Here is a 72,089-nt window from a genome sequence, read left to right as displayed (position 1 = left end):
TAAGGTGACTAAGGCTGCATTATTTCTGCACCACTGTGGATAGTCTTACCACCAAAGCCACATGACACGATTATGATTGAAATCCCAATGACTCCCACACACACACACACAAAAAACATGGCATGCTTGTCACACGAATGCAGGGATGTATAGAAGGTTATTTCCCTCTCGTTGAACATAACGGGAGGGTTGTGTAGCTGGTTAGCCTGTTCGCTCATCAAACTTGAGGTCTCGGGTTCGATAACTACACTTGAGCATAATTTGTGCCAGGAGGATTCTTTGACTGGTCAAAATGTTTTCTAGGGTTTGCACGCTTCACACTCTCTCTCCAGTATATATATACACGCTGGAGCCTCAACGCTTGTAGTTGCTCTCTTCACACTCTCTCGCCCTCTCCTGCTGGAGCCTCAGCGCTTGTAGTTTCTCTCTTCACACTCTTTCGCCCTCTCCAGATCTAAACAAGACTTCGTTGGCCTCTCTCTCCCCTCACTGCTGCTCAAAGAGCCGGCAGGATCCGTCCGCCGGGAAGGGAAGGAGGCTTAACATTGTCGCCGTCGGCGAGGCTACCGCCGCGGCTGTTCACTTTCCACCCAGCGGCGGCGCGGGAGGGCCTCCGACCCCTTCTTCTTCGTCGTCGTCCCGTCGCCCACCGAACCACGCCCCAAGAACCTTAAGGTATAATTTACTTACTCCACATGCATTGCTCTAGCTGCATGTATACCATGAATCTAGGACGTGGTTCAAAGAGGAAAGTAGTGGGAAAAGTTGTATATAGCATGAATCTAGGACGTGGTTCAAAGAGGAAATGAAGGGGGAAAGTTGTATAGCATGAATCTAGGATGTGGTTCAAAGAGGAAAGGAATGGGGGAAAGTAGTGGGGAAAGTTGTATCGCATAAATCTAGGACGCGGTTCAAAGAGGAAAGGAAGGGGCAAAAGTACTAGTTCAAAAAGGAAAGGAAGGGACAAGGCTGTAGAGTTTGAGCAGGACTAGATTTGCTGCGCTCACACAGGGAAAGGTGTCTAAAGATAACAAAACTAGGACCAACACAAATATGCTCCTTGGTTGTTTGTTCTTTGTTGCAACAGACTGTGCATGACCACAGTACATCGGTAGATGCACATGGTGCTGGTGCGTCCACTGTCCCGTGCAACTCATTAGCTATTGTTAATCTAAGGCCCTGTTTGGTTAAAAACTCCCTAGTCCCTACCTGCTTGGTTCCAGGGACTAAACATGGACTAGAGGTTATTAAATGACATGCTAAAAGACCATGTTACCCCTAGTAATGAACTAATAGAGACAAGGTGCGATGCGTGGCAGGGGCAACTGTTGGAAAAAGTCCCAAAAAGACTCCCTCGGGGTCTTCTTTCTTTAGTCCCAAATGTCCACTTTTAGTCCCTAAAAGTCCCTCCTGTTTGGTTTAGATGGGACTGACACGGAGTTTTTTTAGTCCCTACACCAAAATGTCCCTGTAAACAAACACCCTCTAATAATGCCGCTGGAAAATTCATGCAATGCCATAGTTAAAAGCAAATTACATGTTTAACGAATTTTATTGTTAATATAATCTCTATGTTAATATTAATCAATGCCACCGTTTGAGAAATGCTACTGTCTTGCTTTCTTTCCCATTTAGATAAGGTAGATGCTTCTTTTTGTTGGCTTCTGTGTCATCCACCGTTATTGACCACTAATTGTTTCCTTTGCACCTCTGTGTAAACAGGGTTATCTACTTCACCTCGTTGACATTGTGACCTTTTGTTGCACTGCACAAAACACTTTTGTTTTAAGAGTGTTTTGTGCAGTTCAACCAAAATGTCACACCGACAATGTTGCTTGATTGCTTGATCTTAGTGGAACTGCACAAGAGGAGATCTTACTTCCTATCCGTTAAGGCGAATTTGGTTCAGATCTTCTTCTTGTGAGTTGTTTGAATTCCGCATCATGAGAGGTCAGTACTAGCCTTCTTTCACATGATTCTACAGTGTGCTTTCATATGTTGTGCTACTTGTACGATAATGTTGCTTGATTTTAGTGAACTGCACAAATGGAGACAAGACTTCCAATCTGTATGTGCACCGTAATATCCCATTGAGGTAAGATAAGGATATTTCACAACTGTTGGCCTGTATTTTGCCACTTTCATCAGAAAATTAAGTTTAGTACTATACTTGTGCTCCCTAATTGACATGCCAAGTCTTACATTGAAGGCGAAGCTTGTCTGTTATTGAACCAAGTGATGAAGGGGAAGAACAAGCGGAAGAAAAACAAAAATCAACTCTCGGTGCTGTAATGAAGCACTGGAACTGTGATGACACAAGTAATGATATAATTTTGCATCTTAATTTATTGCTATGGCTGGAGCGAGCAATTGTTTTGCCACTGATTTGATGCCACTCTTAATGTAATATGTAATTATTTCTACTTGTGCAAACAGGGATCTTCTTTGAAGATACCATACATTTTAGTGGAACTACACAAGAAGATGTTGGAAACATTAAACTAATCGAGGAGTATATAGTAAGCATGGACACCACCGTAGATAGCAACAGATGGTTCCGGAGAAGTGCTTCATCTGTATGCTCTACACAATAAGCCTCCTGACAAAGGTTGGTACTCGCCCACTGATTTCATCCATATGATTGAGCTTTGTCATCTCTATTGGTGTTGTGCTACTGTTTAGATACTGTCATGAAAAAGTGGTATTGTCCTTGAGAAGTGCTTCATCTGTGTTGTTTTAAATATTTCCTTTCCTTTTTTTTTGAGCAAACAGGGATGCTAGCATTTAGTAGTCCTCTTGTCTTTGCACAACAGGATCATCTTCCTCTGAAGAAGAATATGGAGTACGTGAAGTGACTAGTTCCGATTATGCCAGGATGAAGAAGCCATGTCTATCTTCTCATCAGAAGGAGAAGTTGAAGGATGGTTACATTACTCCCCACAAGACCAAACTAACTTCAGCTCACAAGGACTGACAAATCTCCATTTTTTTGCTGTGATGCGCGAGTACAATGTTGTTCTAGGATTCTTTCTGGTGAGTTCCATTTTTCTAAAAGTGTGCTCTACATGGACCATGTATGTGCCTGTTGAAACTGTCAATTCATAGTACAGTTTGCTTTATACTAATCACTTTTTTGTATTTGTGCAAACAGGGGTGCTCAACTTGATTTCAATGGGAACTGCACAAAATGTTCATGAATACATCGAATCATTCATTTCCACCACAAGAAAGGAGGTGCCGATAAGTTCAAGGCGTTGCAACATATGACGGCGAAATCATACAAGCTACGCGCGAATTTGGTTGATTTTGGTGGAACTGCACAAAAAGAATAGTTGGTTTATTTAGCACGAGGTGCCATGTCAATGTCTGAACTGATGGCAAACCCTACCCATTCCACAATCGTAGGCATTTGATATTTTGGAATGGGACAACCTTGTCAAATTTTGCTCATTGATTTTAGCAAGACATGCGTTTGATATTTTCGAATGGGACGCCCTTTGCTGTCAGCAGCGTCGATCAATTTTTTCTTTATTCTTTAGTTGTGAAGTAAATATTGCCTCTGACATGTGAGTCGCTGAGATGCATAATCATCGATTGTTTTGAATGTTCTCTATGAATTTCCAGGCCTGTGTGTTTGATTGCAATGTACAGAAACGCTAAAAAGCTGCTCAAACTCTTTGTACTCCTTCTGTTCCTTTTTACTTCGCACATTGTGAAAGTGCATACTTTTTTGTATAAGATTGGTCAAAGTAGAGATACTTTGACTGCAGACAAAACTGCACCAGCAGTTAAGTAGAAGCAGCGTTCTTCTCCAGCACAGCTCTCCGACTCCACGTCGCCGCCAAGAAGCTAACCGGCCATCAATGGTCAACCCGCCTAGCTTGGCTTCAACCGGAGGGTAGCAGCGGTGGCCTTACTTGGACCCGAGCGGCGGCGACCTACCATGTTCTACTCTTCCTCGTTTTCTATGTGGCACGGCCTCGTTGGCAGCGGGGCGGGGCCTCGGCGGAGCCGGCGAAGTTCTCTGTCTTGTTGCCAGCGGGCAGCGCCTCAGCGGAGCAGTGGAAATCCTCCCCCACGTTGCCGGCAGGGTGGGGCCTCGGCTAAGCCGGCGATGTCCTCTGCCTCGTTGTTGGCGGGGCGGGGCCTCGGCGGAGCCGGCGGTGTCCTCTGCCTCGTTGTTGGCGCCGCGGGGCCTCGGCGGAGCAGGGCCTCGTCGACGCCAGCGGAGCGGGGACTCGTCGGAGCCGGCATTGTCCTCTACCTCGTCCTCGGTCTCGCCAAACAGCGCCTCGCCCGCTTCATCGCCCTCTTTGCTAGCCTCTTTGTAGGCGGCCGCAGCCTCCGCCACCCGCATGCGGTACCGCCAGCGCTCGAGGTGGCCCTTGCGGGCGGAGCGGTACGAGTCGAGCAGCGCCTCCTGCTCCGCCCGCTCCGCGGTGATTTGCTCCTCCGCCTGCAGGTGCTCCTGGAGGAGATGGTGGTTGTAGGCGGCGTCGGCCTGCGCCTCCCGGAACTGCTCCTCACGCATCTGCCTCACCCGGTCCATATATTGGGCATGGGCCTCGCCGATGGTCATGGTGCAATGCACCAGCGAGGATGGCGCGGAGGAGGGGGTTGGCGCCGGATCGTCGACTACCATGTTCTCCATTGGGACGTTGTCGTCCTCCGGCTGCCTGCCGGCCAGCCGGTCGGCAGCAATGGCTGCCATCTCCTTGTGGTCCGTCGTCCGCCCGTCCCCAAGAGCGCTGGAGCACGAGGAAGCCATGGTGGGCAGTAGTGGTGTGGACAGGAGAAAGGGAACGGATGCGGATGACTGCGGCTATGGCCGGTGCAGCAGTTTATATAGCAATGGCGGGCGGGCGGAGGGACGAACGTGTGGCGCCGGAGTAGCCGCCTCGGCAACCGCGTATCACTAATGTGGGCGGCAGATGGACAGACGGACGGCACTTGTGTCGTTTGAAGGAGGAGCAATCGCCTGCACCGGGAAGCGGAGCGGGCGGCGCTGACTATTTCGGGCGGAAAGCGCGCGCGGGCGAGGAGATGACTTTACTTGGAGAGGATGACAATGGGGACCCACCAGGTCCATAGCCTCACGTACGCAAGTGCCTCCTTATTATATATATATATATAACTATAATTTATTTTGCTTCCTCCTGGTTTCCTGACATCACGGTCCCACACCATTGTCAACCTATGTAGTAGTCAATAAACGAGAGAATTGCACAAGAAGCGGCCGACAGCTGGGACCAAGCAGCTCGAGCAGTATTTGTGTTTTTGAGGTGTGAGCACTGCAGAGTTTTTTGATGTTTAGCCCAGATATTAATTTTTCCCCTCTGAACAACAACGAAAACATCGCTGCAGGTATTAACTGGGCGGGCTGTGGCCCGTCTAGCCCAGGCCAGATATCCAGCCCCGATATTAATTTTTTTCAAGCTGAAAATGGCTAGCCCAGCTATACTTTTTTTTAGGAATACCCAGGCAAGGTCAAGTTGTTATTCTCCGCCCCGCTAGGCTGCAAATCTTTCCTAGGAGGGATGCATTAGGCTTAACAAGAAAATGGGCTTTAAGAAATAATAAATGGGATGTAATTATAAAAACTGGGCAGTAACTATATAAAAATGCACCAAACACGTGATTACTTTATAAAATATTATTTTTGGATATTGAAAATTTTAATTTCATTAATTGTTGCGAGCGCAATGTTTCGTTGGATTTTTACGTAATATAAATTTATATTGAAATTGTATTTAATCTGACTAGAAATTTCGGGATAAAAATATTTCGGATCCCATCAAAATGTGGGAAATTTTATTGAATTCTGTTTTGAACGGTTGGTTGAAATGGGCTGTACTTTTAACAAAGTGTAAATGGGTTGTAGTAAATTCCATTAGAATTCAAAAATGGGCTACACATTCTTACAAATCTCAAATGGGCTATAAGTTCTCTGCCACACACTTCTGGCCTTACTAAGTTGACGCGTCCCCTAAAAACAGAGTTGACGCGTATGCAAGGCTTTGTCAACTTATAGTCAACACACGGTTCTAGCAGCAGTGGCCGTTGGATGTCCATCCAACGGATGCCATGCTTCTTCTTCAATCTCGGATATTCTAGCTTCACCCGCCCAAAAAATGATTCCTCCCCCTGACATCTGGGGCGCGCCGTTTCGGAAGCTGACCTGTGGGCCTACTAAGTTGACGTACCAAGGGCTTTGTGAACTTAGTCAATATAAACAATTCTAGTTGCAGTGACCGTACGATGTCCATCCAACGGCCGTCGTGCTTCTTCAACCTCTGGTCTTCTTGCTCCAGCCGCCCAGAGGAGCGCCGGTCGTGCCGCCTGCTCCTGCCTCCCGTGGTCGGCTGTGCTGCCGCGGAGGCCTCACCGCCCCCTACTACTCCCACCGCTGGCCAGGCCATCCCTCCACTCACCCACACCCCCTGTTATTCTGCGGCGACGGCATCGCAGCCGAACCAGTGAACCCTCGTACTCCTCTCCGCGTGTGCATCCACTGCCGCGTCTTCCCCGGCTCCGCGTCGTCCCCTTCCTAGGCCTCGCCGTCGTACACCGCCCTGGTGCTCTCGGCGCGGCGTGGTCAACGTGGTCAAGGAACGACTTCCATCGGACGTGGACTGTACATGGAGAGGCTGACAGCTGGGTCCACGGCAGCCGCAAGGAAGTGCCTCCTTATTACGTGCAAAATAATTATTCCTCCACCTCACAGCGGGGACCCACCGGACGGGCCACCGTATTTCGCGAAAAAAATGATTTTCCCCCTGACTGCTGGGACCCACGAGCTACATCTTCGCACGCAAGGAAGTGCGTCCGGAAAAAAAAACGATTCGCCCCCCTGACTGCTGGGACCCACCAGCTACATCTTCGCACGCAAGGAAGTGCGTCCGAAAAAACGATTGGCCCCCCGACTGCTGGGACCCACCAGCTACACCTTCGCACGCAAGAAAGTGTGTCTGGGCAAAAAAACGATTCGCCCCCCTGACTGCTGGGACCCAGCAGCTACACCTTCGCACGCAGGGAAGTGCGTCCGGGTAAAAAAAAACGATTCGCCCCCCTGACTGCTGGGACCCACCAGCTACATCTTCGCAGGCAAGGAAGTGCCTGACAGTCGGGACCCACCTGGTCGAAGCGTACGTAGTGTTGTCATTCTGGTCAAGAACATGTACGTACATACTGGTCGATGTAGAGGCGCGCACGTGTCGTAGTAGAGGCGCGCACGTGTCGTAGTAGAGGCGCGCACGTAGCATGTACACGTACGTACAGCGGCCAGGGTGCAAGAAAGAAAATATGGCCACGTATGTGTACATACGGGCAGGGTCTCGAACGCCTACTCGCGCATACGTACGGCCAGGGCTGGTGTACATGGCTGGGTCGGAAAGGAGAAACAGCGTCGTCATCGTGTTCATGGGGAGGCAACGGAATGCGTCGTGTTCATGGGGAGGCAACCGAATGCGGCGTGTTCATGGGGAGGCAATGGAATGCGTCGTGTTCATCGGGAGGCAACGGAATGCGTCGTGTTCATCGGGAGGCAACAGAACGCATGGGAGCCAACCGGCTGGGTCGGAACGGAATGTGTGGTCATGTTCATCGGGAGGGCTTGGACGGAACATGCGATGGAAATGAGGCCTAGCGTACCACAGAACGGAGGAAACGGACCTCCTACGTTCGGAACAGGGTCCTGTTGATCGAGAGGGGCGTGGCGTACCGCAAAATGGAGGAAACGGACCTCCTACGGTCGAAACGGTGGTCCTGTTGATCGGGAGGGGTGTGGCGTATCGCAAAACGGACGAAACGGACCTCCTACGGTCGAAACGGGGGTCCTGTTGATCGGGAGGGGTGTGGCGTACCGCAAAACGGACGAAACGGACCTCCTACGGTCGAAACGGGGGTCCTGTTGATCGGGAGGGGTGTGGCGTACCGCAAAACAGACGAAACGGACCTCCTACGGTCGAAACGGGGGTCATGTTCATCGGGAGGGGTGTGGCGCACCGCAAAACGGGACTCCACGGGATACTGTTCATCTCCACCGTCGACCTCCTCCAGCCTCCAGGGGTCCTGTTCATCCAGCCTCCACCGCGCGCTACTCCACCGGCTACTGTTCAACCACCCCTCCACGGGCACCCCTCCACCGTCTACTGTTCATCCAGCCCTCCACACCACGGGGTCCTGTTCCACCACCCCTCCACGGGCACCCCTCCACCGTCTACTGTTCATCCAGCCCTCCACCACACCACGGGGTCATGTTCATCCAGAGGCAACGCTACCGCTCACTGTACATCCAACCCCCCCCCCCGCAACGCTCACTGTTCATCCAATCGATCGGCTTCAGTTAGCAGCAGTAGCGAAGGAATCGCTCGATCGGGTTCAGTTAACAGCCATCGATCGATCGCTCGAGTTCAGTAACGCGTAGCCTGCAGTGCAATCGCTCGGGTTTAGTTAGAGCCCAACGCCTCGCTCGGGTTCAGTTAGAGCCAACGCCTCGCACACACGCGCGTACGTGTACGAGAGAAACGCGCATCGCTCGGCCCCCGACCTCCCACCGTAACCGGGAACTCCCCAAAAAATTTCTCCCCCTCGCTTCTAGCACGGTTTTTTCCGTCATGGATGGCCCAAAGAATGTCATGCAGCTGCGTCTCCGGCCCACCAAGGACGAAAAGCCCATTTTCTGTCATGATTTTTTGTCATAGAAGTAGGAGCCCACCACATCTATGATGATACCGGGTTTTGTCACAATTATCGTCATAGAAGTGTCATATATATGACAGAAGAAAAATTCGTTCAGCCCAAAATGTCACGGATGTGTCTTTTTTTTGTAGTGAAGGCAAGTTCACACTTTGATCATACTCTTCCTATACCCAGTTTTACTTGCATTAGATACACCCCTCAAATATTTGCATGAGTAGGATTTGGGAATTGGGATTTTGCTATGTAGTTCATGAGGTAGGAACCTATGATCCTTGAAACACCCCGGGAATATTCGTTATGTCATATATTGCTTAGCCATGCTAGTAGACGGGGATTGGTATGTGAGATTCATGCAAGAAGAGAGAGATAAAATAATTAAGGGAAACTTAAGGTGGCTACTTTAATACACATCTGGGTGGAATGGTTGGGGCACCCTGGGATACCAGTGGCTTGCCCGGACACCTGGGGAATCCAGTGTTGTCCTAGGAGATCCCGGGGTATCCGTGTGATCATCCTATGGAATGCCACCCAGGATCAAAGGGATCATAAGATTATTCATGCTAGAAACTTCCGTGTGCAGCCACAAGCCATTATGGGCTCTGGCATAGTTGAGTAAGTTGTGGGAAACCTTTCCATGATGGGCTAGCAGATGTAGGGGAATTGTAGGTGTACCGGCCTATCTATCGGTTAAGGGACCTCTTCAGAAAGGCTATGTCTCGATCTTCCGATCATGGATGCGGTCGAGTCTTGTGGGGAAAAGTGCGCAAACCTCTACAGAGTATATAAACAAATCATGATTTGCTGTGTCCCCGGTTATGGACATTTTGAGTATCTGGTATTTGAATTATTGGTTGATCTCATCACTCTATTTAATGAAATTGTTGGGTTATTAATGATTTGGTGATTTTCGGGATTGAGTTGGGGTTACCTTCTCAATATGGGTAATTTAACTTAGTAGTAAATAAAAATTTATTCCTTTGTTGTAGGGAAAAATTTGCTTTATGCAAAGTTAAACTTAGAGAATCCACCAGCCAAATATGCATATAGAGATAGACAATTCTCATTATTATTCTATGGTGTGAATTGTCAGTATATTCAATGTACTGACCTATATGGCTACAATGTCTCATGTTGCAGGAATCTTACGACGAGTAAGTGATACGTTAGGGTTGCGATGTCTACACTCAACTTTGCCGTTGGTGTTGTTGGGACTCCACAACTTTGTTGTTACTTCCGCTATATTGAGGTATAGTATTTACGTTACTTTATACACGTGATTTACCTCTGTTATAAATCCTCGAGGACTGTGTGTGTCAGCATACCGATCCAGGGATGACACTTAAGCACAGAGACTTCGATCCATTCGGGTCGAGTCACTACAACGATCAGCCTACGTGGTTTGTGTCATAATAGCACTGCTCCACCCATCGAGCTAAACAAACTTAGTTGTACAAATTTGAATCTAATATTATGCTGATATTAGTAAAACTGAGACATGTTTAATTGATCAGCTAAATGTTCCTACTTTAGTTTCGAAATGCATGTGAGCCACATATGGAGAGACCAAAAGGAATAGGATTTCTTTGTGCGCTCTGGTTCATCATGGGTGGGCAACAGACATTGTATAGAAAGACTCGTAATATCTTCAATCTGCTTGCTCTTCTGCTCTTCTTTAACATGATCCTCTTCTCTTCTTTAATAAGTATGTTCCTTGTTGGTAAGAGTAGCAGAGACATTTGCGGTCGACTGGTCAGGTCGAGTTGTTCTCCCTTAGTATATTTTGAATCCGTCGGTCAGGTCGACTTGTTCTTCTTTACTATATGTTGAAGCTGTCACCTGCGAAGTATCATCACTTCTGGAGCTCTCATATTTTGAGTAGTAGGCCACATTATAGTAATGCACACACCAAATTATAGCATGCATGGCATCTCTCAGAAGAATTGCAGAGATAGCACAAAGGGGTTTACAGGGAGGCAGTATTGGATTAGAATCACTTCTACATTACAAAGATAATCTCACTTGTTTTTATTTTTTCATGCATGTCAGGTATTGAACATGATCGAAATGAATATGAGAATGGGCGCACAAGAGGAATATTGCGGAACAATCCACTGGCTAACAAACTTGGCATGGTGGAGGATGGCCTATCTTATTCACCCATCAAGGTGCTTGCTCTAACTTGGCAAGGTTGTATTGGTCGCACATATTTTGCATATGACCTCTTGCATTACTTCTACTTTGTTACACCATCATCTACTTAGTTTAAGCATCATATATGAGTATATGCCATACCTATCCATTTTTTGTACCTATTCCATGTGTCATCATACTATGTTTTTCCAATCAAATGTTGTTCTTTCGTAATAGATGTCCAAAAGGAAGAGGGTTAGTGCAGATCCTCAAGGAGTACAAACTAGGTATTTGGAAAAGATAGTGATACCTGTTAAATCAGATAGATCAGTAGCCATAGAAAATACAGGACCAACTGTACCACACTTTACCCCTACTCCACTAGCCAAACCCCTATCAGAACTGCAGAGAGCCCAGTGTCAGGTACTGTCTATGATATCAGTTCAAAATTTGAACTCCTAAATTTCTGCATGTACCTTACCTTCTCTTTTGTATAAAAACTAATTTCAGATGAATCTCCTTGCTCGAAGGATCATAGGATCTCACAACAATACTGGGCACTGCATTGCTCTTGTCAGTACCTCTCGCCCTTTGTCAGCATACTTACACACATTGCTATTTGATTATGTAGCATCACAATAAATGTTCGCTTCTTTATCCTCCCTTTGCTCGAAATTATAAGATCTATATATTACTCTTAGATAAATGTAGAATTAACACAATGGTTATGAAGTTTTAGATTGCTCATGTAAGTACAAGTTGTCATGTACTCCCTCTGTATCGAATTAAATGTTGATCAATTGGATGTATTTAGAACTTAATAGTGCTAGATACATCCATTTGAGCGACAAGTAATAACGGACGGTGGTGGTATTACTGTACTTGCATTGCGAGATAGTTGATTGTCTAGCATTACTCTGCATCTTATCCGCCATGCCCTCCACTTCCTCCAAATTATCAGATCTACATTTACTCTTACCAAAATGTTTAATAAAGCCAATGCCACTGCACACATTGATGTCTGCATTCCTCTTGTCAGTACATTTTGCCTTGTAAGGTTGTACTTAATTAATTGATATTTGATTATGTATCATCACTCTGCACCTGAGCTTCATTATCCTCTATTTCTTCCAATATTATTTGATTTATATTTACTCTTTGCAAAATGTAGAATAATGGCTTATAAGAAGTTTCTTTGGGGAATTTATTGAATTATCCTTCCATCGACATGGAGAAGGGCTTTGTCCAGCCCGTGTTAACATGTAATGTAAGTTCATCCTTCTCAACCCTTCAAACTTTGTTCCAGTATATATTTGGAAAGGCAACATTTCCTCCACTGCTGTTTACTTTGGTGTTTACATCTGATTGGATGTTTGCAACAACTACCAGTTTTAAATTGTAGTTGTAAAAACATGTTCCTTATGCAGAAAATATCCATTTAGTTGCTTATATAATTGTGAAACCTGTTACGTGTCTCGTTGTTTCTCTTTCAGAGTCGTATCTCTTATGCCAGGCAGAACTTTAGGGAAGATAGTGAGCCAAACCAGCTTGAAGAGAGCGAGATGACCCCAAGGTCCTGTCTTGATGAAGATAGTGAGTTGAAGCTACTCACCAGCAGCTATGAGACAACCTCTGTGCAGTCGCTGCCTCAATCAGTTCGACTTCTTCAGTCTCAACTTAAAGCGGAAAGGCTTGCTTCAGCTCAGCTGCGACTTGATGTCAATGATGCAATGAAGATCTCAGAGGAAGTTTTGTATATTCTTTTGTTGTGGCACCCCGGCTTAGAGAAAACCGGAACGCCCCGTATTCCAGCCCAGAGATCGAGGAGAAGTCTTCTGGAATACGGCACTGCTTAGCATAGAACAAACCAGCTTTCTATTATATCATGAATATGAATACAAGGTCTCCAATATTATAATGAATAACATCGGCACGGCGCCACTACGCCATCCTCAGTTGCTCTATGCAAGCAGCAGAACAACTCGAAGCAGTGGAATAACTCTAGCAGCGGAACAACGACGACGGTGGTGAACTCCACTGCGCAGGGACTCTGGTTGGAACGCTTATCCTAGCTCGCGAACACAGGAACAACACCAAACAAGCAAGCAATCCAGGCACGACCTGCAAGCTGGCATGACACACCAGGTCAGTACATTGAATGTACTTGCAAGCTCACAATTAACCAGAAGCATTCAAGACGAATAACAGCATGGCAATTACAAGTTAAGCAGGAATTAACATGAGATCCTTATAACAACATGGCATGAGCAACATGACTTCCAAAGTAATACTCCAAAATAATACCAGCTACCATCATGAAAATAATCATAATAGCCACTAAGAATCCAAAGGCAACATGAACATGATACAGGTAAAACAACATGAGCATAGCATATACATATAAATCCAACGATACTAGCATGCAACATGATGACACTACATGCACCATTAATTCTGCTCGGGTTATCTCGCAACCATCACACGCATCACTTACCAACCTCGGACATCACACGATTATCTTAGGATCAAATCAAGCTTGGTATAAACAATACCGTAGTAATCATTAAATGACCACAAGGAGCTTGATCTTTACCCATGATTCTCGCACAACATCGCGAATATACAATAACTCAGTATCCTCGATACCACCGTGATCCTTCCGGCGATCACAACCACGACCAACACTTGGTCTCAAACCGTGATCCTTATGGCGATCACAACCATGACCAATATTTGGCCCGTGATCCTTACGGCGATCACAACCAACTTATCTCATCATCAAACCAGGGTTGTTATTAATCAAGTTATTATTAATACTGTTGACTCACGGTGGGACCGACATGAACTGGGCCCTTATCCGCGGGCGCGGCTATCGATAGATTTAATATACACTCTGCAGAGGTTAGCACACTATACCCACACCACGGAACCCATGGCCTCGCACTCCCATTCGGGTGGACCAACGGCGTTCCGGCAAAACCGATCTACTACCGTGACATTCTCCCGGCCACTCCGACCAAATCCCCAACGGGCTAGTCCTGGGTGGCCCCGTGTCTACCAAAGACACCCCGACCACCGTCGTGGTCAAAACACTCCCACTCGGGGACCGGATCCATAAAACTAAAAACAACGAGCACACAAGGTTATGTCTGCCTACCTGATCAGGGTAAGCACGCCCATAACCTTCCCTCATGGGAGGCACCGGTGAGATGCACGACAATAGACCCAGTTAGGACCTCCCCATAAGGTAAGCGTGGTTGCACTGGTCAGTTTCGATATGGTGGCACCATGACTCAACCAACAGTTGTTCAAGTTCAATTTAATCCGGTTAAACTTGAATGCAATATGTTGAGCCATGATAAAATAACATGATGCATATACAAAGCATGAGAATGATATCAACATAAGCACGGGATGCAACATAACTATCCACCATATCAACTATGAATAATTTCCAGCTAAACATGGCATAATGACGAGCATAAATATTACAAGTGCAACACTACTCATAACATAACATGACCACTAGCATCAATAATAAATACCATGCAAGAACATATCAACAGTGCTATCATGCAAGCATTTAACCAACTGGATGCAATAGAACATGTATAAGAACAGTACTCGGGACAGATAGTTGTCATGCACCGAAGACCATCACCAACATCAACATGTACTACTAGCAAGCATAAGCATATGAAGGAACACTAGAAACTAGCAGGGCATGACAACTAGGTGCATGACAACATAGCAAGAAAGTAAGCACTAACCCAAAAGCATTACCGAAACAACGATAACCATCTTTTAAACAAGCAAACATTTATTCAATATTCAAGTTGAAAACCATGGCTACTACATGACTATCATGCAAGTGGGTATTGTGGCTTGCCTGGGGATGAAGAAGGCACCGGGGAGAAGTGCGGTGAAGCCGCGGAAAGACTTGCCGGAAACAGTTCTCTCTCGGAGGGGCTGTTTACGTGCAAGGGCAAAAAGGTCATTTTCATAGTGTCAAACCATAGTGAAAATGAAACCAACAGAACAGGCTCGACGAAACGAAGAAGTGGGCTTTGGATTCACCTCATTTGGAGTTGTGGTTAAAAAGATATGAGGGGTTGAAGTTCAGGGACTTTTCTGCAAAAATATCATCACAAACAAGTCCCTGAGTGGATAAGACAGAGGCGCAAAGTTAGAAATACGCTTTCTGATTAAGAAAACGCATTCTGGGCTGAAACAGAGAGGAAATACGCTTTCAGTAAAAGAAAGCGTACTTTGAGCTGAAGCAGAGGGAAAATGCGCTTTCCCGAAGGTGAAAACGTACTCAACCGAGTACGCCTCCACTTAATCCAGTCAGCCGAGGTGGGACCGAGGCGTGTGACGCTGACATGCGGGTCCCACGGGCGGTGGGGCCCGTCACTTATCCAGCTAGGCAGGCGGGGTCAACGCCTACCCGCCGACAGGTGGGGCCGCTAGGAGATGGGGCCCGCCAGGCTCCTGTCTTCTTCCTCCTCCTCGCTGCGCCCCGATGGAAACAGAGGAGGGAGGCAGGGAGGATACCGGCGACGGGGCGGGCAGCGCTGGCCGTCCCAGGCTCAGGCGAGAGCACCGGCCGGTTCGGGGTGGAGTGCCGCGCCCACCCAGACGAGAAAAGGGCGCCGGGGAGGACCAGGGCGACGGGGCTCACGGCGACAGGGAGGCGACAGAGAGCGGCGGCCGTTCTCGGGGCACGGCCCTAGGGGTGCTCCGGCAAGGTGGAGAGAGGGTAGGGAGGTTCGCCGGACTTCGGGGAAACCGAGGGTGGTGGCTAGGGGAAGAGTAGGGCTTTGGTGGCCGCGAATTTAGGATGAGGAGGCCCGCGGCCATGGCGGTAATGGTGGAGCAGGAGAGCTCCAAAGGCTCGGGCCGATGGATGGGGAGGTTGCTGGGAGTGAGGGGGGCTGGTGGTGAGGTCGAACGGCCTCGAGGTGGGCTTATATAGCCGCGGGGCGAGGTGCCGCGCTGTCGTCGCCGCGGACACGCGGCCGGCGTTGCGGACGCGTGTGCACGCACATGAGCTTGGGGAAGGCGACGGAGAGGGAACGGACGAAGGGCAGGGCTCACGGAGACGAGGCCGAGCTCGTGGACAAGAGGAGAAGAGGTCGAACGCCATAAATGCCCGGTCGGCTACAGGCTTCCCGTGGGCGCGCGGCGACGTGAGCTGACGGAGGGGCTGGCGGAGGGGAAGAGGGCTCCATGAGGACGGCGACGACGCAGGCCAGCTGTTGGACAGGCTCACGAGCGTGAAGGCGACGAGAGGGAGAGGGGCCCGAGCAAGAAGACGCCCTGGACGCGGCCAACGCCAGCAGAGCGCGCGCATTGCATGCCAAAGCTCGTGATCACCGCGTGCACTGGTGCACACAGTGGCACACGGTCGGCCAAACAATGTCTGGGGGATTGTCCTTCCTGGGGAGGTTGCAACTGCGGTGGTAGTTTGGTTAAAAGTGACATGGTTAAATGACAGTTAACACCTGAAGTTTACTGCAGTAAACTTGATCGTGTACTGCCGCTCAACAGGGAGGTGATTGGGTCAAATGGAGTTGTCTGGGAGGTTGAGGTAAAGAAGGACTTACATCCTGGTAACTATGGAGGGGTTTGGATCAAGATTTAACAGAGTTGCTTTGCAACTACCAAATATGGTCCAGAATCAAGATTTGGATGATGCACTCTGATGAAGCATCAACTTGAGCTCAAATTGGGCAAGGCAGAGTCATTTGGTCCTATGAAGATGCTCAAAAAGTCTCATACCAATTGGCCAAGCCAAACTGGTACTTGCTTCACAAACATCTCCTCTGGACAGAAACTTGCAAAAATTCTAGAGAAATAATGGCTTGAGGAAACATGCCCAAAATGGGTGGAGGTAAGTTATATGGACAATAGAAGGCCTAGAAAATTGGCAGCCATAATGGAGCAAGATAAAATATACTTGCTTCACAAACTGAAATTTTGGACAGAATCAAAGAATTGAAGATGAGCTCACAAGGAGGCATGACATGAGCTCTACTTTGGTGGAGGGCTATGATATGATGATATGAGGGATCATGCAAAATGGCAACTCATTTGGATATGCCTAGCTTGCACCTCCTTCACAAAGCTTCTTTCTGGATAGAAACTTTGGAAAATCATAATTAAATAATTACTAGGCACCTGAGGTTTCATTTTGGCATGTGGCAATTATATGGACAGGAAAAGGTGTCCAAGGAGTTTGAGGTCAATTGGAAAAAGGAAAATAGCACTTGCTTCACAATGTGCCATTTAGGGCAGAATAGGAAATGAATTATTTGAGCATGATGATAAACATGACAAATGAAATATTTTGTCATATTTGAGAAAGATATGACCCAAACAATTTATGAGAATTATTTGGGAATTTTAGGAGTGATGGAAATAAAGGTTGCTTCACAACCTAGGGCAATTTGAGTTATTCCTTTAATAGAAAAGGAATATTCCCAATGAAAAGAATATTGGGATTTGGGCTAGGATGAAAATGACAGGGTCTAGGGAAGGGTTTGGGAATGACAAGCCACTCTGGAAACAAAGAAGAGTTTATCTTCTTCAGTTTCCAGACCACAAAGCCACGAAAAAGTAAAAGTCAGGCAAAAACCTCGGAAGAACAAAAGAAAAAGAAAGGGACAAAATTCAGGCTGTCACATTTGTCGACGCATTTATATGCACCGGTGGCGACCTTTGATGCCCAGTATATGTAATCCACGGTCACGTTGCGCTTTATTATCACCGGTGGCGAACTTTGATTCCCAGTGGATGTAATATGCCGTAATTTCTTTATTGTATAGTCTAGGTTTATTCTTGGTCGGTATATTGTAATTTAGGCCGGAAGGTTCAATGGATCTCAATGTTGTCGGTCTTCAGGCCGGCCCGTTACTCATATGGGACAAAACATGGGCCTATAATCATCTTGGGGCATTAGCAGGTCTAAACATATAGTAGTTTTCCGCCTTTAATAGGCCGAGTAAAGTTCTGACCAGCTGGGCCAGAGAATACCATGGGCTTTTAATAGGCTAAAAACTAGATTGGGCTAGTGTTGAGCCGGAAAATTCACAGGCCAATACAGGCCGAAACTGCCTAAGGCCCATGTTTGGCCCAAATAGGGTGAGTCATTAATAGGCCAAAATATATCTCGGGCCCTGTTTGGCCCAATAAAATTATGGGCTTTAAGCAGGCCGGTATCAACGCGGGCCGTAGGCCCAACAGTGTCACGGGCCATTATCAGATGGGCTGTAAGCAGGCCGGATTCAACGTGGACTGTAATTAGGCTCAACTGTTACACAGGCCATTAGCAGGCCAGTTGGCTTGAAATTTATCCACGAAGACTATGGGCCGTTAAGAGGCCTAAAGTTACTTCAGACAAGAAATAGCCCAGATTCTACATGGGCCGTTAAATGGCCTAAAGTTAAACCAGGCCGACAATGTCCCAGATGCACCACGGGCCGCTAACAGGCCGAAACTATTATCGGGCCAAATTGGTAAACGGGCATTTAACAGTCTCAAATACAAACCTGGCTTAGAATGGGCCCAAAAGAACAGTGGTCTATTAACGGGCCTGATCATATATGGGCCGTAATTTGGCCCAAAACACGACACGTTGTGAACGGGCCTGATCTGATATGTGCCTCAATTTGACCCAAAACATGGCAGGCTGTTAACGGGCCAACCCACTAGTGTCTGAAAAAATATGGTGGACTTTAGCGGGGCCGACCTTTTTACCTTAAATGGGCCACTGTTGGGCTGTGCCATGTGTCGACATGTCATAGGCGTCTTCCGTCCATTGTAGGGATGACATCTGTCCCAACGATGAGTTGACACGTGCATTATCCGGCGAATGAGAATTTTACATGTGGAAAATCCCCATTGGTCGGGGCTGTTAACGGGTTATCGGATCCAAACCGGAACCCGATAGCTTAACGGCGACCCGTTACGATGGATGCCACGTGTCGGTCACCCTTGACGAAAGCACTTCTATGACGTGTGATTTATCGTCATGGAAGTGGACACTTCCGTGATGATAATTTTGGTAATGTCATGGAACACTTCTGTGACAGCACAGGTATGACTATCTTGATTCTGTCATAAAATCGTCATGGATGTACATCCATGACAGAAAACGTGACCTACTGTGACAAACACGTATCATCATGGAAGTGTATTTTTTTGTAGTGATATCGGGTCACTGGAAGGGGTTCCGGGCACCCTTGGCAAAAGATATGGGCCTTATGGGCCAAGAGGGGAAACGCACCAGCCACCAGGGGCTGGTGCGCCCCCCATATGGGTCGAACCAGAGGAGAAGGAAAGAGGGGAAGGGGGAAGGAAAGGGGGGGGATTCGGCCTCCCCCTTCCTTCCCTCCTCCCTCCTCTTTCCTTCCCCCTCCGGCAAATAAGGCAGGGGCGCCGGCCATGGGGAGACCCCAAGTAGGATTCGGCCTACTTGGGCGCCTCCTGGCTGCCTCCCCTCTCCCTCCCACCTATATATATGTGGGGGGCGCCCTACCACAGACAAAACAATTGCCTAGCCGTGTGCAGTGCCCCCTCCACCGTTTACAACCCCGGTCATATTTTCGTAGTGCTTAGGCAAAGCCCTGCGGAGATCACTTCACCATCACAGTCACCACGCCGTCGTGCTGACGGAACTCATCTACTACCTCGACGACTTGCTGGATCAAGAAGGCGAGGGACGTCACCGAGTTGAATGTGTGCAGAACTCGGAGATGTCGTACGTTCGGTACTTGATCGGTCGGAGCTAGAAGAAGTTCGACTACATCAACCGCGTTGTTAAACGCTTCCGCTTATGGTCTACGAGGGTATGTAGACACACTCTCCCCCTTGTTGCTATGCATCTCCATGGATAGATCATTGCGTGTGCATAGAATTTTTTTGTTTTCCATGCAACAATTCCCAACACCTTTAGGTGTTTGCAACGATTGGTTCTATCAAGTACTAAGGTCTAAACACCTCAACCACCGCAATAGCAAATTTGACCATGATGTATGCGCATGTGCTCACTGACATCCAAAGGTACTCATCCCACAAATGGACGGTCGTGCTATATGCAGCACTCACAATGTAGCCGTGCATGTCTGGTAACCATAGAATCCAATTCTTCCTACGATATCCTTCTTCAAGCTGAAGTAGTCATTGTAGGCTTGGACGCCATTCCAGAGGCGATCAAGCACATTTTCCCGCATCTGAAAGCAGCGATGAAAATTGACCGTGAATAGGGCATCAAGGGCAAAGTAGTCATCCATCATCATCAAATGCCCTTGTGCCCTGTTCCGATTCAGCACTCGATGACCCTTGATCGATTCCTTGAAATCGAGAACATGTTCATTCGCATGCTTCGCGTCTATAAGGACCACCTGCATCATCATCGTTCCATCCGCATAATCCTCCTTGTCGGACGAGTCATTGGACATCTGAACGTAGTTCTCATTAAGTACTATGTATTTGAATCCATTGCTCCAAAAAGGGAGAAAATTGTCAAAAATAGCATGAAGATTTCACCAAACACTTGTTTGGTGTGGTAACCCCCACAGACGACATCCACATGGACAGTTGGTACTTGTGCGGCGAGCGGAAGAGAGGTGGAATGGGGGTGTAGGCAAAGCGGCGTAGCGGTCAGTGGAGCGGCAGAGGTCCGGCAAGGGCTTGGCGGGTGGCCAGGGTGGTATAGCTGCGGCGGCGGATACGGAGAATGTAGATGTATAACAAAGGAGATCAAGGGGTAAGGGACAGAGATGCGGGCCCCGGGGTGTGATTTTGGGTGGGCCGGGGGTGTCAGAGTCCTACGTGGTAGAGGTTCAGACTCTCACAAATTCGAAAGCCTCGTATCCTCCACATAAACTCCTTCGCCGTCATAGGAGGAGGTTGGTCCATGTCAGGCGGGGTGGGGGGTGGAGGTGTCTCAACCACTCCTTCTCTCCCCTCAAATTAAATCTTCCCTCTCATCCAATACTCTACAACTCCGCCCCTTGCCATCGATCGTGGGTTGTCCTCAGATCGACTTCTTTCGCTTGCCTAGCTTGGTGGTCTTCCGTGACTGTGCATGACGGTTGCAAGGTGCAACTCCAAGTGATGGATGGGGGTCCGATGCCTTTGGGCCAGGCATGAGTCGTTGGTGTTTGGAGCTACCCTTGGGTCTTGGCTCGAGACTTGTGTCGGCGTCGCAGGCGACCGAAGGAATTATCTCAGGCATGCCTCGTCTAGATCTGCGCAGCTAGTACCGGCGCAATTACAAGATGTGCTCCACTGTCGGTGCTAGTCCATGCAATAGCAGCAATGACTGTGCGTCGAATAACGCCTCTACTGCCTGGATTATACTTGTGGCGGCACCCTTCATGTGTCTAACACCATCCGATAATTGTATTTCTCCTTTAGACCTGGCCATGGCAGCACAAAGTCAGCCAGTCGAGTTGCATTTTTTGGTGGCCACTGAAGAGTCTTCGTGGGGGTTCCTCTCCACAGATCATGTGGCTGCCGTGGGCGGCTCGTGCTGGCGAGGTTGCAGGATGCAGCCGAAAGGCCCCTTTGTTAGTTTTGGTAACTCTCACTCTGATAAGCTTGCCTTGATGGTGAGATGCAATCTATGGACGACGAGTTAACATAGAGGTATGACTGTTGAAAGATCGTGGATGTCGCCTAGAGGGGGGGTGAATAGGCGCTTTAAAATAATTACGGTTGAGGCTTGAACAAATGCGGAATAAACCTAGCGGTTAATTTGTCAAGCACAAAACCTACCAACAACTAGGCTCACCTATGTGCACCAACAACTTATGCTAAGCAAGAAAAACTACTTAGGTGATAGCAAGATATATGACAAGAAACAATATGGCTATCACAAAGTAAAGTGCATAAGTAAAGGGCTCGGGTAAGAGATAACCAAGGCACGCGGAGACGACGATGTATCCCGAAGTTCACACCCTTGCGGATGCTAATCTCCGTTTGGAGCGGTGTGGAGGCACAATGCTCCCCAAGAGGCCACTAGGGCCACCATAATCTCCTCACGCCCTCGCACAATGCAAGATGCCGTGATTCCACTAAGGGACCCTTGAGGGCGGTCACCGAACCCGTACAAATGGCAACCCTTGGGGGCGGTCACCGAACTCGTACACTTTGGCAACCCTTGGGGCGGTCACTGGAACCCGTCAAATTGCTCGAGGCGATCTTCACAACCTAATTGGAGACCCCGACGCTTGCCCGGAGCTTTACACCACAATGATTGAGCTCCGAACACCACCAACCGTCTAGGGCGCCCAAGCACCCAAGAGGAACAAGCTCAAGGGTACCAAGCACCCAAGAGTAATAAGCTTCTCAACTTGTAACTTCCACGTATCACCGTGGAGAACTCAAACCGATGCACCAAATGCAATGGCAAGGGCACACGGAGTGCCCAAGTCCTTCTCTCTCAAATCCCACCGAAGCAACTAATGCTAGGGAAGAAAATGAGAGGAAGAACAAGAAGGAGAACACCAAGAACTCCAAGATCTAGATCCAAGGGGTTCCCCTCACATAGAGGAGAAAGTGATTAGTGGAAATGTGGATTTAGATCTCCTCTCTCTTTTCCCTCAAAAACTAGCAAGAATCCATGGAGGGATTGAGAGTTAGCAAGCTCGAAGAAGGTCAACAATGGGGGAAGAACACGAGCTCAAAGGATAAGGTTCAACGGGGAAGAAGACCTCCTTTTATAGGTGGGGAAAAATCCAACCGTTATGCTCACAGCCCGCACAGAGCGGTACTACCGCTCCAAGGAGCGGTACTACCGCTAGGGTGGTAGTACCCCTTTGAAAAACAACAGCGAGGAGGCAAAAGGCTAGTAGAACCGCCGGAGCGGTACTACCGCTCGTCCCCACGGTACTACCGCTCGACCTCCCGGTACTACCGCAAGTGGTAGCGGTACTACTGCTTGCGAGCGGTACAAAAAAAAATACTTCCGTGCCTACTTCCGCTGAGCAAAACACGAGATTTTGGTCCGGAGCGGTACTACCGCTCAGGAGCCGCGGTAGTACCGCTCCCAAGAGCGGTACTAAAAAATTACATCTGCAGCAGCCCCTTTAAAGGACACCAAAACTGACACAACTTCTGCAAACGGACTCCGAATTCGACGAAACCAAGTTTGTTGGAAAGCTAGCGACAAGGGCTAACACAATCTTGATAGAAATACCAATAAGAAGCAAATGAGAAAAGGCCCAAAAGAAAATGGTGAGAACCCTTCCTCGGATAAGATCGATAAAACTTCCAACATCGAAAACATCATAGAAGACCCATGCAAACTCCATTTTCGATGAACTCAAGCTTGTCATCAAGATGACCATAAGCTCTAAGACCCACAAAGAGAACCAAACAAGAACCAAGAAACATGATGCAAGGATGCAATGGTTTGAGCTCTCGACAAACGATACGATCAAGCTACTCACTTGAGAGCCCCCCTTGATAGTACGGCTATCGATCCTATAACCCGGTCTCCAAACTACCACCATGAGACCGCTAAAATAGAAAACCTATCAAGGGCAAACCTTTGCCTTGCACATGGTCCACTTGAGCTAGATGATGACGATCTTGACTCCCTCAAGTTGGACCACCTTTCTTGATTGCGTTGGCTCAATGAAGACTAGATGATTACTCCCCCATAGTCCACTATGGGTGAGCCACTCTTCGGCACATCTTCACAAGTCCATTGTCACCACAATGGACAGCAAGCTTCAAGCACTTGATCTCTTCGTGATGCTCCACTTGAACTTGCACACGGCAATCTTGATGACGATCACCACTTGATGTCATCCTCTCCATGGGTTGAGTGATATCTTCCTCTTGACGCAAGCCCATGAACACGTACCTAACCCCACATAGAACTCTCACATAGACCATGGGTTAGTACACAAAGCACAATGGACAATGCTTACCATACCATGGGATCACTTGATCCCTCTCGGTACATCTTCTACGCTTTGTGAGTTGATCAACTTGATTCACTCTTGACTTAGTCTTGATCAGCCTAGAATCTTTCCAACTCTCTTCATTTGGATGATGTCTTGAAGGTAAACATGAATGATCACACAATCTTCTTCTTCAAGACATGCTTGCAATAAGCTCAACTCTCACATGACCAATCTTTGGATAATTCCTTAATAGCACCTTGGTCAACACAAACTCTCCTTGAAACCAACACATGTACTCCAAGAAAAGCCTATGGACAAAACCTTCAAATATAACTCAAGGCAACCATTAGTCCATAGAGATTGTCGTCAATTACCAAAACCAAACATGGGGCACCACATGTTCTTTCAATCTCCCCCATTTTGGTAATTGATGACAATCACTTTCAAGAGAGTTTATATAAGGAATTATGCATCACCATGCAATGCAACAGCCAATGATGCATGAGTAAGAGATGCAAATGCTTAGGAACAAAACCAAAGCAAGAGGAGAGAATTCTCTAAACTTCTCCACAAAACTCTCTGAAACTTCTCCCCCATTGGCATCGATTTCCAAAATGGGAGAAAAGCTTAGAAGGCCAATATAAATTGTGTTCCTCCATAATTTGTGTATTTCTCAACAAGAGAGTGGAATGCAATACACAAGTTTGACGGTAAATACTAGGAGGAAAACAAACTATATTTAGGCCCAAAGTTTACAAAAGAAAGATATGCCACAAAGACATAAGAAAGAGAAACAAGCAATCAAAAGATACCAATTGAAGCAAGCAATCAACGGATATCAATTGAGCCAACTAGACCAATGATCCTACGTGCCACATGAATGAAATAAATTATGATATGAGCAAAGGAGTGTTCTAGAGAAACTAGAGAAGCTCCCCATTATTTGTGCATAATTTAGTTTTGTAACTGGATACAACGAGCACAAGATAGGATCGTCACTCCCCCAAGATCAATAGAACCTCATGACAAGTGCAAGAGAGCAACAGAGTGTTCTAAAGACACTAGTGAAGCTCTCCATGATTTGTGCACTTCTTACAATATTTGCATTAGGATACCGAGTGCACAAAATAGGATCATCACTCCCCGAAAATCAATAGAAACTCACAACAAGTGCAAGTGAGCATATAGGAAACAAAGCCTAGCACTTGCAACAAACAAATGGTTGAGCAACATATAAAAGATGCAACTTAAGAGTAGGCTCAACCAAAATGATGTGTGTGAGTCATGGCAAAGCACTTGAGAAGACTAATGTACGAATGAGCATTAAGCATCAACATAGTCTTGGATAGTGGAGATACAAGGTGCATGACATGTCCTCCCCACACACACCAAGCAAAAAGGTTCACAAGCACACTAAAAATGCAAAATGAATAACCAACACTTGTGACAACCCATGGTGAAGATAGAAGATGAAAGCCTCATCAAGACGAGGGATACCAATTAAGATGGCAAAAGCCTCGTAGAGATAAGCATGAGGAAAATAATCTTCACCACACATGAGTGCATCAAGATGCAACGAGATAAGACATGCACTCAAGGCAAAAGCTTTCACGAAGCCACCAAAGAAATAACAAGAAAGACAAGGTGGACGTGAAAGAAAGGATATCATCTAGAGATGTAATTTCTCTCAAGTGTATAAGGTTCTAGGTAGACGAGATCATGATGATATATATCTACAAAGAAGGATGTACACCCGAAATAGTTACAACACGAAGGAATAAGATATCCAAAAGGAAGTCATAGATATACCAATAAGATATTTGCTTGGAAGCATAGCACATGGCTAGATATGGTCTTATTGTACATAAATGAATTCCTACCACACAACCATCAAAGACATCACAACTAGCAACAAGAGATCATTGTTGGGATGCTTTGAGAAAGGAAACAAGTATCACAAGAGAGAATGAATAACATGCCATGATACAACCTACACAAGGTTGATGCAAGAAATGTGTGCATGAAGTATATGAAGATACTTGTTACCGAGTTAACATTGGAAGGATGTAGTAGATACCAATTGAAGGTACAAAGTAGTTCATTGATCATCCTAGCTTGACTCCAAAAAGCACATGGTGACAACACCTTCCTTGTGAGTGAGCCGAGCATCCAATGCATCTCCAATTGTTCCTAGAACAACAACACAAACAAAATGGTACCCAAACTCATTGGGACCAAAGAGTTAGAAACACCAACAATACATAGGACAAACTCCACATAAATATGTGCATATAGATATGGAAATGAAATTCATGCACATCTCATCCAATTTGAGACTTGGTGGAGTTTCCCCTATATATTTGGTCAAAGAGAGAAAGCATGCCACGGAAACTACATGAAGTTAATATGCATGCTCAAGACTTTCAAGAACCAATACCAAAATACAAGGAAATACCAAGTGAAAAGAATACCAAATGGAGAAATCATCACTTGGAGATATCATTAAAAGATACATCAAGGAATGAGATATCCATTGGAACCCACAAAATGATATCAAACTCCCAAAAGAGAGGATGGTTCCAAACAAACCAAGCTCTCTACAAAGTTTCATGATGGCACAAGTACCAAAAAGAAACGGCTTGCCGTCCACCAACACACACTTAAAATGGATCACAAGTTTAGTGTTTTATAGAAAATAGGATAGCTCCCCCACGAGTTGTGCATTATAGAGAATTTGCATTTGAATACAAAATGCACAAGGTAGGATCACCACGTTCACTATATCAAGGAAAACACTAGACAAGATCAAGAAAACAACAAGATCCTCAAGTGGCACGGAAGGCAATGGGAGTTGACACAAACTTGTCAAGAGATAAGGCAAATAAAAGGCAAACGCCAACGTGAAGATGATCAAAAATTTCTACCACACATAACTGAGTACCAATTGTCAAAAGACAAGGAGTATTTGGAAATAATTCCCGGTGGTAGATAGCAAGGATATCCGACATCATCTTCACACCAAACACAAGCAAATTGCAACTTGTAGAGCTAACATGCCACCTAGGAACAAGATAATTGACAATATCAATTCTAGGTGACAATATCTCAAATGTAAACATTTTCTAGGCTAGTAATATACACATAGCATATTACTCCCCCATAATGTGATTCCAATTAAAGATAAACAAGAGGCAAAAATAACGATCCAACAAGAGATAATTAATGGACAATTTAGAATTGAATTTCTCATGAGAAGACATACCACATAGCGACTAGATAATCTTGAAATATCAATACTAGATGGTATTACTCATGTACACACATTTATAGGATTGTGAGGTGCACAAAGCACATCACTCCCCCATAATGGGATATTCCATTAATCTCTCACAAGAGCCAACTAAGATACAAACAAGATGCACAAAGGCTCAACGTACGACACACATGTACATGAAGTGCAAACCAACATACATAAACTTGATTACTCAAGATAAGCAATTTGGAGGCACAACAAATACAAACACATGCAAGGAACAAAACCAATACATGCAAGGGGGCAAGTAACTTTCAATGTAAGCAATTTAAGTACAAGTTACCACAAGGAGGCACATTGGATATAAGATATAAGCTTGATGATTCGATTGACTTGGCTTGTGACAATAAGAGTGATGAAGTCCCCTTAATTATTCATAATGTAGCCAAGTCTCCAGTGTCCTCCAACAACACCTATTGATCAAGTATGAGCTAGTTGGTCCCCAACCAAGTTGGGTCCTAAGAGGTTAGTCACAATAGGCTTGGCTACCCAAATGGTTCTTTTCTTGACACCACTTTGAGTACCAACAAATTTGGCAAACACATTGCCAACCTTATCCTTCCCAGGAGAATAGATATCATCAATTAGAATAGGGTTGGATAAGGTACCATTCGTGCATGAAGAAGCGACGTGACCTTTTTCACGACATAGGTAGCAACGTCTACTCTTCACTTTCTTCTCACTTGATTTCTCAACTTGAGAAGCGTTAGATTGAGTCTTCTTGGGAAGAGGCCTTTCTTCAACTTGAGGTTGAGCATGAGAATGCACTTGTAGCCGCTTCCCTTGTTGCTTGTCACTAATGGCCTTCTTCTTCAATGGGCAAGATCTAACATGGTGCCCTTCAATTTTGCACTTGAAGCAAATAATCTTGGCCAAATCCTTGACGTGTTCTTGGCCCTTCTTCTTGTTCATCTTGGACTTCTTCTTCCTGTTGGAGTTGAATCCAAGTCCACCTTTATCATTGGGGGATTTTTGCACACTCAAGATATTGTTGAGTGTGGATTTCCCTTCATGACACTTTTCCAAGTCTTTCTTCAAAGAAGTGACTTGGGCCTTAAGCTCTTTGATTTCCTCTACATGGTTAGTCTCAACACAAGTACTAGAGGAAGTATAAGCTTCATCATTGGAGCAACAAGGCAAGGAAAGCAATTCATCACAAGATGTACCAATGTTATGCATAGACGAATTACGAGGACTAGCACAAGGCAATATAGCATTTTGACTAAAAGTAGTGCTAATGTCCACATGAGGCTCACTAGATGTTACCTTAGCAATCATAGCCTCATGAGCTATTTTTAGCACATTATGGGATACAAGAAGATCATCATGAGAGCTAGAAAGCTTTTCATGACTTTCTTCCAATTTCCCATAATTGCTAGATAGCAACTCAAGTTGAGCCCTTAGCTCAACATTCTCCTTTAAAATGGATGCTTCACAAGAAATAGAGTTAGTAGCACAAGCATCATCATTAACGACAAGAGTAGAAGGCAACTTGGCAAGCTCTTTTCAATAAGAAGCTTCAAGTTGAGCATGAGACTCGGTGAGTTTGATGAGCTCACCCTTGACGACCCTTGAGCCATTTTCGAGGTGCTCAAAATCCTCAAGGAGTCTAGCATGAGCAACTTCAAGCTTAGCATTTTTAGTTTCAAAAACATTGGCCACCTCAAGAGATCTATCATGAGATTCCTTCACTCTAGATAACTCTAGAGCAAAAGTCTCCTTAAGAGATTCCTTGGTGGTTTGTTCAAGTTCAAGAGCTTGAGAGAGGTCCGCAATCTCATTAGCGTAATCACGCTCATGACCTTCCATTTTACCAATGGTGACCTCATGCTCCTCAAGACGAGATTCCAACTCATCAATATATTTCTTGCCCTCAATAGCAATAGACATGATTTCCATGAAGTTGGAACGAGCAATTTTATTCTTAAGAAGAGCTTTAAAAATTATTTCCCCCTTAACTTTTAAGGAGGCAACATCATCATTCTCTTCATCATAATCGACATCATCATCACTCTTGCCATCATCAATATTATCACAAGATATATTGGGATTCAAAGTGGGAGATACCTTTGAAGCCTTGGCCATAAGGCAAAAAGCAATCGATGATGATGTAGGATCCCTTGAAGCACCGTTCAAGACCACATCTTGTTCCATGGAGTGTTGGGTTTCCTCTACATTGTTAGCACAACAACTCGAGGAAATAGATACATTTTTATCATGGCAACAAGACATAGCAAGCATATCATCATGAGATTTGAGCAAGCAATTTCTACAAGATATGCAAGAACTTTTAACACAAGCATGTGAAACATTTAGAGTGCTCGAAGTGTTAAAGTCCAAAGGTGAAGCATTGCAATAATAAAGTGATGAAGGATCATCAAAAATAAGCTCACTATAATCATTGCAATGAACACCACTACTCACCATATCATTACCTTGTGGCAAACCACATGTAGGTGAAGTAGAAGAAGTTGAGAATACTATACGACCGGAGGTGGAAGGAGGACAATCATCTCCACAAATCTCGGACACGCCATATTTGTCTTGAAGCTTTGTCCACAACTCATGAGCATCCCGAAACGACATGAGTTGAAATATAACTACATTGCTCAAAGCATCAAAAAAACACATTAGAAGCTTGAGCATTGAGATAAGAGTTTTTCTCATCCTCTAAAGATAATCTTTGTGGATCCTTTGGAGGAGCAAAACCCATATCTACAATTCGCTCTAAATTTGGGTCCATGACCCTAAAGAGATTAAGCATGCGAATTACCCAAACATCAAAATTTGTGCCATCGAAACTAAGAGTGTCAGAGAATCCTAAACCCCTAGTCGACATCCTTACTCTCTAGGCGGTTAAGCCCTATAAAGAGAGACGAGGCTCTGATACCAATTGAAAGATCGTGGATGTCGCCTAGAGGGGGGTGAATAGGCGCTTTAAAATAATTACGGTTGAGGCTTGAACAAATGCGGAATAAACCTAGCGGTTAATTTGTCAAGCACAAAACCTACAACAACTAGGCTCACCTATGTGCACCAACAACTTATGCTAAGCAAGAAAAACTACTTAGGTGATAGCAAGATATATGACAAGAAACAATATGGCTATCACAAAGTAAAGTGCATAAGTAAAGGGCTCGGGTAAGAGATAACCGAGGCACGCGGAGACGACGATGTATCCCGAAGTTCACACCCTTGCGGATGCTAATCTCCGTTTGGAGCGGTGTGGAGGCACAATGCTCCCCAAGAAGCCACTAGGGCCACCGTAATCTCCTCACGCCCTCGCACAATGCAAGATGCCGTGATTCCACTAAGGGACCCTTGAGGGCGGTCACCGAACCCGTACAAATGGCAACCCTTGGGGGCGGTCACCGAACCCGTACACTTTGGCAACCCTTGGGGGCGGTCACCGGAACCCGTCAAATTGCTCGGGGTGATCTCCACAACCTAATTGGAGACCCCGACGCTTGCCCGGAGCTTTACACCACAATGATTGAGCTCCGAACACCACCAACCGTCTAGGGCGCCCAAGCACCCAAGAGAAACAAGCTCAAGGGTACCAAGCACCCAAGAGTAATAAGCTTCTCAACTTGTAACTTCCACGTATCACCGTGGAGAACTCAAACCGATGCACCAAATGAAATGGCAAGGGCACACGGAGTGCCCAAGTCCTTCTCTCTCAAATCCCACCGAAGCGACTAATGCTAGGGAAGAAAATGAGAGGAAGAACAAGAAGGAGAACACCAAGAACTCCAAGATCTAGATCCAAGGGGTTCCCCTCACATAGAGGAGAAAGTGATTGGTGGAAATGTGGATCTAGATCTCCTCTCTCTTTTCCCTCAAAAACTAGCAAGAATCCATGGAGGGATTGAGAGTTAGCAAGCTCGAAGAAGGTCAACAATGGGGGAAGAACACGAGCTCAAAGGATAAGGTTCAATGGGGAAGAAGACCTCCTTTTATAGGTGGGGAAAAATCCAACCGTTATGCTCACAGCCCGCACAGAGCGGTACTACCGCTCCAAGGAGCGGTACTACCGCTAGGGCGGTAGTACCCCTTTGAAAAACAACAACGAGGAGGCAAAAGGCCAGTAGAACCACCGGAGCGGTACTACCGCTCGTCCCCACGGTACTACCGCTCGACCTCACGGTACTACCGCAAGTGGTAGCGGTACTACTGCTTGCGAGCGGTACAAAAAAATACTTCTGTGCCTACTTCTGCTGAGCAAAACACGAGATTTTGGTCCGAAGCGGTACTACCGCTCAGGAGCCGCGGTAGTACCGCTCCAAGTGGTAGTACCGCTCCCAAGAGCGGTACTACAAAATTACATCCGCAGCAGCCCCTTCAAAGGACACCAAAACTGACACAACTTCTGCAAACGGACTCTGAATTCGACGAAACCAAGTTTGTTGGAAAGCTAGCGAGAAGGGCTAACACAATCTTGATAGAAATACCAATAAGAAGCAAATGAGAAAAGGCCCAAAATAAAATGGTGAGAACCCTTCCTCGGATAAGATCGGTAAAACTTCCAACATCGAAAACATCATAGAAGACCCATGCAAACTCCGTTTTCGATGAACTCAAGCTTGTCATCAAGATGACCATAAGCTCTAAGACTCACAAAGATAACCAAACAAGAACCAAGAAACATGATGCAAGTTGGACCACCTTTCTTGATTGCGTTGGCTCGATGAAGACTAGATGATTACTCCCCCATAGTCCACTATGGGTGAGCCACTCTTCGGCACATCTTCACAAGTCCATTGTCACCACAATGGACGGCAAGCTTCAAGCACTTGATCTCTTCGTGATGCTCCACTTGAACTTGCACACGGCAATCTTGATGACGATCACCACTTGATGTCATCCTCTCCATGGGTTGAGTGATATCTTCCTCTTGACGCAAGCCCATGAACACGTACCTAACCCCACATAGAACTCTCACATAGACCATGGGTTAGTACACAAAGCACAATGGACAATGCTTACCATACCATGGGATCACTTGATCCCTCTCGGTACATCTTCTACGCTTTGTGAGTTGATCAACTTGATTCACTCTTGACTTAGTCTTGATCAGCCTAGAATCTTTCCAACTCTCTTCATTTGGATGATGTCTTGAAGGTAAACATGAATGATCACACAATCTTCTTCTTCAAGACATGCTTGCAATAAGCTCAACTCTCACATAACCAATCTTTGGATAATTCCTTAATAGCACCTTGGTCAACACAAACTCTCCTTGAAACCAACACATGTACTCTAAGAAAAGCCTATGGACAAAATCTTCAAATATAACTCAAGGCAACCATTCGTCCATAGAGATTGTCGTCAATTACCAAAATCAAACATGGGGGCACCACATGTTCTTTCAACTGTGTAGTGCGATGACGGGATTTCTAGCCCAACACATGTAGCTGCTCGGATCGCGAAAAGTGGTGGCGACAATGCACGACTCATTTTGATTTGGTGTGCTTCCTAAGTACCATGTCTTGAGTCTGGGGTGCAAACACTAGGTATGACCCGAGTTGGTTATACCTGACAATGACGATGTTTTTTGCGTCGTTATCTTGTTAACGACATTGTTTGGATATGCCCGGACTTGTTTTTCAGGGTAAAAAGCTTGAATCCGGCCTTTGGTGATTGAATCCGGTGACAACGACGGTTGAGCATCATTTCCTTATTGAAGCCGTTATTGTTTAAGATCTTTCTCATTCTCATTGTGGTATCAAATATAGTTGGTGCAAATATGGTTGTTGTAATTTGTCAAGCTGTTTTGATGACTTCGTCTTTTATATTTTCTTGCTTATGCATAGACTTGATCTTGTATGACTTTGCTCTTTCTTCTTATTATTTTTGCAGCAAACACCTATTTCATTTCACTAATAGAAAATCAAGTTGCATAATAAAACACATGGGAAAACTAAAAGACTAACCAAGAAAACAAGATTGTCCTGAAAAATTTGGATATAGAACCCTAAGAGATAGAAAAATACAAAACTATCCCTTGGGTTTCCTGCACTCGGCGAAGCCAGCAACCGCGGCCCAATTCCAGCGACGTCAAGGCGCACGCGGACAGAGTCGATGAGCCTCCACCATTGCCAAATCCAAAGAAGCACCATCGCCAACAGGGCTTCCTAAGTCGATGAACATGACTGCTGCAAGGAACGAGGCACATGTCGCCGTGGCACGTCGACCGAGGGAGGCCCCCGTGCTACCTTGGACCTAGATCCGTCGCACATCGACGAGGTCGGGGAAGAACGATAGATCCATCACCATCGGACCAACCTCCTCGTTCCATAGCATATGTCTCACCCTGGCCGCCAGCGCCGCCGCAAATGGCGACAAACGCAAGCAACACACCAAGAAACAAATCTCGCCTCTTTGCCGTTGTTTTTATTTGTGTGTACGTAGAGGTGGAGTGTGTGTTCGTTGCATTTGTATCCCTCTTGGATGCTTTGTTTTAATAGTAAGTTATACTAATAGAATCTATTATACTTTCATTTTCTTTTACCCCAAAATTTAGGAAAACGCTTCCTTCCAACCGATGGATATCTCGCTCGCGTACGCCGTCTTCAGCGCGCGCCACGCGTCCGATGGGCCCACCCACCGCCCACCGCCCATGCCTTATCTTCTTGCTTCGGTCTTCTTCTTCTCCCCTCCACCAAATCAGCCGAGTCCCCTTCTCTCCTCCACCAAATCGGGGGAGGAAATGACGGCGACCACCGTAGCTAGCATCTCTGTCGCAGCAGTTGCGTCGCGTCGCCCGTCGCGTGCTTCATCGGAGCACCCGGGTCGCGTCGCAGCGCAGACGGCGCCACCGCGTGCGCGTGGCGGTGCTGCAGTGGAGCGCTTGTCGCCGGCTCCCGGTGCTGTGGCGCGGCGCTCACATGGCGGACTGGAGCTCGGTGCTGCAAGGAAGCTTCACTGGCGGCGCCCGAAGCACCCCGTCGCCATCGCAGCCGCATACGCCGCGGTGTTGCAATGGAGCGGTCGGCGGCGGCTCCCGGTGGTGCGATGCAGCGCTTGCGCGGCGGCCCGGAGCTCCGTGCTGCAACGGTGCGTCGCCGGCGGCTGCAATGGAGCTTCACCTGCGAAGCCCAGAGCTGTGAAGCAGCGCCCAGAGCTGTGAAGCAGCGGCCGGCGCTCCAATGGAGCTTCACCGGCGAGCCCGGAGCTGCTCTGCAGCGGGTGGTGCGGCGTTGGAGCTCCGCCGGGGCTGCAATGGAGCTCAGCCGGGGTTGCAATGGAGTCGCCGGAGCTGCAGTGAAGCACGGCGAAGGGTCGTCAAGATTTGTCGGGGTTGCAATGGAGCCGCCGGAGTTGCAGTGAAGCGCGCCGGAGCTGCAATGGAGCCGCCGGAGCTGCAGTGAAGCGCGCCAGAGCTGTAGTGGAGCATGCCGGAGGTTGTCGAAACTTCGTTGAGGTTGCAATGGAGCGCCGGCGGCTCCCGGTGCTGCATCGCAGCGTCGCCGGCGGCTACATGCGGCGGTGGGTGCTGCTATGGAGCGCTCGCCCAGCGACACCTGATCCTGCGATGGACAGCTCGTCAGGGTCTCGTGCGTGCTTGGAGATCAAAGCAGAGCAGAGGCTGGGTGGTGCGATGCAAGGAGAAGAAGGTGTGGCGTTGACATATCTAAGGGCTGAGAGAAACAGATCGGAGGGCTGGCGACCCGACTGATTTTCGCCAGAATATCAGTCGGTTGACGCCTAGCACTGGCCCAAAATTTACCTTCGTCGAAAAGATAATAAGGCCTCCTTTGGTTTGAAGGAATTTTGTAGGAATTTCATAGGATAGAATTTTCGAAGGAAAAATTCTCATGGGGCCTTTTGGTTTATAGGAATACATTCCTATTCCTATGTAGGATAGGAATCAATTCTTCACATTTCAAAGGATAAAAAATATTAGCCTAAACTTAATGGAAAATTCCTATTCTATGCATCAAATGACGTGCCTTTTCTCTATTGGAATTGAGATGCATGTCATCTCATTTTCTATGATTTTCCTATGGAAAACGTTTAAAACCATCCGACTGATTTCTGGCTGCCGTAAACCTCTTCGTGACGCGTCCGATCTGACTCGATCGTGCGGTGGTCGCCTCTCCCGCAACTCGCGTCAGCCACCAACCACCAAACCTTATCTCCTTCTCATCCGCGAGCGTGAGCCACCCGTTTCTTCTCCTTCTCTCCCAAAACGTGATCCACTTTCTTCGTCTCTAACCTCTCATTCTTCCCTCGTGAAGCTCTGCTGCCCAAGCTCGTAAAGAATATACGATGCAAAGCCGGCGGCCATGTTGGGACGCAACACATCGGATGTTGTGATGAAACACTCGCGACGTTGTAGAGATGCTCCGGCGCTGCGACGCAGCACCCGTCGACGGTTGCCAGTGTTGTGATGCAGCATTCGGCGGTGCTGTCGGCGCAGTAACGCGGCGCTCGTCGTTGGCCGCCGGCGCTGCAATGCAGCCCTCGCCGGTGTTGCGCTGCTATGCCGCCGTGGTGGTTACCTGCGATGCAGCGTTCGATAGTGCTATGACGCGACGGTCGTCGGCTGCCGGTCCAGCAACGCAACTCTCGTCGGCGCTGACGGTGCTGTTAGTTGCCCAACCATGCTCCATCGCAGCTGCCTCGACCACCGGCCATGTTTCATTGCAGCTCCACCGTGGCACCGGGCGACCAAGCTATGCTCCATCGCAGCAGCGAGGACCATGGAGCTCCAATGGAGCAGCGCCGAAGTTGTCCATGGTGCGTTGAAGCTTTGCTGCGTCGCTCAGTGCTTCCATGGAGCATCGCCGGAGTCGTCGGTGTTGCGTTGTAGCTTTGCTGCGTTGCTCTATTCTGCCATGAAGCTACAATGGAGCATCGGCGGAGTCGTCGATGTTGCGTTGTAGCTTTGCTGCGTTGCTCTGTTCTGCCATGAAGCTACAATGGAGCATCGCCGGAGTCGTCGGTGTTGCGTTGTAGCTTTGCTGCGTCGCTCTGTTCTGCCATGAAACTACAATGGAGCATCGCCGGCGACCATCATACAACGTCACTGCTGCTGCATCGATGGCCGGCTTGGCGCCTCCTGCAACGTCGTCGCTGCTGCATACTGTGGCCGGCGTAGCCCTTCAACTTTTGCAGCATCATCATTGTTGCGTGGGCGAGGGATGAAACGGACTATCGCCGGCGCTGCACTCATCGGGGTTGCAGCATCGCTGCTACTGCGACGTCGCCGGCGTGGGTGCGACGGCGGATGCGTCGGTGATGCAGTCGCCGGTTTCTTTCGTTGTTGGGAGAGGAGGTGGGTGTCGTAGCAGCGCTGGGGGCGGCTGGATGCAAGACTAGAGGCGAAGGACGACAGGGGGCTGAGACACTGAGCTGCTATGATCGAACGGACCATATGCTCCTAATCAGACGGTTCGCCAGGCGGATGATTTCCTAGCTGATCCATAGGCTCCGCCTTTTCCTATTCTTATGATATCTCTCCCTAATATATATATATATATATATATATATATACATATATATATATATAATTTAATTAATATAATAATAATAATAATAATAATCTCTCCCTCTCTCCTTAATAATTAATAATAATAATAATATTTTTTTATAATAATAAAGCACGGATCGACTTTGTCGGATTCACCATCACAATACGCTTTCTTCTCATGTTATAATACGCTTTTACAATTTGTCGGGTTTACCAATAATTTTTCGTGCGTCTACCCGTCCGTTGTTGTATGTCGTTTCTCGCTCCTCCGTCGTGCAAAACCGGAAGTTGCTTACTTGGAAAACCAGCGATCTACACCGTGACTGAAAAGGTTACGACTCAGGATTCCGTAAATTTTCTATGCTCATATCTAAATATACGGCCAGACACGCACGTGTCGCTTCTGGGTTTCACGCGAACCATTGGACGGAAGCAGCGGCAGCGTGACAAATAAAAAAAAGGAAGCAGCGGCGGCGTGACGCAGTCCGGATCTCACAGGACACGAGCCGGTCGGCTTGGTTACGAGGCTCAGGGCTCAGGGCTTCTCGCCGCCACCGCCGCCCCCTGATGTAGATGGCGTACGGGTGGTTGCAGTCTGCTACACTCCAGCGATTCCCGTGATTCCAACGGCCTGGTCCTCTGCATCCTCGGTCGCCTCCTCCTGAACATCTGCCCGTCTCGCTTCACCAGGCCTTGATCCCTCTTTCTTGTGGCCAATGGGGGAATCCATGCCGGGGAGCAACATGCACCAATGGAGTTCCTGCAGAACAGAGCACGCAGACCATGGTGGCCGTCACGGTCGCCGTGACCACTGGCGCCGGATTTCCTCCTCCGGCAGCAAAAAAAGGTTCGCGCGCGCCAACTCCTATAGATAGTGTGCGGGTTCTTTGGATCAAGTACAGAGTTGGGAAATTTGTTGTGGATTTTGTGAGATTGATATACTTGAGGCGTAGCCATCTGCGTCTTTGATTATCCATGAAGCTGCTCAATATAGATGTGTTCTTTTTTCGTCTGGATACATGCACCAGTTCCGCTCAGGACTGTACCGATTCATACTTTCGAGGTAATTTAGGTGAACCCGGGTGATTAAATTTTGTCGTACTTCCATGCATGCTCCCCTCTCTCAGTTTCTCTAGCGATGTGTTGCTTCTGTGTTTCGTTGGTGGCACCAGACCAATTCATCTCTACCACATGACCTGATGCTCTGTATTTTTTGGGACGTATTTGTCTTCTGGAAGAAGCTAGCTTTGACGGATTTAGGTGTGATTTATCTAGAAAAGGAAAACTATACGAGGCAAGCCAACGGCAAGAAAGACAAACAAGATGACGCCGGACTGTTGGAAGGTGACATGCTGGATCCATGGCGGGCTGGTGCTTTGCAGATGAACCGACTAAGAGATTTGTGCGCTAGCCCAACAAGAAGGTGCAGCGCTATTCTACACTCTTCTCAAAGTAATAGCTTATTGGATGCATACATCATCTGTTTTTCTTCCATTGACTCAGAACTACCTATTTATAAAGTAGTAATGCTTTTCCATGTTAGGGACATGTCGCTGACCTCTGCGAGCGAGCGATGGTGGTGAGAGTCTGCAATAGAGAACAGACTTGAAAACGGCGTCCACAAATTGCATTGTCAGAGGCGGTACCTTGTAGAGGCAAGGCCTATGGTGGCGGCATCTAGGCCCTGATGACGGCAACGGTAAGGTGTACATTAGGTACAAAGCTACACAACCTCACCTTCTATCTCGAGTTCTCGACAAAGACGGGTCAGGCACCAGCTTCATCATACACAGGTATGAGATTTATTATCTCGCCACTCCCAGACACAGGACACCATACTCATCTGCAACCCTCGCTGACCAACAGGTTGTTCTTCCTGTGCAAAAGCACCAGAGTCGAGTTATGTCACCACCATGATGATGAACGGCGACCCGTCTTTGAAAATCAAACGAGCGGAAGCAGAATGACTCTTTTTATACCATACGTAACATTTTATCTCCAGGATTTTATCGACTTTCTCGACTCCAATCGCCCTTAGAATGCTCTTTTTTTATACTTTCTATATTTCCTCCTCAATACCCGTCGGTATTGCATGTCGGATGTGCCATTGCTTATAGCGACAATCTTGAATTGGGCGACAGAGATAATGGGTGGAATAAGAAGAAGAGAAGTGAGTTAAACGTTAACAAAAATCAGCAATGCTATCTGACGTGTACGAGGATCCTAAAGGTACATATTTGACATGTTTGATAATATTGCACAATTAGAATATCTATGCCTTCGAGCCTGATTCTCAGCCCTTGCATTCTCCCGTTGCAACGCACGGGCTCTTAATAAAGCACAGATTGACTCCGTGGGTTCACCGTCACAATACGTTTTCTTCCTGTGAATTTGCACTTTCAGTTTTTATTAAATGTAATGATTTTAGATCTTTCTTAGTTCGTTGGTGGTACTATTCATGTGATCATATGGCCCGCCACGCACGACTGTTCCGTTGTTCCTGTTATTAATCAGGAAGAAGCATTTTGGTACCTAAAAGATCTCCACGAACAGGAAAAAGGAGTTGATCAAGGACACGAGACGGGACCGAGTTGACGTCCATCGAGATCAACCTACCACGCCTACATATAAAAACAGGAGAGGAGGCGGCGGCCAGAGGTAAGGGACGAGGAAGTGCCCAGGGTGGCGGCGGCTGGAGCTTGGAGGGGCCGGATCCGTGCGCGTCAGGGGCTGGGGAGGCGGATCCGGAGGTGGGCGGCGCGGGGGTGTCGCCGGTGACGGCAAGGAAGGCCGGAGCGCGGCTTCTCGGGCAGAAACGAGACAAGGAGGTGAGGAGAGAAGAAGCGACAAGCAACAAAGGAAGGGAGGTGCGACGACCTAGGCAGGAGCTCGCCGGAGCCGGGCGACGACCGACGGGCGCGGGTGACGGAGGGATATGACACGGCGTTGCGAAATCCTTTGCGGGTGCGAGCGGACGACGGCGCGATGGACGGCTGGGCGTGCGACGACGCGGAGCCCTCCTGTCGCTATGGCGCCCCAGTGGAGTGCCCTGAGGCCGCGGATGCTGCTCCTACACCCACACCACCAGCCCAAGGTCAGTCTCCTCTACCTGGTTGACTGGTTCTATAGCGCAGCTCCCGTCTCGCACCATGCTGCTGAACTTCTGCCCCTCAACCCCACTGCTCCTCCTAAATTAGCTCAATGGCGTTGACTCTTCCATAGAGGATGGTGTGGTGTCAGGCCAGGCAGCATAACACTCGACGAGTACACGTTCTGCAGGTGGATTCGTACTCTTCCACTCTAATTCATTACTTATTTGTTTACTAATTTTATGTTCACGATAGACTGATTGTGTTTTGGAATTTCACAATCCCTTCTATCTCTCTATTATGATTTTGGTTTCTTGCCCTATTGTGCTGATATAGCGGGCTGACCTTAGGTAGTAAAATAAATCATGTCCCTTCCACAAAATAAGAATTTTTTACTGTTACATACTCATCAAAGTTACATGATGTGCAGTTTAGAAATTTGATTTCTAGGGGACTTTTACTACATGTCCAGTTATGGTTTCATGATAAAAGGAATGCACACAAAACATTTGTTGAATTACTACTTGAACAAAATGTATGGAGTTCTTGTTGCGTGCTCCAAGTCATCAACCATGTAAAATAAATCCTATAAGCTGTTCTCACCATACGATCTTTTGAACCAATTTTGTGAAGTTGGTATGATATGATTATTATTTTTGTAAGCTTCCCTATAGATATATTGGAGCTATGAACTCTGCAAAAGCCACTAAAAAATATATGTAGACTTGCATAGAAATAATTCATTTTTAATTGTTATTTGGTGATTATGGCTCGCAGCCCTCGAGGCTGAGCAGCCGCCATTGGCTCGTGGGTATGGAAGCAGAGTCCGGGATGGCGATGGTGCCAAGGAGGACTCTTGGACGTCCACCAATTGCATCGCTGCTGCCGTACCCATGGAGTGGCGCGGCTCCAACTACTCTGAGATGGTATTCCTCCCTCTTTCTTTCCTAACAGAACTATTCGGTGTCATCCCCTTTTTTAAATGAAGTACAACCTGCTAGCTACCTAATGGGCACTGCCACTGAACTTGTCAACCCCTTCAGTTCTGCCGATGCATTGTAGACTCCAACAATGGTGGAAAGGAATCAGATTCCAATGAAACTAGCACTATTGTGTTTTTAGACAGTTGCCTTTTTTTGCTAAATTACCTAGCTTCTTCGTGGTAGAGTAGGTACAAAGATACTCTCTGATGAATTTGATTGGTATTGTGTAAAGTAGAAAGCCTGAAATTACTTCGTTGGTAACTGAGTTAACTAATCCCAGAACTAGAAACAGGTAGGTGATCGAAAGATTTGCGGATTGTGAACCTTTTACTCAGTCTTATCCCTAGGGTGCACAACATTTGCTTTTAGCAAAGGGTATCTATTGCTGAGATTCTTACAAATTGCTGGGAGTCAGCATAAAGTACATGGAACACATTGGTGCGATATTTTAAAATTGTGAAACAGCCTCCAAGCTACTTGTGAAGGTGTCAATTTCTGCATTGATAAAGATTCAATTATACTTCTGATGGGATTTTTTCTGTTAGCTATCTGTACAAGAGAATGAACTTGAGAAATATTAATTTCTAGATAAATTTCTTTGGAAAGTGAAGCTTCCCCTGAAAATTAAAGTTTTTCATGGCTGGTTTTAAAAGAATAAACATACTAACTAAAGTCAATTTATTCAAACGATGTTTTCGGGGAGATAAAACCTGTCAATTGCGTGGTAGAGATGAGATTATTGGTGCAGAGGAATCAGTATTACAACAGAACTTGAAGCTGCCGAAGATGGATGATGTTTGGTTTTGGTGGAAAGATCAGGTGCATATGAACAACCTATCATCTTCCATTTTTGCTTTTCATCATTCAACGGGACAATTTCCTAATTCTTTGTTAGTACTCTCTGGAAAGATTATTAGTATGGGTATAGGTTTGTCAAAATTTATTTGCACATGATTCTTTGGAGTGGGATTCTAGATAGAAGCTTATGAACCTCATAAAAAAGTAGTACGCCTTTGATCCTAACTGACTGTTTGTATGTTGGATGATTTCAACTTGCTATATCCCAACATACTTTTTTTTTCTAACAAAAACTGTAGGAGAAGTCCTAACAGTCTACACTTCTGCATTGTATCTTGAAAAGTAGATCATTTCTCTAGCATTCTGACAAATGGTAGTTTGCAGATTGATTAGTTGGTTCCAGTTCCTTTAGCAGGTACATCACTTCTCAATGATAATTCTGTCCCACTACCGAAGAAAAAAAAATATAATGGTAATGTTCATTGGTGCTAGGCCTCCAGAAGTGGGTTTGTCGGATTTTCATTTTCTTTGTATATTAAATGTAATATATATACACACTGATATAAAAGCATCATGACATCATACCAAGATTTTAATTTTCGTGGCAGCATGGCTGTGCTTAGTTCAGTTTTTCTTGGTCTACTTCCAGTTAATTCCTTATTGTGTTGTGGTGTTGGGAAACATACTTATCCGTGACTCCTGCAGCCTGTAGATTTTGGGGAGATAGAGTATGTACTGTAGGTTCATTTTGTTTTCTCCTAATCAAACTCAGGGTGTGTGCACAACTACAGAATTAGCAAAGAGACTTTTTTCAGACAGAAAGACAATCTAATACTCCCTGTGTTCAATTTTGTAAGACGTTTTAGACATGAGGAAGTATTAGGTCTTAGTATGAACAAATGATCAATATCAAACATCGTGAAATAGTTTTTTCTTCCGTTGCAACGCACGGGCCCTTTTGCTAGTAATAATATAATCTTTCCCTAATAATAAAGTACGGATTGACTTTGTCGGGTTCACTGTCACAATACGTTTTCTTTTCATGTCATATTACGCTTTTACAGTTTGTATAGTCAAAATCGTAATATAAACGAAGTGGTACTATTCTAACTTGCCCGTAAATTCGTCCGTAACAATTTTCGTCCGTCCTTCGAATTGTAAAAAGAAATAAACCAGGACGGGCTCTCCTCCTCGATGCCTACAGGCACGGCGGCGCCGCCGCCGCCCCAACGCGCGGCCGCACAGCCGATCTTCTTCCCCGACCCCGACCCTTTGCAATTCTGTCTCCTTCCCCTCTCCATCTTCCCAAATCTTCTCCTGTGCCACCCTGAGCCTTCTCGGTCTCCAACCTCCTGCAATCTTCAAGCCCGCCGGCACCCAATCCGCCTACAATCTTCAAGCCCGCCAGCACCAAAAGCAACCAGCGGTCGATTCGAGTGACCCCCGCTAGGAATCCATGGGATTTGAGGTGGATTTCCTAGGAGAGCGAGTAGGAAGGGTGATGGTGGGGTTCATGGGGAAGGTGAAGAAGCAGAAGGTGATCCACGGCCCGCACGCGACGCCGAGCCACCACGGGCCTCCTCCCCTGCCGCTCGCCGCCATGCCGGGACGGCGTACTGGGCCTTGCCGGAAGCCGAGGACAAGCGAGACAATGGCCATCCACCCTGGGCCAAGGTGTGTGTCTCGCTATACAATTTCCCCGTCTCGATTCTTCCATACGGTGTGGGCTGCCTCGGCGTAGACGGTGACTGGCTCGAGTGCGCAGGACAAGCACAGAGCGACCAGCGGAGATAACTATGCTCGGGCAGATGGATCCCGCCGCGGCGGAGTTCGAGGTATGTAACATATCCTTGCTTGATTCATCTTCATGATGCATGCATGCCGTGACATGCATATTGATTATGGGTTGATCTGACTCTTTGTGCCATGCTAATTAAATCATTGATTGTTACATTGTTCTGATATGATTTGCATGGCTGCGTGCAGGAGAACAGTAGCTGTGATGACTCAACAAGATGGAAGTGCGGGACAAGGGATGAGTGCAATCGGCTCAGGTAAACTCCTCCTGTACACCGTCTGGCATCAGTTCCAGTTGCGCCCGAAGCTTTCAATCTCGCTGCTCCACTTAGTTTGCCGAAACACTGTCGGCATGTGCTCCATCCAAGGTACGCCATCGTCCAATTCTATCATCAGTTTTGAACTTTAAACTAATGACTAATGGGTCGGAGTGGCCAGGCCTGAAAGTTCAAGGAAGATTCAGCTTACATTTGAATTCCTTTGTATTGCCTACAATGTTATAGCTTAAATTCTGCTAATAAATTTCTATCAATGATGTTCCAAACAATTTCTTAGAGATGGGTTGTGCACAAGGATGCACATTGTAGATCTGTTAACTTAAGTTTTGAATAATGAGATATGTTCATATGCTTTGCTCACTATTATTCCTAATTTTCTCTGGACATAAAGACTGAAGTTTATTGCTTTTGTTCAGCCGAGTGCTACTTGATCAGTACTTAACCAAGATTGGCAGCCATTATAGCTGGTGTAGAACTCAGATATACACACTGAATGTTCCGATATGCCAAAATAAACACATTAGAATCTTTTTAATTATATTCCTACTATTTTTTCGAGATTGCTCTGCGGTAGCTAATTTTGATGTTCTGCTATACTACTATTGCATATAGAGAGAGATCAGAGAGGAGAGCAGCAGCCCGCTGCTGCAATTTTGTTCATGCTGCTGCTTGGTTACTACACATCTATACAGAGAACACAGAGAAGGCTGCTGCTTGCTGATTACAATTGCTTCATGATATGTACATATCCTTATGTATGCTGCTGCTATGTACCCTTGATCATGGTGACAAGGAATTGATGCTGCAGCGGTAGGGATCTGGTGGCCATGGAGCGGCAGCCGCTACGTACATACATAACTCCAGCGAGTCATGGTGAGGAGACTTTGATCTTTATATGTTAGATTCAGAGTGGATATACGTTACTACATGTAGGCCCCATACGCCATACGAGTTCCTCCATTTTTTATGTTAGCTGATGAGCTTTCTTCTCCACTCTACACAGATTGGTCCTGCATGATGCATCCATGGCTTAGGATAAGAAATGACTGTTTCCATCTAACTGTTATTTTTTTTCTAAATCAATTGAGGAGAACATATAAAGAAAAAACAAGTTACTTATCCGATTCATTTGCGAAATTCAGTACTTTCTTATACTGCTCTGTTTTAGGAGACGAAATAAAGCGAAAAAGAAATTTCTATGAAGGATCTCTAGGGAGATTTGGCACATGAAGTTAAGGTTTGGTACATTCGATCTCCAAAAGATATGGTGAGACATCTGAATTATGTTTCATCTTCACAGACTAATATGACATTTTACCTGGCTATTTTCCCCATTTGTTGCTGTAGCTAATAGTGTTGATATATATCCCATTGTAGTGCATTCATTTGTAAATAAGGATTTTATGACCTTTGTTTGTGTTCCTGTCGTTATCATTAAGCTTGCCTCATGTAATTGTTAGCACTGCAATCAGATATAATATTAAATATTTGTTGCAATCAGATAGTATATTATCCTTCGAGTGATCATAGATGTTCAAAATGATGTTTGTTACCACCATGAGTTGTACTTTGCAATCTTAGGATATACGACATCTGTTTACTGCAGTATATTGCTACCAAAGCCCCTATCTATATCACATTTAAAAAGTATTCTCTCATGGCTTTGTAAGATTTTCCTTTATGCAAATTAGATTGCTTATTAATAGCATTCATATTTCAAATATTCATTGATATGAATAACCATGTATAGACCACGAAATGTAGTTGATACACACGAGCCATACAACGTTAGATATGATTCTTACCTAAATCCAGGGAATGGCTGTATTAAGTTATTCATGATCCGAAATGTTATCCATGTGAATGTTTATTTTGCAATCTGTTGTAAAGCTAGGAAATTTGTTGGCAATAGTTTTTGTGTCGAGGTTCTTCTGTTTAGATTCTAACTGATATGTAAGGGCATACCGATGAATCAAATATTTAGATGTTTTTTTCTTTTTGAGATTTTGAACTTCAGGGGTGGGGGTGTCTTCAGTCATGCTTATTGGATTAGGATCTAGGACCGTGAGCTATTTTCTAAAAGTCCTGTTGCAACGCACGGGCATGTTTGCTAATTTTTAGAAAAATGCATCGGGCAAATTCATAATTAAAAATTAAGAGCCTTTCGTTGAGTGTCATCAAAGATGCCTTGAAGGTCTTTTCCAATCTGAAGCGGGATCCCAAACCTGGGACTAGCACAATTGGCATCGGGCAAATTCAGCGCGTACTCTAGAAACGAGATGACTCTGATGCAGTCTGAATGTTGTCCCCATACTCAAGTATTTTCAGTGCTATACCTCGCAAGTCTATCTTTTGGGTACGAAGCTTTGATAAATTGGTTCAAATTATACTTTGCAACTTACATATTTCTCTAACTAAAAGTCTGCATTTTCCTGATGTACCGTACTATACATATCTAAGGTACAAAATGAACTCTTTATAGGTCTCTGTTCTGCCATATGCTCATTTCAAATTTTATGCTAGGTCCACTAATTTTAGCTCAAGGGTGATATGAGCGGTAAGAAACACTTGCAGATGTATGTCTTGTGTATATATATGTGTGTGTGCTCTCGAAGATGAATGCGGTCACAGTAATTTAATTTGTTGTTTAGTGCTACAATATCTAAACTCAAGAAAATAGGTAATTATAAGATTTTGTGTATTTTTATTATCTGAGTTAAGTAATAAATATTAACATTCCTCTAAAGAAGCATGTTGCCTTGCTTTCATAATTAAATGGATTAACTAAATCAGTAATGATGGTTTGGACCAATTCTGGGCGATGAATGGATCTATGTATGAAGTTGTGCTGGCTATGCATATGATTCCTATTTGTTAACATTGACACAATTAGTTTGTCCAAAAGAACTATTGTAATTGTACAAAAGTGCCGACTAAGTTTTCTTAAAAAAAATGTCGATCATCACCTTTCGCCTGTAACATGGGCCATTGTGCTAGGTACTTTGAACTGGCTGCCCATTTTTTAATGAGTTTAGCTACTAATTTTAAATAGATTCGCTAAATTTCAGTTGATTGAGATTTAACGTAGTCTCCGTCACCTTTCCAAGCCATTGGATGCAGGCACACTAAGATCTTCTGATAGGAAACTTTTTCTTCTTTTTATTGTGATATCGAACAGAAAGAGATGTGTGGGTGCAGTTCTGCTCTCTCCAAAGCATGCACGTTTTTGTAGAGAGAGAGCCTGCAATCTACGTGAGAAACTTGTGTCTGGCCAAGTCCAAAAAGTGCAAAAAGAAAAGGAACATAATGTTTCTAAAAAGAAAAACAGCATAGAAAAACCCTTTTCGCTTATGAATATTAACACATAACTGTGTATATAAATAATCACACTTCAATGCACCACTACTCTCCCATCCGTTGATAGTGTGATGCTGATTGAGGCAACGGCGAGGGACATGCATGTGGATTCATCAACTTTTTTCAGCCGCGGACACCAAAAATTGTATCATGTTTGACGACGGTGGCGAACATGGAAAGTGGCAACATGAATGAATCACTAAACAACATGTGGTGATTTTTTTCCTTCTGGTGCAACACACCACATACTAAATTGTGGCATACAAAGGTTAAAGGAGATCTTCTTTTGAAAACCACAGTACAAACGTAGACTCACAAATATAAAAATTTGACATAGTATAAGTCTGTTTGCATTCAAATGTTTTGAAATTTCCAAAAAGAAATAGATTAGTTATTAAACTCTCGAATAGTATAGAACATGCCAACATATGTATGTCCCATTAAAAATAAATACACCACTCATCTCCACCCGGTAGAATATCTTAACTCTATTCTCCATGGTCCGGACACCAACACTCATTTTTTAGTTACTGCCACTGAGTGTGAGTTTTTTTAAAGATAATGAGTGTTCATAATTGTTCTTGGTTTCAAATTTTTTTCATATTTTAATTTGTTCACAAAATCATTAAAAAACAAAAAATATATGTGTTCATAAAATGTTCGGTTCAAAACATGTTCCAATTCTAATTAAAAAGTTAAAAAATGTTCAGTTTCTTAAAAAGTAAAGAAATATCCGTGTTTTCCAGAAAAGCAAAAGATAAAACCAATTGACAGTTTATTGGAATTGGATATAAGAAATGAACACTGGTACAATTTTTTTTGCCCGGTGCAACGCACGGGCATTTGTACTAGTCTTTCCCTAATAATAAAGCACGGATTGACTTTGTCGGGTTCACCGTCACAATACGCTTCTTCTCGTAAGTTTACGCTTTCAGTTCGAATTTAAAACATATACCTGAGGTGGTACTAAAGTATTGGTCGCTTCTGGTCATATGTCAATTTTCGTTCAGATTGTTGGGCACCGAAAAAGGGAACGAAACAGCCCATCCAGAAAAGGCCAAGCGAACGAAACAGCCCATGGGCCGTCCCTTACACCCACGTAAAAACGTTTCGTAACCCTCAAAAAGAAAACGTAAAAACGTTTCGTTTTGTATAAGAACCGGAAACACCTATGGTCCACGCACCGGTTGGATCCTGCCTTTTCGATTGGCTTGATTCACATAACATTGGATCGATTGTGATCTCTCGTCTTAGGTCCACTGCAACCGAGGTGAGAGCGCTCGCAATCGCGGCAAGACTGGCAGCGGCGGACAAGGAGCTATTTAATGGATTCATCACCTGCCGCAGCACGGCCGTACGTGGAGACGGACATGGAGCAGGACGAGGGCCATCGAGATTGAGGCGTCGGCTAGCACAGCAGAACCTGCCACCATGGTTGAAGTTGACGATGATAATGGCAAGGATGTAGATGAAGGTGGGACTGGACGCGGAGAACGAGCTCTGTGGAAGCTGCACGCATGGATTAGCATCTAGCATGACGATGACCTGCTGCTGGGACCAGTCGGGACCGGACCGGAGTGCCCAGCGGGCCTGTCCCCCTGAACCGGACCGGCGAGGCGAAAGCTCGGTCAGGGTGAGGGATCTAGCGACGGCGAGGGAGCGCTAGCTGCGTGTGTGTAGCTCGGTCAGGGTGAGGGATCTAGCGATGGCGAGGGAGCGCTAGCTGCGTGCGTGTGTGTGCGCCTTTGTGCGTGCCCAGCGTGCTTGCGTGCGTTTGTGCCATGCCCTGTCCTAAAGAGCAACTCCTCCGGATGCTTGCTGCAGACAAAGAGGCAGTCCATCTATGGTAGCGTCTCATCCTGTGGAACTCCGCCGCCCGGCGGCACCGTCACCACATACTATGTACGTACATCGTTGCTTCAAATTTCAGATTACTAATCAGCCTGTACTGCAATACAGAGAGGTACATAGGTTCATCTTTATATTTTGAAGTTCAATATTGACTCCTTGATCCCGTTCTTAGGGTTCACGATTGACAATTGATTTTGGGCTATGGAACTAAAATGCCTACTCTGTGACTGAATATTTATGAATATCTTAAAAAGAGAACAATTCAGAACTTAGATTTACAATATATTTGATGAATCTGTCTAATCTATACTTGAAATTACAGTGTATAATTCGTTTGGATACTATATATTTGATGGAGCCGTCTAAGTTGGATCGTTGGATTTGAAATACAGTGTATGGTTTCCTTCCAACTTGCTAATTCAAATTCACTTATTTTAAACTCTATAATAATAACAATTATAATCATCATAATAATCTAGACAATATCTTCCAAGGTATGTTTTTTTACATCTTCTTATGTTAATTTGATGTGAGGTGGGATGTAAATACAGGCCTCTAAATAATTTAGCAGAGTTGTTATTTACACATCCGTAGGGTATCATTGTCAAGGGTGAGATGAAGTATAAGCGGTGCCAATGTAGGATCCATTTTCAAATTGAGGACGCGGACCGATGGAGAGGGTTCTTCAGGGTAAGGGTGCTCGATATTTTTTCGGAAAAAGATATGGTGTCGGCAATCGGCGCATTGTGCAACCACACAAGTGTCATCTATTCTCGTCAAGGAGTGAAGATGTACAACCCACTGCTTATGTGGTGATGACATCATAAATGTGCCGTATGCTCGTCTTGTTGTAGAGTTGTTCTATTTTTTTTTCTCCGGTGCAACGCACGGGCATTTGTGCTAGTCTCTCCCTAATAATAAAACACGGATTGACTTTGTCGGGTTCACCGTCACAATACGCTTCTTTCCGTGATTTTACGCTTTCAGTTTGAATTTAAAACATATTTGATGTGGTACTAAAGAGATAAAACGTTTCGTTCCAATAGAAAAAGAAAAGGTCATGGAATCGAACCCCCGACCAAAACATGAACACAGATTGACTTTGTCGGGTTCACCGTCACAATACGCTTCTTTCCGTGATTTTACGCTTTCAGTTTAAATTTAAAACATATTTGATGTGGTACTAGTAAGCCTGCACGTGCAACGCACGTCTTGACTAATATAAATGATAAATGCCAGACAAATTTGTAAACTATATTGGATATTGTACAGTTTAGCCGTAACTTCAAATATTGTGTCCACTAAAATTGTTTTCCATCCATTGTTTAGGTCATATACATAGTATTGCGAAAATTGCATTGATCACATAAATAATAATAGGTGTACTCATTTCACAATGCAATGCAACTTGTGTTAAAGGAAAAAAATGGAAAACATGTACCATAAAAAGATAATCTAGAAATTTGTTGAACAATCACAAAATAAAGAAAATAATGAATGAATAGGTCCTCTTCATTAATACTTCAGCTGCACCCAACTGTTCTTGTTCCTCCTCTTAACTGGCTAAAAACTGTACTCAACCACATCAGTGATGCGCCATCACCTGTACCAACACTTTTACACTCTCCTTCGTCCTTTCGTCACTCGAGAGAACCTGTACCCTGTCCAACAACGCACCGCCCTTGACATGCAGAGCCACAGCATGTTGGGATGCTCACAATATTGGTCCAAGCGTGACCAAACACGCGCGGAGAGTGCCAACGCTACAATTAGGTGCATTTTACAACTGGTATATACATGTAACAATAAGTAAATTACCAAAGAACGATAGTCAAACTACCAGATCATAAATGTATTTGTCCAAATCCGGTGATACCCATCAGTTCAAGAAAGATACATGGGTGTTTAATGCGCTCTGAGGGCAAATGATTAAATATAAAACTCAATTAGAAGCAGTCGCAATGGTACATTGTTCCTGGAGTGAGGCATACCGTGCCCCTAAAATATTGATGTTAAGAAGGCAATTAAAATTATTCTCCGAGCAAATGTTATTTTGCATATTCTTTCCGAATAGTACATCAAGGCAATGTTATTGTGCATGTCAAGGCAAGGTACATCTAGGAGCAGTGTTATTGTGCAAGTGAAAGCAGAGCATTACAACTTAGAAAATGCATGCCAGAGAATCTTCCTTTTCGAAAGTACCCAACTTTCCTTTTCAAGTGTGTAGAATTTTCCATCAAATATTTTGAAATTTCCCACAATATTCATGGTCAGAGAACTAGATTGTTTTATATCTCTCATAAGCAGACTACTTTAATTTAAAGAAGCAACTATTGTAGACCTATATAATTAATTTTAATGAAGTGTAAAAAAATACACTGCAAGAAACATGACTTAGGGGTTTAGGTGTCATCTAAATAAAATTAATAAATTATTAGCATTGAGGGTATTCCAGTTCGGAAGAGCACAACAAATAAATCTATTGGCTGCGATAATAGTCAGTGTCTTTACTCATTTTCCATTCAAAGTCGTCTCTTTAAGCAGTCAAATATATGATGATGTTCTGCTAAAGAAGTGTATGGAAAGCAAGAGTTAGATAGCTGAATACGGTATATCAATTGAAGAGCATAAAAGGGAAAGATCAATTCTAGCAATCCATGATACATAACACAAGTATTAACACCTTTGAGTAACCAAAGTTGCAAATTTTCACTGGGATGTTCGACTCTCATCATGTTTAAGATCATGGTGACAGATTTCCTGCATTTCTAGCATCAGTTAATGAGGGGGGAAATCTGCATTGGTTTCCTTTGATAATTTTCCAAAGCAAAGTGTACCATGAAATGGCAGTAGCAGACCTCCGAAAGTAGTTGCTGAAAGAAGTACCTTGCTTGTTGACAAGAGAAAGCATACAAGTTATATGGTTACATCATTAGAGAATAAACAGAAGCATCTCCGATTAAATTTATTCTTCTTTATGAAAAATGTTAGTGTTGTACATCAGGCTGCAAAGCAATTCTCAACATTCAATTCAACTGGAATCACCAATAACATCGAAACAGAGGTATTTGAACTGACAATGAGCTCGAATATATAAAATTTGGAAGTCGTACATGTTACGAAAATTAATTTTGTTACATATACTTCTTTTTATCTGATTCCTCTGATTGGAAGGTAACACTCTACAAATTTAGCATGTGCAGGTGCAGTTAGTGGAAAACATAAAAATCAATCTAGTTCAGCTTCAAAATATTGATGTGAACTATATGATTCAGAAATTAGAACACATGACATGTTCTCTAATCAGTTTATGCCTTTAAATCATTTGTCAAGCAACAACCATACCAATTGTCATGCGGAGAAAAATCTGATTCATAATGCTTATCATTCTGTAATGTTGGCAGTCCAGGAACACAACATGAAACATTACAGGTGCATTACTCATGCAGAAATCAAGGCTACCCCTCGCCGTGTTGTAAGCTTCACCTAAAGTTTACATTGGTGCACGTCGGCCTTATACAACGCAGCAGCTCTCACAGACAAACGCAGCAGCTATCATTAGTACACAAGTACACACGAACGAAATGATATTAACAACTTCATTCACACCTAATCTGCAGTTCCTCAGGTTGACTTATCAAATCAAATTAGTAAGTAGGCACACCCACCAACAAACTACTAAAGATCCAACCTTTGATGTAGAAGTCGTGGTAACTCATCTTCTAGTTGTTCTAGGGAGTTGGATGAACACCATGAGCCGCAGAAACTTGGCGAGAACCCACCCATCTCTTTTCCGACCTTCGCCGGCGCCGCAACCGCGTGCCTGATGCTCCTTCCGCTGCGTTCCTCTATTCCGTTGACACTGCCAGAACCACAAGAATTTGAATCAGAAATTGACAGAAATTTTCTCCAAAATAGAGCGAGCGCTAACAAACCATTAAAAATCCTATGAATTCCATTCCTACAAATCAATCGACCCGCAGAGCGCTAAGCCACCTTAATTAGTAGCATCTTCGTGGGTGAAGACGATGAGGAGCGGCGGGCGGCGGCCGTGTTGTCTGTTCGGCGGCCATGTACCTGGGGTAGCAGAGGAGGAGCAGCGGGGCGGCGGCCTGCTCTCACATCCGTTGGAGGAGAAGCGGCGGGGGTAGCGGCCTGCTCTTAAGTTCGTTAGAAAGGGACCGGCGGGGGCGTCGGCCCGCGCTCGCGTCCGTGGGAAGAGGATCAGCGGCCTACATGGGGAAGCAGAGGAGCAGCGGCAGGGGCGGCGTCCTGCAATTGCCTCCGTCGGAGGAGCGGCGAGGACGGCGGCCTGCTCTCGCGTACGGTAGAAGTGGATCGACCGGGGCGGCGACCTGCTCTCAGATGCGCCGGATGAGGGTTGGTTGTCTTCGCGTTTTCCGCGGCCCTCGCGCCCCTCATCAGGAAGCCAGGACGTATTTGTTTCCTTTTATGATTCCACCTTTTTTTCCTACTTGTGCGGGTGTGGGAGGACATCGGTTCGGCAGAGTAATCATCCGCCAGGGAAAATTGATAAACGCACTCTTGGCTGATGGTTAGTGTAATCTGAACGGTTAGATGAAATTAAATGACTTTGAACGTGAGGCTGTAATTGGTCGGGTTGTTATGTGTAGATTAGGCTGAGTGCGTTTAGCGATGAATATGTTTGCTTGTTTAATAGTAGTATAGACTAAAGAGATAAAACGTTTCATTCCGATAGAAAAAGAAAAGGTCATGGAATCGAACCCCCGACCAAAACATGAGACACATGCCATACCAACACGCCAAGAGTCCACGTTAGACACATGGATTGGCAAAAAAACTATTTTTCCTAAGAGGTCCTCTAACACACATAATCCTTATTTTTTGGGTAATGTGGGTTGACAGTGAAATACTGAGACGAGAAAACTTGGTCTAACCGCAAGCCGAGCGGACAAATAAGGGATAGCATGAGAGTCCTAAAAATGTCTGAGGCATTTCGGTTCGAACGTGTGTGTTACGCTCCAAAACTATATAAGGGCAAAATATGTATTACCTCGCATTGGAGATGTCTTTACCATCAGCACAAAAACTCATTTTGTGATCATTGTGCAGCTGAGACCAAGTGGTCCACCAGTCTAATAATACCTTGCAAAGAGAGTATAACATGACCCCCACAATTTTTCTAAACCTCGATTCATGCGCCTGCCTGCCGGCGATGGCACCGTCCGGATGTCGTACCGCGTGGGTGGGCGTTTTGAAGGATGGGGCAATTAGTGTTTTCTTCGTACCGAAGCACAAGGTGTTGTGCTTGCAGATGCACACCAATTTATCCTTCCCGTTGCAACGCACGGGCATATGTCCTAGTAATAATAATAATAATAATAATAATAATATATATATATATCTTTCCCTATATATATATATAATAATAAAGCACGGATTGACTTTGTCGGGTTCACCGTCACAATACGCTTCTTCCCGTAAGTTTACGCTTTCACTTTGAATTTAAAACATATACACAAAGTGGTACTATATGTTTTACGTGCCCAAACTTGTAGCTAAAATTTCCTTAAAACGTTTCGGAGACTCTGTCACCTCCGTAGCCATCGGGATAGGAGCGGCACATCTATAAGTAGCGAGATCTGAGAGAACGCTGAACCACGCCGATCGAACATCGTGGACGCCATCATGGATACGCGCGTGAGCTGCGCCGCCGAGCAGAGAAGGTCGAATGGGGGACGGCTCCGGCGGGGCTCTCGTCGGCGAACTCGTCGGCCGTCCGGCTCTCCCCTCCGCCTCTGTCCCTCTCGGCCTCTCCTCCGCCTCCGGCGTCCCCGGCCCCCTGTAGGTGCGTCTCCATCCCAGCACCTGAGCTCCCCTGTCCTCGTCGGCCAGCAGCCGCGATGAGGCGCTCGTCGGTCGGCAGCCATGGCGCCGCTGGGTGGAGAAGATTGGCGGTGGCGTCAGATCTTCCCGTCGTCCGGTTCATCTCGTGCACCGTCACGTCCACCGCTACGGCCCCGTCACGCGCGCGGCCGTGGTGTACATGGCGCCCATCCTCCCCGGCCCCCCGGGACCTCACCTGCCCCGCTCGGCCCGTCGACGACGACCACGTCCCACCTCGCGTCGAGCACCTCCCGCGGCAAGGAGGTCAGCACCAGCCGGTAGCCCAACTTGCGCACCATCCCCGTCGGGCGCCGGCACACCGGGCTCGACCTCGCGCGCCGCAGCACCGCCCACGCCTCCCCGGCCGGGTCGGGGTACCTTGAAACATGGACGGCCGCCGAGCTGCTGGGGCCACGCCCAACGAGCACGCCCTGCGCGTCCTCGGCGCTGTCGGTGATGGAGGCGGTGGTAGCGCCCTGCCCGGAGTTGACCGTGGCGAGCGCGAGGAGCTGCGGCGAGAGGCCGAACACAAGCAGCCTGATGGGCGCGCGCGCGGCCACGATGGAGCGGAGCAGCGCGAACTCCTTGGCGTTGAGTCCGTCCGTGGACCAGAGGTGAAGAGCGAGGAGGTGGTGGTCCGGGACACAGCCAAGGTGCATCCTGCGCATCAATCAGAGACGAAGGCCAGGTATGTATGCAATTAATTCAAAGAGATTTACTGATTTACTTTAATGACTACTCAGGAAGTATGTGACAGGGATGTTTCTCCACTGACCCCTGGATCATGAACGCTAATTACAGTTGCGGATCAGCATATGTGTGACTGGGATTTTATGGCTGCTGCATGGCATTGGGCAATATGGTGGAATTGTTGTGGGATTTTGGATGTCTTTGCGGGTTCACAGAGATAGATGTAGGTGAGTTTCTTCTGTGCTTATGATTGTGTTTGATAATGCCTCGTTCAATGAGCGTGCCATTCGACCAATTGCGATCGTTTCGTGGCTGATGCGTTGCCACTTGGGCCTCAGCCTGTCTGTGTGAGATGTTCCAGCCCCAGCGAGTGTTTCTGTAATAAAATGTAGAAGATTATGGTTAATAGATAGTCCCACATCATTTACTTGTAGACAGTCCCACCAATTTAAATGTGTTTGTGAGTTGACGACAACAAGTAGCATCAAAGGAGTTGGTCAAAGATGGAATAAATGGAGCGGGAGATGCTACCTCAAGAATCAAAGGAATTAACAAAGAAAGAGAACAGAGGGAACTCAGGCGATGTCATGGCCCGAGCAGAGGCAGTGGTCGACTGTGGGAGGGCAAAAGAATAGAGGGAACTCAGGCGATGTCATGGCCAGAACAGAGGTGGCGATGGACTGTGGGAGGGTGGGCCGGTAGCGGGCAAACTTGGGCGGCGTTGGTTCACCGTCGAGGTTAGGGGAGGGAAGAAAAGGAAGGAGAGGAGGCGCGGAGGAGGAGCTCGCCGGCGGCAACGCCTTTCCAGAGGCGCGGGCAGCGGGGGAAGCGAGGAGATCGGGGCATGGGGGCTAGCGTGCCTGTATGGCGGCGCAAGAGGGAAAGGATCGAGAGAGAGAGGAGAGGAATTTTAGGATCGGTCTGCTCTAGGGTTTTTTTGAGCAACTTCTGGTAGGGTAAGAGAAACAGGAGATGGGCCTTTGCTAGACCAGCTAGGCAAGTGGGCCTCTCTCTCTCTCTCTTTGCTGTTTTTATTTCTTTCTAATTTAGAATAAACAGAGAACTAAAAGAAGTGAGAAAAATTCCCCTCGAGTTTTGAAGTGAGGATATTTGCCCTAGATCAATTTAAATGTGCTTAATCCAGGAACATATAGGATTTGGTCATGATGGAGGAATTTAAATTTAATTGAAAACAAATGTACACGGATCACTATGCCTCAGAGCTAGCCGAAACGCGGTTCACTCGATAGAAGATGGGCAAGTTTGGTAAAATGATGAATATACACAAAGAAATACTCCCTTCATCCCAAAATTCTTGTCTTAGATTTCTCTAGATACGGATGTATGTAACACTAAAATGTAACTAGATACATCCGTATTTATAGACAAATCTAAGGCAAGAATTTTGGGACGGAGGGAGTAGTAGATGGGCAAGTCGTGTACACAAGGAAAAACTCATGAATTTATTTCCATCACGGAAAAATACTCCCATAGTTCCCGCAAGCACATCGGTTGATTTCAATTAGAAAAACACACCGTGTATGTTGCTGCCAAAAAAAATAAAGAGGAATAACCCAATATGGACTCGGCGGTGAGTGATGCAATGAGGAAGCACGCCATGCTCCTCAGGTTATTCCTCCAACGACACCTGATAAACGCTAGCTTCAAGACGATAGGAATAGGAATACTCTAGGACCAATCTGTCGAGAAGCATGGTCGGCGGTGAGTGGGAGCCAAGACCACCATGCCATGCACACATACCACCATCCGCGTCAGCAGTTGCCACCGTCTACAAGCGTTTGTAAGAACATGAACATATGTCCATGGGGATGGGAGCCGAGCCGAACACCCATATAAAATTGTATAAAACTCACGGGCACTCACAAAATTGATGTTTGGAGCAACGATTTGAGTGTATTTTCTCTTTTCTAAATTTAAAATTAGATGCAAACAATCAAAACATATTTAAAGAATAGGTTCAAACAATCAAAACATGTATGCTCTACATGAAAAAAAATAACTGCACATTTGAGTTTTTGTTTTCTTTTTGCAAGAAACAGTCATATTTCGGGTACAAAGACCAAGGAAGACCATGTAAAAAATACAACTACAAGTTAGAAAATCCACACTAGAAGTAGATACTCTGTAGCAATCTCTATAGTGGAAAACAATGCATGCCTCTGTAACTATTGTTGGCACTATTAAACTTGATTTGGGAAATTAAGCTTTAGTAATATTTCATATTCATGGTTTATGCTATTACTGCTTCTCTGCCGTGTTGAAATGGTGGGCGTGTATCTATGTGGGCTCTTAAACCACTCTTTTCCTAAGATTGAGTTTTTTTTCTTCCGTTGCAACGCACAGGCATATTTGCTATTTGCTAGTAATAATAATAATAATAATAATAATAATATAATAATAATAATAATTAATTATTATCTCTCCCTAATAATAAAGCACGGATTGACTTTGTCGGGTTCACCGTCACAATACGCTTTCTTCTCATGTCGTAATACGCTTTTACAATTCGTGTAGACAAAATCAAAATCCAAGGTGGTACTATTCCCCGAGAGCTCTAACAGTCGAGCTTTGGATGAAACCTCGTGTAGGTAATCGGACTGGCCCAGTCGAGCTTTGGCTGAAACCTCGCGTACGTAATCGGGCCGGCCCATAACCAGGAAACAAAAACGTAAAAATAGCACGAAAAACAAAACCACACATGATGGGTTCGATCTCGCGACCTCACGCTAGGTAGCAGGGACGCCAACCACATGAGCTAGCTGTTGATTATGCTCAAATTGCAGCGCCCCTGTTAAAGTAGTTTAGCGACAGGTCTATTTATTTTTCTTAAATATTTTCAACAATTCTTGGAAACAAGTGTGGACGATTTTCCTTAAAATATTTGAATATGAATACGTTTTTAAAATCGTCAATAAATATCGAAAATTCGAACAAAATTTCGAAACCTGAACAAATAGAGTTCTGGTTCGATGGCCGGAGGGGGTGGGTGTAGGTGCTCTGGTGGTGCCTGTTATATACGGATTGACTTTGTCGGGTTCACCATCGCGTCCTTTTTGCAGAAAAGTCCCTGTAGTTTTTAGGAATCAACCCACACTCAAATAAATAACGTTTGTGTGTTGTGTCCAGTTTTTTTTGTTCCGTCTGTTCATCTTGGTCTTTCTCGATATGTTAAACTCCCCTCTCAACGTGGACTCTTAGTTGTAGTCCAACTCTTCATCCCACGTCTCCTCTAATTTCTCTCATAAATATCGGTTTAATACACATCTCCAAGGCACGGATCGCCGGCTGCAATAGCGACCGGCTCCCCATCTACGAGACCGGCCTTGACGACGTCGCCAAGCAGTGTCGTGGCCGCGGCCGCAACCTCTTCTTTAGCACCGACGTTGGCGAGGCGGACTTCGTCTCCGTCTCCGTCAACACCCCCCACCAAGAGCCGTGGCCTCGGCACCGGCAAGGCCGCGCGCCAATCCTGACCTACTAGGTGAGCGCACGCATGATCGTCGACATATCCCACTCCAACAAGATCATGGTCGAGAAGTTCACCGTGCCCGTCACCGTCAAGACCGCCAAAGCCATCGAGAAGATCCTCACCCACAACGGCCATGGCGTCCTGAACCAAATCCTGTCCAATCGGGAGGTTCCTCGCTGAGGGCACCGCCGTGAAGGTCCTCAAGGATGTCTACGTGAAGGTCCTCAAGGACGTCCATGGAGGCAGGCCGCAGGTCATCGGCATCAACGACTGCAAGAGCCACTTCATCTACCGCGTCGTCTCCTCCATGTTCAACACCGTCGCCGTGAAGAAGGTGGCCATGCTAGGTTCGCCTTCAAGAAGGATACCGGTGACACCCACGAGACACCGGTCATCGACATGTGCCTAGGTCTGCTTGGCGACAAGGCCGTCGTTAGCATCTACGACCCGCAGGTGAGGCGTGACCTCGCCATGAACAAGTTTGACTGGGACCACGCGCACCCTCGCCACCTGCAGCCGGTGGGCCGTGGGCGAGCCCGCCGGGCAGCCCGTCACCGTCACGTTGGATGCGTACGAGGCCGTCCGCGATGCGCACGCCGTCTGCATCCTGACCGAGTGGGATGAGTTCAGGAGCCTCGACTGCTGGCGCATGTACAACGTGATGCAGAAGCCGGCTTTCGTCTTCGCCGTCGCAGGATTCATCATCTATGCAATTGGCAAGCCGCTTGACCAAGCCCAGTGGCTCAAGGTCATGCCAGCCGTCGCCTGAGGCGATGCACACTGATAGCCACGCGTCGACGAGCGTTCTTCTTACTAATTAATAACAACAAAAAGCATCGATGAATTTTAAGAGAAGTCTTATGTTATAAAAACCGAAAATCTCATAGATAGGAGGACTTATCTATAGAACTTTTCTGTTTCCCCGTCAAGCAGACAAGACAGAAGCATCCAAAGGAGTTATTAGTACGGAGGAGAGGGCCTAAGCAAAAGCAGGGGGCAGATCAACGAGGTAGTACTTGCACTAATATGTTTCATGCGAGCTTAGTGCATTCTTATTCTATTAGTTAAATTTTAGATTTGTACAGCTATGTTTCATGAGAGAGGACATACTTTTACTTCCTATTCTCTGCTGGATTAGTTCCAAATTACAAGGATACAAGTGTTCAAAAGTTAACTAAGTGAAACACTGAACATGTTAGTTGATGACCTCCGACTAGCAGTTATGTTCTTCTCTCTTCGGGTTGTGTGACATGAATTACTGAATTTTAAAGAATATATATGTTTTAGCATTTTTTATGATGTTTTGTTCAAGCAAAGAAGAAACGTAACTAGGCTAGAATTTTTGGAAGACAATATCCGTATAATATGTCTTGCTGTAAATTAATTACTGTATTTATGGCTTTTCATTGTGAGAGTTAGATGACCTGAAACTGTTAAATGAGATGCGTTTAATTTCACCCCATAAAAAAAGATGCGTTTAATTTCAGTTATCAATCTCTAAAGTTGGATCCCTCGACCAGTATGCGATTTTGTATATGTTGTGCCACATATCTTATTAAAGATTTACTGTCTTCAGTTCATTAAATCAGTTTTTCTTCTCTCCCACGGATGCTTCATGTCATAAGTAGTTTGCGAGTCATTTTAGTATTCTTGCAGATCTCTGCAATAATGTAGCTGCAACTGGTCGAACATATACTCCTACTAATTTGTTAGCTGCTCTCAAGTAAGGCACTTCTTGAGTTAATCGTTGACGGTCGATATTAAGCATTCAACATTCTAATTATCATTTCGGCAGCTCTATGCACTTCCTAAATTAGTGGTCGGCGATCAATATTAAGCAATCTACATTCTAATTGAGCCATATAATGTACTATATTTCTTTATCCTGATGCCACCAAGTAATCTGCTATGCAGCTTCTCTATCATGGTTTCTTTGAAAATGACTAGCCATAAAAAATAATACAATGTTCATGTTTTCATTTTTCATATAGGACGTCAATCTCTTTGGAGATCACATGACCTATTTGGAGCACAGTTCCATGTCCCTTCAACGCATTCTTGCATCTAAATTATTGGGTTGGCATGAAGTGCGTACATACTAAAAGAATAAGTTACTTTCTTTTAATGTCAGATTTTCTCGAGCTTTATTAATCCTGACTATGATAAATATAAATTCACTCAGTACAAAAATAATAGTCATGAAAAATTCTAGCTCATGCAGTTGCGTGGATTGATGACTAGCTCAACTGCTCTATTGCCACCGCTTGTAACCATGCCATTGGCCTCCCCCGGCTCCTCCTTATCAACTGTGATCTCTGATTTTCAGGTAAAGTCCTCCCATGGTAGCCTCCCATAAAAGCACTTAACCCTATCACGTAGCCGGTTATGCATCCCATCGATTTCTTCCGTTGCAACGCATGGACAATTTTCCTAGTCTTTCCCTAATAATAAAGCACGGATTGACTTTGTCGGGTTCACCGTCACAATACGCTTTTTCCCGTGAATTTACGCTTTCAGTTTGATTTTAAAACATATACACGAGGTGGTACTAATTCGGGAAATAATAAAGCACGTGGTCCGTCTTCGTTTCATGTTTCATATGTAGTCTGTCGTATGTCACCGAGTCTGGCCAAAAGAACAAACCAGGCCGTATGGCCCAGTGAATCCGGCCCACGGGAGGCAAAAATTCTGCTCGCGAGGGGTATCGAACTAATACCTTCAGTATCTCTACGTAATGTCATGACCAACAGAGCAAGTCCTGATTCATGTAGAATTGAAGGTTGACACATATATAGTCCCACCTCGCTCCTTTATATCTAATCTATCTGATTTATATACGTTTTTATTTTTCTGGGCATCAAGAATCCTTCTTGAAGATCATGAGATATAAACGAGGAAGGAAAGAGATTCTAATTACATGTGAAGAAAAGAGGTGCTAATTATACCAGAAAAAAAGGAAAGAGGGCTAACGCTTTCCATAGGTGAGGGGGTGGGCTATTAAACGGATGCCTGCAGACATGCATCCTGCACAATTTGAGGACGACTTGACAGAAACAAGGAGGAAATGATGCGCTACTTGAGGTCAATTTGTGCGTACGGAGACGCCTCTGCAGCCCAAAAATAAAAGACTTTAAATCAAAATCATGGTGATAAAAAAGGAGGAGAAGAGTGTGCTTCATCTTTACTGGTCCAAATTTCAGGTAATGACAACAAGTCGTTATAGTCTGTCTTTTCAATACAGTACTACTCTCATGTTCTTTCGAGTGCAAACCCACCAACAACTGAGCTGACTACACATAACACCGAAGGTATCACCATTGGCATCCACTGTCGTGTGCATTCCTCTCCTCCTTACCTGGATGCCGTGTGCATTCTTCGTGTGTCTTTCACCAACGCACGAGGAGGACTTGGATCAATTTGATTCAGGCACATGGGATGAAGGCAGGGAAACATGACGCAGCCATGCTGCACCAACCAACTGGATGTTGGTAAGTTCATGTCGTGTGAAGGGAACATATGGTTGATCTGCTTTCTATAGTTTACTTACACTGAGTAGCTGGAAATATAATTAAGCACGAAGAATATTATAACCGTTCTTTTAGTTGGGTTGTTGGCTATAGGAGGGCTAGCCAGATTTGTTTGTCTGTATTAGAAGCTCATCATGGGCTCGCTTCCTGAAGGGAGCCGGGAGACCTAACCCTAGCCGCCGCCCCCGCGCCATCTCCTCCTCTTCGGGCAATTACAGCGCCGTCGCGCCGCCGGCCACGCCCAACCCCTCGCCATCCTCCCTTCCACCCCTACAACCTATGGTCTAAGCCTGGTAGGACCCTAGCTCCTACCAGTTTGCATTTTTCTCATTTTTACCCGTTGCAACGCACGGGCTTTTTCTAGTATATTTTATATATATATATATATATATATATATATATATATATATATATATATATATATATATATATATAAAATAAAGCACGGATTGACTCCGTGGGTTCACCGTCACAATACGTTTTTTCCCGTGAATTTACGCTTTCAGGTTGAATTTAAAACATATATGCGAGGTGGTACTAAAATATGATTCTGATTGTACGCGCACACTAAAAGTATCGCTAAAATTCCTTAGAACGATCTTTGTGACTCGCCCGGGCAGCCCATTGATGGACCTCGCTGTGGCATACGGCCCGGCTGAAACGGCAGCCCACAACCGATGCAGACAGGCAGGGACGCAAAAATAATGTGCTTTCTTCAGGGATCGAACTCCCGACGTGAGGTCAACAGCCGAAGGGAGCACAAAACTGAGCTAGCATCCCCACTTATGTATTTACATGAGATTATTTGTTCAAAGATAGTACCACCTCGGTACTTCATATCCAGACCCACCAATTTAAATATGGTTATGACTTGAAATATGCAAGCCACCTGAAAGATCAATAGGCAGAGGGAATAAAAGGATGTTGTCATGAAGGAATTAATTGTAAATCCCCAGGATTGTGAGGCTGCCATGAAGGAATAAATCCCCGGGCCATGCATGCACACTCACGTGGAGGAGGGATTGTGGGCGCTGCATGAGCATCATCGACCGGCCCATCATGGCTGCCCACGCATGATGCAAGGGCGTACATGTTTAAAAAAATACTAGAGAACGTTGTGGGAATTAATTAAAGGGAGTAACGTTTCCTCCTTATGATTTTTGTGTTTTTGTATTCCGTAGGGCCTAGACCTTCAAATATGCTTATTATTAGGGAAAGATTATATGTTAAATGAATTATACAAGCGCAATTTGCATCTAGCATTGGTTTGGATATGTGGTCCATGTGCTTCTGCTGATGCACGCATGGCGCAGCCTCCACCTGTCCTCTATTACTCTCCTCATCACAGCGAACACCATCATTGTCCATGAAATTATAAGTTAGTATAGCGAGGTGCTCGCGGGAACGACATGCTACAGTGCGATGACCAAACTCATCACCATGGAATTGACCAGATTCATCTTTAATTGGTTGACAATGTGACAAAGGGAGGGGCTGGCAAAAACAGTGTGTTAAAGTGTGGTGACCAAGCTCACCTTGAGATTGATCATGGTCGTCGTTAATTGGTGGATGACTAACAACCATCGGCGATGGTGATGAAGAGAAGTGACAATATGGATGGGCTACTATGCACATATAAGGATTTGTTTTCTCTGTTGCAACGCACGGGCTCGACCACTCTAGGAAGTCATCGTGCACTCAAGCCTAGGAACTTCCGGTAGACGGCAACTCGATACGGCTAGCTTTGTTAGCTAGCTACATAGTCAAATTGTACAATGTACAACGTCCAACTGTTGTTATCTTTCTTATCTCCTCCCAATTGCACAATCAATTTTTGTAAGGAAGTTTCACCCGCAAAAAAAAATTGTAAGGAATTTCACCACAACGGTATTATTGTACATAGTATGCTGAAATCAGCAAAATGTGGTCATAGGTTCATAGCCATTGAAGATTTTGTTTTTTTTCTCCCGTTGCAACGCACGGGTCCTTTTGCTATAATAATCTCTCCCTAATAATAAAGCATGGATTGACTCCGTGGGTTCACCGTCATAATACGCTTCTTCCCGTGAATTTACGCTTTCAGTTTTTTTTCAACACGTCCATATTTTTTCCAAAATCCAAGGTGGTACTAATTCACCGTCACTTTCCTTCTTCCGCACAACCAACGCCATAAAAACTGCCCGAGGCCGTCCAATCTGTTCGACCGTGTATGCAGAGATTGTGACCGTATCAAACAAGAGACCGATCCAAGTATCATGAGTCCCGACCAGATCCGAGTCGGCTCTACTACCCTTCCCCTTGCCTTTAAATATTGTAGGAATCGATTGCCTTGCATCAAATCGATCCAAACTTCCAATCAAAATCGAGTGTTCCAAGCTATCAGGTATGGAAGAGAATCATGGTCGCGAACACCATGGACGGAAGCAAAGTCAATGGATCACGCTGGTCAGCTCCTACGGCGAGTGCTTCGAGATCACGCAATAGGCGGCAGCGCTGTCACATCCACCACATGATCGAGGACAAGTGCGTCGAGAACGGCGTCCCGCTCCGCCGCCGCAACATGTACCAAGGTCATCGAGTGCTGCAACATGCACGCCGCCGCCGGAGGTACCAGCTCCACGTCCGGCCAGTAGGACCTCAAGAGCTAACAAGCTGTCCCACGATCCTTACGTATACTACATCAGTCCCTCAAGCGGCAAGACCTCGCAACGGCTCGACGAGTTAACTGATTTCCGCCGCCATGGCACTTCGATGAGCCATCGCCCACAAGTGGCTGCTACTTGCCACCCCGTGCCTAAACTTCGGCACTCAGCGATCTCGCGAGCCCGCGACTGATGGCGTCACTGACCGGCGGTGCCGCCTGCTGCTCGTCCGTAGCTAATTTGCAGATTTGATGCACTTTCGATTGGATGCACATAAGATAATCCGTCCCTAGGAAATAAGGAACAAATTATTTGTTAGCGTATCATCACAGCTAATCTGTCATGTTCCGGTAATGCCTAATGCATTGGCTTTCTAGCAGTACATTGATCCCTGCTCAAGGTAGCTCTGTATCTCTGATTATTTTTTCCCCTGTGATGGAATTAATCAACATATGTCTGATGCCCATGTAATGTAATGGAAATTTCTCACTATTGTGTACATAGACATGTATCATAATTTACTGCCAATTGTACGTAGCCCACTTCTGTTCTGTTTCTCTCCCTGAATATGTTCTCTAGATAATTATCAGAGTAGGCATTCTAGCTAATTATACATTATCTTTTGCATTGCGTGTTGATACAAACGTGATTTCACTTCCGATTGGATGCACCTAAAAGCTAAGATATTTGTTGGTTGCAACTCTGCTGCCTTGAATTAACCGCTTCTTTTTATACAGATTTTTTCTCTCTGTATTCCTGACCAGCTATCTATGCAAATTTATATAGAGAAGAAAATTGTTTACCTCTGTTTTATAATTTATAACTCTTAACTTCTAAGCAGGAGATGCCTATGGCAATTTTGGGATTCAGCTCAAGGTCAGCATTTCTTGGTACATGTCACTACTGCGTGCTAAGGATTGGTCAAATTTTGACAACTTGATCCACTAAATTTAGTGGGAAAATTGGCTGAGAATAAATTTGAAAGGAGAAATCATCCAATAAAGTTCTAGACTTCTTTCATTAGGACAAAAGTAAAAACATTCTGCTATATTCTAATTGTATGATCTGCATACAACCTTGGTATCCAGGTAGTGTGAGCCGAGATATAACGCTGTCAATTTGGGAAAAGAAGCACAGTCTTAAGAAGCATGCTCTCTTAATTAGAATTGTTTTTACTAGAAAACTGATCCTAGGATGTTAAAGACTTGTGTCATATCATTCTTCTGAACCATGTGTTGCTCATGGTCTTTATCTGATGCAATGTACTTATATTGTCTGCCGCTACTTAGCTTGGTTTCCCCAAGTGAAAGCAAGTCTTCATGCAGTTGCAGTCCTTTTGACATGAAAGAGTAGTGTTACAAATCCTTCACGCTTTGAATACTCCTACTACCACACATGTTTATCAGTTGCATGTTTCTATTTGTAAAATTCCATGTTGAAAAGGAGTTCTATTGCAGGTATGCCTTTGCTTATTTTGTGGGATTTTAATTTATATAAGGACAACCCAAAAAAAGATATAAAGGAGAAGAGAGAAGACAGTATGACACACATCTTCAGGAGGCAGAGCAGGCTCAGCCAATATTAGTGTGTCTTTTGAAAGTTTTGGACACGGTGAAAAACCTGACAAAGGACACACATGAGGTCTATTCAAACATTAATAATTTGAACTTAGTGATGGTATTTCTGGATAGGCATTGCTATTGCACTCAATGCCATACAACCAGAGCCCTGCCACGCCAACGGGAATTTACTATATGCATCACCGTGACATCGATTTTTTGTTCTTTCCCGTTGCAACGCACGGGCATGTTTCCTAGTCTATCCCTAATAATAAAGCACGGATTGACTTTGTCGGGTTCACCGTCACAATACGCTTCTTCCCGTGAATTTACGCTTTCAGTTTTTTCACCTATATTATTTTCTACATCCGAGGTGGTACTATTCATATGATCACGTGGCCCGCCACGCGCCACCCATGAGTTTTTGGTTACTAATCCGGTTTTCTGTTTTTAGTTAATTAAGCTGCCATCTATTATATATATACCTGCGAAAAATAATTCTGTTAATTAACCCGTCATCTATTCTATAATAGCAAAAGGTAACTTTGTCCTGAGATTCGAACTTACAACCTTCCGTTCTTACGCTACAACAACAACCAGTTGAGCTGGCACCCAAGTTGCAATATAAAACTGGGTTAGCCCTTAATAATCTTGGTTCGAAAGCTGGCCAAATATTCTGGCCCACCCAGCCAAACGTAGCCTGATGGAGTGAGAGTACGGAGATAGGCCCAATTACCCTGGCCCTCATGCCGAACGAAGCAAGGTTAATTCCAATCGATACATGCATGCTTTTAATAATTAGATAAAGTTAGCTTGGGTGTTGAATAATCCCACCTCGTTCTGTTAGGTTTAGTTGTCTCAGTTTATATACTTTCCCAAGTTAGTTGAAATATCAACAAAGCCAACTGGGAATCAACAAGCAGCCCCGAGAGCCAATGGGAGAAGACGATGCAGTACCATTGAACAGGCTTGGCGAGGCAAAGAGGAGTAAAGCTTGTTGAGGGGCGAGGGACGCGGGCGACGAGAGGAGAACAAGCGGAGGCCGGGAGGTGCAAGAGCGCTAGGGGGGCGCAGCTGGGCGATTGCGTTCATGGCCGGAGGCGCGCGCAGCTTGCGCCAGGTGCACAGCGGGAGAGGAGGTGCAGCGAGGAAGAGCGAGTCCAACGGCGGTCAGGTGGTTCACCACGCGATGGTAGCGCACGATGCACAGCGGGAGGAGGCGCACACAGAGGTGCGGCGAGGAAGAGATCGAGTGGGAATGGAGGGTCATCGGGTGCAAGGCGCTTGGGGCACATCACCCCGGGTCGAGACTTGAGACAGAGACCCCGGGAATTGGGGGGCGGGGTAGGGTTAAAGTGGGAGGAGGCTGCCGCTGGTGGTGGGGAAAAATGGCATGCAAACTGGGTTGCTGCTGCTATATGAGTTGGGCCAAAAAAACACAGGGAAGAGAGAGCGGTGTTTAAGAATTATAAAATCTTGCCTAAGAAAAGAATTTGAAAATCAATTGGGTTTGAAGAAACTTGAAACTATTTTTTTGGCCTTTTGGGTTTGTGCCAACTCCACATGAATTATCCGAAGTGGAACTTATATTTACATTGCTACAAATATAATTCTAAATATTTAATTAAGAAGTTTAAATTAAGAGTGGGTTATGCTTAATTTGAAATGAATGGGATTGTTATTTTTAGCTCCCTAATATTTTTGGGGGCTATGTTCATGAGTAATAAAAAGAACCACCATGTGAATTCCCTCAATTTAGATAGATCGAAGATCCATAAAATTACTTATTTGAATTTCATTTGGTTGGCTAACTTAATAAAATTCAAGTGAGGGATTTTTAAAAAACCTCAATTCAAATCAAAGCAAATAACATGAAACCAACATTATAGTTTAGTAGATGTAGTACTGATGCAACAGAAGCCTAAGATGCCCAGACATATTGCACTTGAAAAAAGTGAAGTATCAGGGATAAGAAAACTTCAAGGGAAAGGCCTGGTTGACTCGGTCCTTATACACGTTGTTCCAAAAAGCGCACGAATCCAAGCCGCCGCTGCCCTCATTGAGAAGCAGTGCACCGACGGGCCGTCACACAAAGTTATGTATATTTTTTTATGTATTGCACTTTTTACTAATTGTGTGAATTTCCTAAATTTTCAACAGCGGTAATGGTGTCTTAGTAAATAAAATAGGCATGTTTAACAGAATGCAAGGACGTTAGTGGTGATATGATAAACCGATCAGCTTTATGCACATGGTCACAATAGAAATACCTTTAAGTTGATGTTTTAGGATTTTCTTTAACTCCGTTGCAACGCACGGACCCTTTTGCTAGTCTTTCCCTAATCTTTCCCTAATAATAAAGCACGGATTGACTTTGTCGGGTTCACCGTCACAATACGCTTCTTCCCGTGATTTTACGCTTTCAATTTGGGTTCACCGTCACGTATTTTTGCAAAAGAGTCCTTCTATTTTTTGATAGTCTATATACCTACTAACGCACGGGCAAAATTTCCCCTCCCTACGGACCTGAGTTGGAGTCAAACTACACCTCCTCGTTGCCTTCCCAACCCCTTCAATAAATATCAATTTGAGAGGCGGAGGAGAATCAGACAAGAAGGCTTGCCACGGACCTCCGCTCGTGCTGCCAGGAGCTTCCGTCGGTCAAGTTGCTACCGTCCCAAGATCCCTTGTTGTGCCGCTGCTCCGTTCCACACCGCCGGATCGCCGCCGCCGATGCCGTGTGGTGCTGCGATCACCCCGCTCAATACGAATAATCGATGGTGCTGATAAGTCGTATGATCGATTTCCCCTTGATTTCCTCAACCAGAAAACAAGATCGAGATAACTCCGCTCCAGTCATCCGACCACGTCTCAAGCCACTGCCCATGATTTTTCTGCTCCGCAGTGCAGCCGACCCCTGCGTCGTGGCCGTCGCCGGCGCGCTGGGTCGTAATTCCTATCTATCCCCGGATCTAGGCGGCCTTGCCGCAGTGCACGCCGACTGGGAGATGGGAGAACGCTCTCCAACATTGGGTGTTCCGCAGCACATCCCAGCGGCTGGGGGACGGGAGCACACTCTCCTCCAGGGCTCCAGGGCATCCCAAACAGTGTCTTGGTTAGCGAGGGCCGCTGCTTCTTATCCGTGTTGCCGATCTGACTGCTCCGCAAGCCCCTACTTCAGCGAAGATGCAGAGGCAGGCGAGGTCGACGTGGGAGGAAAAGTCGTCAGGGGAGGTGGCGCTGCAGGGAGAGGAAGTCGAAGGACATGGCTGGGCTGTGAGAGGTCGTGCCAAGGGAGATCTAGGGAGGATGAGCTAACAGGCAGGTCAGAGAACCGGAGGAGCGCTCGTGTTTGACCCTGATGCGGGATTGCACAGGCAAAGGAGCTGAGGGTGTAGGGAGCGAGGTGTCCGTGGCAATGGGGCTGAATGAAAGATGAAATTATTGACTGCTCGTTCTCTACAATTTGGATGAGAGACTACACTATGGTGCTACTACCTGCGGCTTGATTATTATATTTTCTAAAGTTGCGGTGTTGCGGCCGCTTGCTATGATACAAGGTGAGGGAGTGAAAGAGAGGGGGAGATTTTGCAAGATAAAAATATCTTTGTTTTGGGTTGTGCTGTCGGTGCTTGTTTGGTGCTGCTACTAATGCTACGAGAGAGATACCGACTGCTGGCACTGATTATAAGCGTTTCATGGCTGATGTTTATTGCTACTAGATTGAGTGTTTTGTAAGCATTGTGCGTGAGGTCTGCATGATCAATAGCATGTTCAACTGATTTCTGGTATTTATGAACTATATTGCTGGGATGCTTTCTTTTTCATTTTATTTTGTTACGCTAGATTTTCCGTGAAAGAAATATTATGAGAGGTGCAACGATTGCTAGAGTATGCCAATTTAGCCAGCTCTCATGTTAATGATTTTATACTTTTTTTGTGGAAGTTAGGATTGGATAAAAGGAATACTTAAAGGCACACACATTTTTTCCCCTTAGAGGTAACAACTGGATATATGCTTCTAAAATGACTTAGATGACATAACTCTCAAAGAGGCCGAGATAAAAACAATAGTACCTAAGATGCATCTTTGCATAGGTTAAGTCTAGATGTTTATGCATATCGTTACATCTTGGACAGTACAATGAGTTGCTCTAGAAAATTAAGATGCAAAAGTATGACGATTATCTTGATAGCCTAAAAAATATTGAGTATATCGAGTTTAAATGGAGCCGGCCAATCCTAATTCATGGCCACTGGTCTTTGTTCGCACAGGTTAACGGTAAAAAAGAAAGTCAACAATGCTATCTAATGAGCACGAGGATCCTAAGGGCACATATTTAATCTGCATGCATTAGAATATGTATGCTCTGCGAACCAACATGTGGTTGGATGGTTAGGAGGAAAACGATACTCCAGCTCACAAGGGTACAAGTTCTAGACTTGGCACTTGTGTTCGCATTTTCTTGGGTTTATTACATGCCTTTCGGCGATGTGTATTTAGTGGCAGGAGAAGTTCCCGTTGTCTATGAAGGTTTATGTGACGATTTCGTCAATCTCTAGATGATGTGCCGACTCAATCTCTCGAAAACAATCATAAAGAGCATCTTGCGAATTATCTTGATGCCGCTTTAATCTCCTTAATAATGTTGCATACTATCCACCCGTGCCTTCCTTGGTGTCATTGACCACAACCTTGCACTCTGATGCTATGATCACATGTGATAGACAAAGATCAAGAGCAAGAGAAAGGGCTTCACGGAACGCCAACGCTTCCAAGGTTGCCGGATCTAAGACCCCCAAGCATTTGAATGCCGAGAATCCTAAATACGTGTCTACATCATCATTGCAAGAATATAGTATTAGCCTTCACACCCGTATGGGATGGGTTGGAGACCATGCCACGCTTCAGCCACTCCCTCCGGCTCAAGGAGCGGGCGGGGCAGGGCAGCATTGAAGCAAGCTAATAAACCTTCATATTTTGTTCACATGTTAAATAGTCCTATCTTACTTTCTTAACTACATAAATTTATATATGACATTGGTTGACGTATTAACAAGTCCTCTTGTGATTTGATAAGCAGAGACTGGTGCACGGATCTAAATTATATTTGGGAAACGGAGGAACTGCACTCTCGAATGGGAGAAAGGCCCGAATAAATTGGAGACATAAGAGAAGATGGTGAACATAAAAATAGCATGCAAGTTTTTCTCCCGTTGCAACGCACGGGCATTTGTGCTAGTCTCTCCTAATAATAATAATAATAATTTAAATAATAAAGCACGGATCGACTTTGTCGGGTTCACCGTCACAATACGCTTTCTTCTCATGTCATAATACGCTTTTACAATTTGTATGAAGAAAATCGTAATATAAACGAGGTGGTACTAATCTATATCTATTCATCCGTACGTGCGGTAACTTCCGTACGTCATTCGTGAGGAGAGAAAATTCATCGTCATTATCCCAAAAAGAAGCCCACTACGTCCCAACCGGCTAGCAGGGCCTCGGCCCATCAAACGAATCCGGTCTAAAAAACATTACGAGAAAGATGGATCGAACGGGCAACCTACCGCTTATATCAGAAGAGGGCATCCAATGGGCTAACCCATGACATTGTA

At 45.4% G+C, this 72,089-nt stretch overlaps 2 long non-coding RNA genes and 2 pseudogenes across 7 annotated transcripts; 2 read left to right on the top strand and 2 right to left on the bottom strand.

Moving 5' to 3' along the window:
- Positions 1-37,040: 37,040 nt before the first annotated feature.
- LOC109781805 (uncharacterized) lies at positions 37,041-44,995 on the top strand. 6 transcript variants are annotated; one of them, XR_006666138.2, is made up of 7 exons: positions 37,041-37,385; positions 37,814-37,961; positions 38,082-38,331; positions 38,405-39,817; positions 40,405-43,082; positions 43,174-43,243; positions 43,395-44,995. It is a non-coding gene; the product is annotated as an uncharacterized lncRNA (long non-coding RNA). The 6 variants fall into 6 exon arrangements; XR_006666137.2 differs by having other exon boundaries at positions 37,041-37,961; positions 38,405-38,767; positions 39,092-39,817; XR_012189345.1 differs by having other exon boundaries at positions 37,041-37,961; positions 43,395-43,573; positions 44,096-44,995.
- A 5,033-nt stretch (positions 44,996-50,028) lies between these two features.
- LOC120967976 (uncharacterized) lies at positions 50,029-53,099 on the bottom strand. Its single transcript, XR_005761848.3, has 2 exons — positions 52,688-53,099; positions 50,029-52,553 (listed from the first exon to the last, which is right to left on the bottom strand). It is a non-coding gene; the product is annotated as an uncharacterized lncRNA (long non-coding RNA).
- A 1,260-nt stretch (positions 53,100-54,359) lies between these two features.
- On the bottom strand, positions 54,360-55,218 carry LOC109781806 (arabinogalactan O-methyltransferase 2-like; annotated as a pseudogene).
- Positions 55,219-59,046: 3,828 nt separating this feature from the next.
- LOC109781807 (UDP-glucose 6-dehydrogenase 2-like) lies at positions 59,047-59,568 on the top strand (annotated as a pseudogene).
- The last annotated feature ends 12,521 nt before the right edge of the window (positions 59,569-72,089 follow it).

This window comes from Aegilops tauschii, chromosome 7 (assembly GCF_002575655.3).
Source record: "Aegilops tauschii subsp. strangulata cultivar AL8/78 chromosome 7, Aet v6.0, whole genome shotgun sequence".
Classification (NCBI taxonomy): domain Eukaryota; kingdom Viridiplantae; phylum Streptophyta; class Magnoliopsida; order Poales; family Poaceae; genus Aegilops; species Aegilops tauschii.
Note: the sequence above shows the minus strand (reverse complement) of the source record. Positions and strands in the feature narration are given on the sequence as shown.